At 45.1% G+C, this 72,089-nt stretch overlaps 1 protein-coding gene and 1 pseudogene across 2 annotated transcripts; both read right to left on the reverse strand.

The window, feature by feature from the left end:
- Positions 1-7,720: 7,720 nt before the first annotated feature.
- On the reverse strand, positions 7,721-10,070 carry LOC136482163 (polyadenylate-binding protein 2-like). Of its 2 annotated transcripts, none has more exons than XM_066479395.1 (4): positions 9,728-10,070; positions 8,964-9,082; positions 8,364-8,796; positions 7,721-8,116 (listed from the first exon to the last, which is right to left on the reverse strand). In XM_066479395.1, exons 1-3 carry the CDS (start codon positions 9,978-9,980, stop codon positions 8,437-8,439), a joined length of 732 nt encoding a protein of 243 aa, XP_066335492.1. In that variant the 5' UTR covers positions 9,981-10,070; the 3' UTR covers positions 7,721-8,116; positions 8,364-8,436. The 2 variants fall into 2 exon arrangements, with proteins under 2 accessions (XP_066335492.1, XP_066335491.1); XM_066479394.1 differs by having other exon boundaries at positions 7,721-8,131.
- Positions 10,071-17,636: 7,566 nt separating this feature from the next.
- Positions 17,637-47,870, reverse strand: LOC136480098 (uncharacterized; annotated as a pseudogene).
- Positions 47,871-72,089: the final 24,219 nt, after the last annotated feature.

The raw sequence follows: 72,089 nt of genomic DNA on the forward strand, positions 1-72,089 counted from the left end.
ATGCTCTGTGCCTGGTTCTTTCATGTGGTACTATAAATTGATTTGTCGGTGTATATGATCTATAGGTTGCTCACAACACTAACTGTAGTTGTTCGATGCACTCGTATGTTCGTATTTTCGAGAATCGTTTAAAATGCTTTGCAAATCAAGTATCAATTTTTGTTCTTGCCTTGGTGATAAAGATGCATTATCTTAAATTATAAATTTTGTGTTGAAACATGAGTTTCTGGCTAGCTCATCATAAGATAGACTAGTGCATGCTTAGCACGATGAAGGCAAAAGCAGCAAATGTGCAACTCATGATCTGCTAGTGACACACTACTGCAGAATACTCAAGACCACCCGTTTTAAAGACCCTATCACTGCTGGTTTTCACCCTTGTTGGTGATATTCACTGATGATTCCGTTATAACTTGGCGCTAATTTTGTCCTTTAAGTAATATACATAGAATATAAATGTTTTAGCATGTGACTTCACTGCTACTTAATCTCATGAACTTATGATCTCTATGCTCTTACTGATAATGTTTTTTAACAATGTTTTCCTCAATGATCGATTATTGTACAAGTTTTGTTCCTTTATTGAATTATCTATGACTAGTTTAACTTTAGTTCCATTACTCCTCTATATGCAGCTGTGAGGGAAGGACTAAAATCTGAGATCCAAAACCTTAAACATCTGAAGCTCAATTAATGTAGTACAACCTGTCTCACATACAAACCCTTGATCTACAACAAGGGGTGAGCCCACGCATGGTTGAAGGGCAGCAGCTACAATTACTTGAGCAACACCATCCGAAGAACTAGAAGGGTCATCAGGAACAAGACCATGAGAAATTCTAGATTTGTTTATCAACCATTTAAAAATAATGTTTTATTACATACCTTATATCCTGATCAAGTTATGGAGATTTTGGAAGTTTACTTTAAATTAGTCAAACAGTTCCAACACTTATTAGTTCGTAAGTTATCCTGTTGACTGTTCACATTTATTTTAATAGAGATTTTAATTATACACAAGTTTTTCTCTATCATGGAAAATTACTATAGTTACTATATTTGTTTTGCTTGAAATAGCAAATATTTTTATTGCATAATAGTCTATATATCTAATGTGATTCACCAATTTTCTTGCAATCCTTTCATTCAAGTACATTTTGTTACCTTTTGTATCTAGGTGTGGTAATTTGTCTTTGGAAAGGATCAGGGAAGCCTAAAGGGGGAGGTGAATAGGCCTGTTTAAAATCAAACTCAATGCAGTGGCTAGTCACAGGTGTGGCACTGCCACACTTGGGTGCGGAAGTTCGGGACACAACTGTAGAGGTGCCACGTATTAGAGCACTTCGAACCTACAATTCAAAATCTGCTGAATGGAAAGTAGATCAAGTAAATTACTGAGGTTCTAAGTAGATTATAGAGCCTAGTTTACCAATTCTCCAAGGTAGAAAGCTTAATCACAAGTAGTTCAGGAAGAAACCCTAAAATCACAACCAACACAATAGAGAGCACAATACAAAGAGCAAGAACACAAGGACAACGTATTCATCCCATGGTACAGCTTGCCACTAAGGCTTGCCTACTTCAAGTTTTTGAGGAAGCCACCAAGGCTTGGGTTTGACCAAACCCTATCCTCTTCTCAAGTCAAGAGATCAAGTCTCTTGTTTGAGGGTTCTTACTAGACGTAGGGAGAGTTACAAACTCCTCGGAGCACACACACAAGAGGTTGTAGTGCTTCAACAGGCGACGCCTAGCCAACTAAGATGATGAGCCCATGGCTCATCAAGTTATTCAGTTTGGCTCATCTTCTTTTGATGTGAAGCAAACCATGATGCCAAAGGAAACAGAGCTGGATGTTACCCTTGAATTGGCGTGTAATATTTTTGTTGGAAATAATTTGCGCTAGAAAAATGAGAAGACAAGAACGGCGTCAAATTTACTTGTGCAAATTGATCCTATGCAAGACGTGATCTGCAACCTTACTGGATTAGTAGGTCGAACCTTGCAAGGTGAACATCAACTAATTATGAGTATTAGCAACCTTGCCGGATTATTTTATAATTTTTCAAGTCACAACTTTGGCTATCTGTGCTTGCGTGCACTTGGTCAAGTCGGACTGTATTAGTAGTTTGGGTCCGGTCTATCTTTTGGGCTTGTGCGTTAACGAGTCGTAGTTCGGTCTTCCTGTTGGAGTCGGAGAGCTAGGCCCTGCGTGGAGGGCATCGCCCTTTGTACGAGTCACATTAGAATTTTACCGTGGAGTATTTCCCGTCAGCCGCCGCCACTCGTGAAACCTTAGATGATGTGTTCATCAGGTTCTTCATATTAAAGATTATCTTTCCGTTTCTTGTGATCTACATGGAGTGTGTGATCAAGCTGTTACTTCTAGGGTGCATAGCTTGGAATTCTCGGAGTTCCCCATCTTCTAATTGTGATTCATCGTGGCCGCGGGTGGAAGGACATTTATCTTAGTTGGTTTGCATCTACTCTGTAAGGGGCCGTTCGGTTACATGAGAACTATTCCCAGCCAGACAATATCTTCACAAATTTGTATACCGCGGGAACCGTTCCAGGTGCGGAACGCCCCGTTCCAGGAAAACCGAAGGGAGCCTAAGCTGATCCCTTGTATCACTGCTACTGCTCGTATTTGATTACTCTGAAGAATTGTTTGATCCGTGTGAAGATAGACCCTATATTGCTTGGGATAATATTTGTGGTCGTGGCTTCCTGCATTTCACTACTACATAAACTTTACTGGAGGCGGGCGATTTGGGTTTCCCGCGGCGGGCAAAGCCGTCCGCCGCGGCCTAGAGGCCACGGTAAATCGTGGCTTAACCGCGGCGGGCGGCTTTGCCCGCCGCGGTTAACCGATTTACCGCGGCGGGCGGTATAACGTGCCCACCGCGGTAAATATACTTTTATCATGGCGGTAAATATACTTTTATCATGGCGGGCACGTTACACCGCCCGCCGCGGTAAATCGGTTAACCGCGGCGGGCACCTTTTGTGGCCCGCCGTGGTTATGTTGATTAATCGTGGCGGGCTTTATTATTTGCCCGCCTCGGTAAATTATTTCCTGAGTTAAAAAAAATACAGCAGGCATATAAATTCAAATAAAATACAGCAGGCATATAAATTCAAATTCAAATTCAAATTCAAATCACATCCAGATTTTACAGATTAACTTAAAAAGTATGCAGACATTACACATGAGATAATATACATATATATATACATTCACTTATTCGTTCTTGTTATCGTTAATTCATTACATTTACATATTAAAGTCGTTATACATGCGCTAAGGTGTAATCCTGCGGACGCATCATCGTGGGCCATTTCCTCAGCCTCTCGTACTCCGGTAACATCGCTAGCGGGCTGTTCTCATGGAAGAACGTGCCCCCTTCAAGCACGCATTTGTCTAAGACAAACTTACATATGTCCACCTTTATCTGCTTGAAGCTGTGTTGGATGCTCTGCATGTCTCTCGACCAGTTCAATCCATTCTTGAGCACCCTCCAACTGCTGCTGTACTGTTTGCACACCCTCAGGAACTCACAGGCATAGAAGCCACAGGTTTGTGATCCTACCGGTTGTTTGGCACACTGCATGATCGATACGCAAGCATTACAACACAGGCATTAGAACGCATATGAACGGAAAGCACAATTAAACCTTTCAAATACTTACCAGAAAGTTGCGTCTGATTTTGATGCGGTTCTTATGCTTAGCCTTAAAATTCTCTGTTCTTCGATCATAGCATTCAGGATCCTTCACGTACTCCTTATAAGCGCTATATACTAAATATACTAGTATTAGATAGGGCATTAGAACGCATATGAGAAGACAGTTCAGTCACTTACACTTTGAGGCAATCTTCAAAGGCCTTGTACCCTTTTAAGTTTGGCAGTGTCAACGAATCAAATACGCAGGCCCTGCCATCCTGAGGGTAGATGATAAATGTAACCCAGTGACCCTCGAGGCCTTGGCTGCGCCATTGAAACAAAATACAGGTTACGATGACAAATAATAATTCTAGCTAGCTACCCACTTATCTCTACAGGCATGTCTTCGACTTACCCAAAGTGGTAGGCAGCTAGGATACACCCATGTCCCTTGATCTTCTTCATTGCTCCTAGTATGTACCTTGAAATGTTCAACTTCTCATTGTCCATCAGTTTCTTCCTGTGCGCCTCTCTCTGTCGCTTGGTCAAGTCTTTCATGGTTGGATGATTATCATCTAGGTGGTAAGCAATGATGATTCTTTGAGCAATATGCATTGGAGATAGATAGATAACATCAAGTTTTAGTTCCTTGGATATATAGGCCATCAACCTGCAAGGACAAGCCATCGTGGCATATATAAGTAGTCTTGACCGATTCAAAGGCAGGTGATATGTGAAACTCGCAATTCATCACTTATATAGAGAACAAGGTGACTTGGGCGATGTCAAAGTCTTGTTCCCACAGTAGTCTATACATGTCGTGGAAGTCCACGGGGAGTTCTACATCGTTGCCGGGCAAGTGGAAGTACTCCGCCACAACCTTGACTAGAAAACCATGCAGGCCAGCTTTTGCCGCTTCCATGTACCAGAGATGAAACCTCCTTGTCTCCCACCTTTCCTCGTCGACGAGTTGGGCCTTGGTTATCATGAACTTCCCATGCTCGTAATGGCCAGGGCAGTCATCCGATTCAGGAAATAGATGGAAAGGTGATCTCAGCCTGGGATAGAAATGTTAGTACCATATTATGGCAAAGAAAAGTTATTAGCAAATTATGCTCGCCGCTACCATACCTTTCGAACTCAAGTGAGTATGTGAGCTGCCCTTGGTCGCCTTTAGTCTTCGCCGGCGGTGGAGGATAGTGGCTTGTGCTCGCAATGGCAGCAGGCAGTGTCTTTGCCCCCAGTTCCTCCGTGCCTCCCGGTCCTTTGCTCATGCCCTTAGACGGACTGCCGGGAGGTGGAGGTGGACTTGTTGTTGGAGGAGGAGAACGAGGGTGAGGGCTTGTGCCTCCCGGTGCTTTGCTCGTGCCCTTAGATGGACTGCCGGGAGGTGGAGGTGGACTTGTTGTTGGAGGAGGAGAATGAGGGTGAGGGCTTGTGCCTCCCGGTGCTTTGCTCGTGCCCTTAGATGGACTGCCGGGAGGTGGAGGTGGACTTGTTGTTGGAGGAGGAGAACGAGGGTGAGGGCTTGTGCCTCGGGGTGAGTTCCTTCCCTTGTCATCCCCACCGTTGCCTTCGTCATCGCCGTCGCCGTGATCCGGATCATCGGGGGGACAAGATCCTGCAACGGATGGTTGTGATGCTGGTGTCGCCGTCAGCGTAGAAGTCGGCGTCGAGAAAATGATGTCTATGTCGTCCTTGTTCCATAGGACTTCGGAACCCAAGGCAGCTCCAAGGATCGTTATCCCTTCTGCATTTGGATATTCCATTTCAAATTCTTCGTATTCGGTCGCATACCATGTAAGTATCATGGCAGCATAGTTGGCAGGGATCTGGTCTTGGTTGAAATCTTTGATATCTTCTTTGGGGTGCATGTAACCCTCACCCACGGTCAACTTTTTCGCCCTGCCGAACGGGATCGTGAGCTGGACGCGCATGGGTTCCCGGATGGCGTCGATGGGGTGCCTTGGGCAATCCTCGATCATCGGCAGTGGCTGCCCTTGTGTCTGCCCTTGTGGAACTTGAGGCACGGCCACGCCAACCTAGCGAAGCATCTCTGACCTCATCGACACCATATCTGGGTCATTGCTCGTGAAGGCTTCTTTTATGGACTGGCTGATCATTTTGGCCACGCCTTGATCATAGCCCTTCTGAAAGATGCCCTCCTTGTACCTCTACCTTGACCGGTATGTGGCAGCGTCGGATTGCCATGACTCCATTGAGTTCCAGCTCATCTTCGACGACATGCCACGGACGCGGCCACGGTGCTCGGGGGTTCCTAGCGCCAGGGTCAGCAAGTCCTGGCCCCTGCGAACCTCGAAGCTATCCTTGGATTTAGCGGCCTCGATGACAGCCCTCTCCACCTCCTCGAACTTGGGCTCATTGAACTTGCTCTTGAGCTTCTTTGGCTTGCGGGCATAGATGAAGTCCTTAGCCCTCAAGTATACACCGTCGTACGGATCGGGAAGCCCGGCGGCAGCTCTAGCCCTTTCTTCCTCCCGCCACTGGGGCCTCTTACTAGCAAACCTAGTCATGCCCAAGTGGTGGGGGTGCAGGTTCATCTTCGCGAGTGCGCTGAACTTGGTGCTCTTTGCCTTTGCTTCTTCTGTTGTTCTTTGTTTGCAGAACTCTTCCCAGTGATGTTCCTTCACCATAGTGTATTTGACACAGGGTGACTTGCCTAGCTTCAGGTAGTACCTGGTCAGCATGGACTTGAAGTTTCTAAAGGCTCTTCCTGCCACGTGCATGACCCACTCCCTACACTTGTCAAGATCGGCGTCCTCGGGATAATGGAAGCTCCTCATCACCTCACCCCAGATATGTGTCTTGTAGTCGACCGGGACATTGTTCCACTCCTCCCAAGTGATCTCCACCTTGTCCTTGACTATACATGCCACCTGGTTGCTAAACTTGGCAAGGACCGTGGGTGGCGACAACGGGTTTCCCTCTGGTCCCACCTCATGGATCACATGGACTTCGCCGTAGATTTCCCTCCGGTGCCTCCCGTGTTCCCCCCTTCTCAGCTTTGTCCTCTGACCCCTAGACTTGCCTGAAGTGGTTGGAGATGGAGCGGGGGGTTCTTTGTCCCCGACTTGTTCCTCCTCGAAATTCAATTCTCGAGGCACCACCAGCATCTGTTCAGGGTTTGGAGACCGCGCACTTTCAACTTCATCGTTCCTCGGTTGGTAGGTCGGATCATCTTCATCCTCTGTACGACGTTTCTTTGTTGGCCTCGGGGTCACGGACACGTGGCTCTCGAGGCTAGTTGATGATGATGCACTAGGGGTAGGGTCGCGCCATTCGCTTATCGGTTCCTCCGCCATTGGAAAGCTACAATGAATACATATTTTAGTTGTATAGACACAATTATAGAGTAGTAAAGTAGAGTAGTATTAGAGTAGTAAAGTGGAGTAGTACTAGAGTAGTAAAGTAGTAGTAGTTGGCTCAGATTTGCCCCATAGTCATCACATCGCTTTTAAACTGGTTGCACTACTAGGGATGTGTACATCAATGATGCTCTTCTTTCATCACTGAAGACTCCAAAATCGTCACATATATTATTTTATGACGAATTTGTGACAATATGGTATTCGTCATTGAATGCGCGTCATATTTTATCTACCGTGACGAAACGTCTATTTTCGTCATAGATGTGCATTTGTTCTATGACGAAATGGCCGTCGTCATAGAAGTGTATTCTTTCTATGACGATCTATTTTCGTGATTGATATAGCCCCTTTTTCGTCATGACTTGCCGTCTGTTAGGCGGCCAGACGACGTCTGCCACGCTGGCAGCTGACGTGTCTTGTCCACGTGGCGCGTCCACATTGTAGGTGACGTGTCCGACCACGTGGCAGCTGACGTGGCCAGTGATGTGGATGGTCCACGTGTCCACTTTTTATTGGGCCACAAGGCTTGCTGTGATAGGTTCTCATTTTCGTCACTAAAGTAAATAGAAATTCGTCACAGAATCAATTACCAAATCGTCACAGAAAGGTCAGATAATTCATCACAAGTGCAAATGCTGATTTCATTACAGAATGCAAATAATACTGAAATGACCAAAAGCTTCCATAAATTAACAGATCCAGTATTCCAATGACCAACAACTTAATCAATAATTCTAAACTCGGTTCACATAACTCACTAGACATCACATTTGAACTACTAGTTTCATCTCAGTTCACAATAACATCACAGGAAATAATAAAAAGTTGCCAACCACCAGCAACATAAGTTACTACATAAACAAAATCACCAGCAGACCCCTTGTTTAATGAACCAGCAGCTACGAGCAGCGCTCATGTCGAAGAAGCATTGTTGATGGCCAAGATACGCTTGAGCAGCGCATTGTTCTCCTCCATTGCCTTGTTGTTTATCTCTGTCAGCTTCTTGTACTCCTCCATCTCCTTTTGTGTCCTCGCCAGCTTTTCCTCAGCTTCTTCACTTCTATGCTGCATTGACAGAAACTGATGCCAAATAGGTATGCAATCATGAGTCATTTATTTGTTGTCAGGTAACTGAATACAAGTAGAAGTCAACAACATAGGATTATTATTTAGCAAGTATGTCTAGCTATATTGGATTATGCAAGAAACAAGATGCATCTAAAATCAAGGGCATATATTAAAGAACAGATTAAAAACATTCAAATGCAATGCAAATATTCCCCATCTAGTACTTTCAAGATAGAAGAAGCACCTTAGTTGCCAGGGGTTGTGGCTGCTCATCAGATTCAGTGTCATCATCATCACTATCTCCTTGATCATCATCTTCAAGGAGATGCTCCACCTGCTCCGATGATGGTCCCATATTTTCCAAACATCTTCAACTCATCATCAGTAACAGTATCTGACAGATTCTTCACATATACATTACTGAATTTGAAATTGCTCGAAACATTTTCCCTGTCCTGCTTGCGAACAAAAGGTCCGACATACACTTTCTTGTCATTGATAAGCATCCCATTGAGTTTATCAATAGCAGACTGAGCAGATTCATCCCTCTCAAACTGAACGAAACCATAGCCCCTTGATTCTCCTGAGGGGTCTGTTGCAATTTTACATGAAAGGATATTCCCAAATGCACAGAACGTGTCATATAAAGCTTTGTTGTCTATTGACTTATCAAGATTCTGCCAAATTAGAATAGAGGGGGTCAGGTATCACAACTGGAATAGTCAACAATGTGGCGTATAAAGATTTAGAACACCACTAATGGAACCTTCTAGTCCCAAGTTGGCGTAGTCTACAGATGACCTAGCAAGGAGTTCAGCAAACAGGATAAAAACAAGGAACACACCTTAATAAATATATTTCCTGCACCACTTTTGCGCGAACTGGGGTCACGGTTAGAATACATGATCCTGATAGGCTTTCCATTGATAGGAGTGAAGTTAAGCAGTTCAAGTGCCCGTGCAGCTGCAATAAATCTCTGATCAATACAAGGCCATAAAGAATAAAGAGAGGGAGGGGCTCCAAAGTGAAATGTAGTATGCAGAAGAGTTGGTCAGAAAGCAAGTGGCCACAATTGAGGACCAAAGGGCAACTATAATATTTCCCGTACGGTTTTTACAGACCTCTTCAGCATAACATAAATAACATGGATAGAGCACAATAATAAGATTTTAAAAATATATCTTCTGGTAACTAAACAGATGTTCTTTGGCGTCCATAACATAATCTGAGGTTGCAACAAACCAGCCAACATTATATATACACATATATCCAACATCACAAGGCAACATCTCCCATGATCGAACAGCACATTAAGCCACATGAATTCAATAGAATGAAACAAATCCCACTAACTTCACATGGACAGCACAGGAAACACTTGCACAGGACAAAAACACAACTCCTCTAAAGTATTGGCACCTATTCAAGTTATCCCACAGGATCTATCCAGCAAGGTAATTCTCAATTTTTGGGGGCACCCAGCAGGCCAACCTCCTTAATTTATGGGGGCACCGAAGCAGGCTAACCTCCTTATTTTGAGATAAGTTTAATATTAACCGTATGAAGCCACTAACCGATAGATCGAGAATACTGCAGAGGAGTTCTCACCGTTGCCAGGATTGTTGTAGTTGACGTAGGCGTACCCGAGTGACTTGCGGGAGTTTATGTCTCTGCAGACGTGCACGGAGACCACGCCGCCGACCTGGCTGAAGACGTCGAAGAGCTGCGCGTCCTGCACGCTCTCGTGCAGGTCACCCACGTAGAGCGAAGTCGCCGGGAACGCGGCCGCCGCAGCTGAGGCAGCCGGTGAGCCGCCGGACTCGGACGCGGATCCAGCCGCCGCCTGCCCTTGCGCCACCATCTCCGATCAAGCGGTCATTTTTGGGATTTTTCTGGGTTTTTGCGGATTTTTTTGGGGTAGTTTTTGATTTAGGGTTTGATAAGGGTTGGGGGCTCTCCCGGGGCAGGGCTCCCAACGGCGGCATCGTGAGGAGAGAGAAAGAGCGCGGTTGGCGGCGCGGAGGGGGAGGCGCGCTATTTGTACCGCCTGGGGCAAAACCTTCATCTTCTGAGGCCATTGGATCGGATACGGACGCTAGTGGACGGAGGCGATCGGGACGCGTGGGAAAGCCTACGTGTCCGAGCTGAACGGGGGCTCCACGTGCTTGCTACGAAGGTGCTAGCAATATACTCTATATTTTATTTATCAGAAATGCTATATAACATACATATTTTTTAGCACAATTTTTTTTCACGGACAAAGTATGCAGCTGACATTCCATAAATGTGTATATGGTCATTTACATCATCCTGAGGCCATAAACTTTGATTAAGACATTTGCTGCACGGACAAAGTATGTCTGATCTAAGAGAGAGAGAGGAGGCGGCGCGTGTTCTTGGCGGCGCGCTTGTCGAGCCCGAGGGCCAAGCGGAGAAGGTGGCGGCGGCGAGAGAGATGGGGAAGACGAGGAGATAGACGGAGGAGACGAGAGAGTGACCGAGGATGAGAGAGTGATTGGGGGGAGGGGGTGGGATGCTCACGGCGCCGCGAACTTGAGTCCTTGGTAAGCTACGTTGTATATTTTTAACTCAAAGGGTCCTGAAAATCTCTAACAATGAAGCTAAAAGGAGTTCTTTTGTTTCTTCATGTGGCATCCCCCTTAAAATCAAAACTACTAAAATAATTTTGAGACACCAAATGATCTCAAATGAAAATTTGATAAACATCAAAGTTGTAGAGGTCACGAAGATCTACAACTTTTATTTTGGTCATCTTGTCATTTGACAAAATTTGAACCTTTCAAATTTGAAATTTTAAAAAATGACAAGTTCGAACCAAAATTTGAGACCCAAAATGATTTCAACATAAAAAGTGATGAATACCAAAGTTGTTCAACTCATTAATATCTACAACTTTTATTTTAGTCATCTTGTCATTTGACAAAATTTAAAACTTTCAAATTTGAAATTTTGAAAAACGACAAGTTCAAACCAAAATTTGAGACCCAAATTGATTTCAACATAAAAAGCGATGAATACTAAAGTTGTTCAACTCATGAATATCTACAACTTTTATTTTGGTCATTTCTTCATTTGACAAATTCTTAGCATACATTTTTCACTAATCTTACACATGTCTCATATAGTTTATAAAACCTTACGAGATATGTGTCACATTTGTGAACAATGTCGTTACCACTTTGTCATATGAAGAAATGACCAATACAAAAGTTGTAGATCTTGATGAGTTATTCAACTTTGGTATTTATCACTTTTTCAGCTGAAATCATTTGGGGAACCAAAATATTGTCTGAAGTTGTATTTTTTTGAAATTCAAAATTTAAATTGCTCAAACTTTTCATATGTATATATTGACAAAACCAACAAAATAAATTGATAGATAATGATTTTAGAAAATTTTAAGAAAAAAAATCATCAGATTTGGAGTTAGTATGAGTAAGAAAAACTAGTTACAAAGTTGACCCACAGATTAAAAAAAGAAATCACACTGTTCACTAAGATCATGTAAGGATCATCTAGAACAGTGTGATTTCTCTTTTTAATTTGTGGGTAAACTTTGTAACAAGTTGTTCTCCCTCATACTAACTCCAAATGTGATGGTTTTTTTCCTAAAAATTTCTAAAATCATGCTCCAGCATTTAAGTTTGATCAAACTTGGATGTGACAATGTTTTACACATTTTAAAATTTGAAATTTGAAATTTGACAAGTTCAAACCAAATTTTCAAACCCTAAATGATTTTATATGCAAAAGTTATGAATACAAAAGTTGCTCAACTCATCAAGATCTACAACTTTTATTATGGTTATCTTGTCATTTGACAAAATTTGCTCCTTTCAAATTTGAAATTTTAAAAAATGACAAGTTCGAACCAAAATTTGAGAGCCAAAATGATTTCACCATAAAAAGTGATGAATACCAAAGTTGTTCAACTCATTAATATCTACAACGTTTATTTTAGTCATCTTGTCATTTGACAAAATTTGAACCTTTCAAATTGGAATTTTTGAAAAACAACAAGTTTGAATCAAAATTTGAGACCCAAAATGATTTCAACATAAAAAGTGATGAATACAAAAGTTGTTCAACTCATGAATATCTATAACTTTTATTTTGGTCATTTCTTCATTTGACAAATTCTTAGCACACATTGTTCACTAATCTTACACATGTCTCATATAGTTTATAAAACCTTATGAGAGATGTGTCACATTTGTGAACAATGTCGTTACCACTTTGTCATATGAAGAAATGACCAATACAAAAGTTGTAGATCTTGATGAGTTATTCAACTTTGGTATTTATTACTTTTTCAGCTGAAATCATTTGGGGAACCAAAATCTTGTCTGAAGTTGCATTTTTTTAAAATTCAAAATTTAAATTGCTCAAACTTTTCATATGTATATATTGACAAAACCAACAAAATAAATTGATAGAGAATGATTTTAGAAAATTTTAGGAAAAAAATCATCAATTATCATGTTATACGTTTACAAATAGAAAAACATGCATGCCTTTATCACAAAACGGCGAGTGCTCCAGTGGTAACGCACCAACATGTCTAGCAGTAGGTCGCGGGTTCGAATCTCCCTGCGTGCGCTATTTTTTGGCAAAAAAAAGGGAGGCGGAAGGATGCAGGTCCACCTGGACCGTGTGGGCCACGCTGCCCCACTTGTTCGCCACCACGTCCTCAGGCTGAGACCCGCTGGTGGGACCGCATCGCCACATCTTCGCGGTTGGGACCCAATGGTGGGACCACATCGCCACGTCCTCGAGGTGGGACCTGCTGGTGGGACCACGGCGCCACGTCCTCGAGGTGGTACACAAGCCAAACAATCTATGACGATTTAGTTTTGTTGTTTTATGACGATTCTTTTGTTTTCGTCATTATTCTTCGTGCCAAAGCTCCGTCACTTGTTACTTATGACGAAGCTAGAAATTTCGTCATAGAAGGCGCTTGTTCTGTGACGAAATTTGTAAGCGTCACGACTAAATCGTCATTGATGAACACATTTCTAGTAGTGTTGCTTGTATCTGGTATACAAGCCATCCTAGTTTAGCGGGGGCACTCGATCATCATCGCCGCTACCTTAGCATAAAAGGGTTCACATCATTGCATATGCCACTGCCTCAGCTTAGAAGTGTGAAAAGAATCATCATTGCAAATACCAAACAAAAGCCATCAAGATAGTTTCAAAATTCGGCCCCAAAGGGCTAAGTCCTTCGGCCATCAAGATAGAGTAGAAGACCAGAGGAGGTGAGAGTAGAGTAGGAGGAGTAGTATAGGAGGACAGTAGCAGCAGCCAGTATAGGAATAGATTAAGTAGAGAAATAGGTAGCACCACCACCAAAATTATATCAAATTTGGCAAAATTGCAGCAGAGTGACCAATTCATCTCAAAATTCTCACAAATTTAGCATGTGATCAGTTTAAAGGCAAGGTACATCATAGGCAGTGGCATATGCTCAGAATTTTGTCACAAATTTCTTTGGCATCATAGGCAGCAAAAAGAATTGAATTCAAATGCTATGGTTCACCAAAAGCATCATAGATCAGTAGTATAGCAGTTCAAAATTCACCAAGTGTAGTATAGCAGTTCAGTTGAATTCAGAGTAGCAGCAGCAGTAGTAAGACAACAGTGGTAGAGAGAAATAGGTAGTAGGTAATATAAGTATGCCTGATAATAATAGCAGTAGTATGTGATAGAGAAATAGGTAATACAAGTACCATTTTGCATCAAGCAGTAGAGTACTAGTAAGGGGATAAGTAGTAGCTAGCCATCCCAAAAAACTTTCACAAATCAAAAAATTTGCATCAAGCTATAGAGTGTAGGCAGTAGACAGTAGAGTGTAGGCAGTAGAGTGTAGGCAGTAGACAGTATACTAGTAGTAGGCAGTAGTAGTATACTAGTAGTAGTATACTACTAGAAAGTAGTAGGCAGTAGACTACTAGTAGTGGACTACTAGTCAGTAGTAGACAGTGTAGTACAGAGGAGCAGGCAGATATAGTAGCATAGTATTATAGAGACAGGGGTAGTAGCAGGGACAGGGGAGGGGGACTGGGGAGGAGCAGCACTTTCTATCAAATGGACACTACAAGGCAAGACGAAAATAATATTTTGACTGCAAGAGGGTGCCATAGCTCCCCTGAGAGTCAAGGTCATCTTCATATCATTGGTTTCTATAAAGTTGCCTCTTACTGACTGAAATTCATCTTGCACAGAAAAGTATGAAGCTCAGGACAACACTTTGCACCAATCAAACATTATATGTAAATTTTTAAGAGAAAAATATGAAGCTCAGGACAGCACTTTGCAATTACAAATTTGCCCAGGGAAAGGTATGCTAAAGCTTAAAAATGATAAAATCACTAGTTTATATTGAATCCTTTATTCTGCTAAAGTTCACAATAATGGAGATATACTGTAGGATTATAGGATCAAACTGAACTGTTACTGTAGTCTATCTACTACTGCTAATGGTTTAGCACTAGGTGTCTGTTAGAGCTTGTTTTGGGTGTCAATGTTATGCAATTGCAATTCAATTGTGCGTCTGATTATGGTTATGAAACTGCATTCTGCAACGTCATATGAACTCAAACAAATTTAGAAGGCATCCTTTCCAGCAAGATCTCCTAAAATTAGTTCACAAGTTTCATCTGATAGTATTGATGACTGCTCATGGACAAACTAAACCTCCTAAATCAGGGAATGCAGCAGTACTAGACAACTACATGTTGCAGAAACATTCATCACCTAATGCTGTTGAGATTCGAAGCATGTAATTACAGAACTAAGGTAATGCTGGAACGTAGTTCTTACCTCGGCCTGGGCGCAGCAGGTTCCAAGTGAGGGGGTAGCGGCTAGAGCTCCAAGGACGGGGCCCGGCGTGTCGACGGTGACCGGGGAGGAGGACGGGGATGGTGACCGGGGAGGAGGACGGGGCCCGGCGTGTGGACGGTGATCGCGGAGGAGCTCGGTGGCCGGCGCTAGGGTTCCGGGGACAGGGCCCAGCGCGGAGGAGCTCGGCGAGCGCTGGAGCAAGGGTTCCAGGGAGAGGAGGATGGGGGCAGGGGCGGGGCACGGGCACGGGGGAGGAGGACGGGGGCGGGGGGCGCGTGCGGTGGCCGCGGAGGAGCTCGGTGGCCGGCGCTAGGGTTCCGGGGACGGGGCCCAGCGCGGAGGAGCTCGGCGGCGGAGCAAGGGTTCCGGGGAGAGGAGGACGGGGGCGGGGGTCACATATATAGCCACCGATTAACCGCGGTGGTCAATATAATTCGCCCGCCACGGTAAATGTTTACTGCAGCGGGCACTTACACTGCCCGCCGCTATTAATCTAATAACCGCGGCGGGCGCTGTTACATGCCCACCACGGTTAATACTGCTGCACTAATTTGCCTCTGCCTATATTAAGCACTAGCTAATTGATCAAGTCACTGGGTGAAAAAATAGATAGAAAGATTTCAACATCTTTGGATGTGTATTAACTGCATTATTGGCTGAATAAAAAAAAGAAACTGCATTATAGTCCACTGTTCTTTGGATCTCAGATCTTCACAGGCATACCAAGAGTTGAGCCTCTTGCTTGATCAAATGGGCTACTGGAGCTCAAACTTGTCTTCAATGTTTTCATGTTTTGTTAGAAATAGTATAGGAGTAGTATAGAAGGACAGTAGTAGCAGACAGGATAGGAATAGATGAAGTAGAGAAATAGGTAGTACTAGTAGAGTAGTATTGTATAGTAGTAGTAGTAGATTCAGTAGTACTAGTAGAGTAGTATGGTTCCATGATATTAATAATAAGTTACAAAACTTGTCTTCAATAGATCGAGCTATATTATTACATATATGTTTCTGGGATACATATATCATTTTGGTGTAGGTGCTTTCACCGTCCTCTTCTCACCGTCGGGGCAGGCCCACGACATCATCCTGGACTTGTTGAATCGGTCCTCGACGGCCTTGATCTTCTTTGGATGATCGGTAAAAAGCTCGAGCTCTGCGTAGTTGTTGTATTGTTCGGGACTCTGCACCCCATCAGCTCCCACAATCCGCTGCTTTCCGAACACAACCACATGCCTTTTTGGGTCCTCTGCATATATATAGTAGGCCACTTGCGCGACATTGGTTGCTAGTACCCACGGGTCATCTTTGTAGCCGATACTTTTGAGGTCCACGGTGGTTAGCCCATAACTGTCCACTGCAACCGCATTCGGTTTGACCCACTGGCAACGGAAGACGGTTATGCGTAGGTTTTGGCCGTAGTCAAGTTCCCATATTTCTTCAACTTGGCCATAGTATTGCCTCCTCTGGCCCGTGGACTCTTCTTCGCCCTCGTATCGAACACCGCAGTTCTGTGCCGAGCTCTTCTTGTCCTTGTCTTTCGTGTGGAACCTGTAGCCCTGGATGTCATACCCTTGCCACGTGGTGATTTGGCTGGATGGGCCTAACACAAGCCTCTTAATGGTCTCTGTATCTTCATCAGGGCATCCTTCAAGGGGTATGTGTTGCTCTTTGAGCCACTCTATGAAATTGCTCTTGTGATGGTTCTGGACCCATGCCTCCATGCACTGCCCGTCATTAGCGGCGCGGATCTCTTCTAGGTGCTTTTCAATGTATTTCTCCATGCTCACTAACTGACGAAGGATGCTGTAATGAGCTTCTTGCACCGTTCGGTTTGCCACATCGGTGCGTACTTTTCGGCCTGTGCACCCCATCCCTGAGGTTTTGCCTTTGTGGTGATGGACAGGCAGCCCAATCACCCTCCCATCTCTTATGTACCTCATACACCAGTTCACGGCCTCCTCCGTTGTGTATGCCTCGATCATAGAGCCCTCCGGGTAAGCGCGGTTATGGACGTATCTGTTGAGGGTGGACATGAACCGCTCATACGTCCACATCTGGTGTAGGTACATGGGGCCTAGTTGATGGATCTGATCGACCATATGCATCATTAGGTGTGGCATAATATCAAAGTAAGATGGTGGAAAGCACATCTCGAGCTGGCAAAGGGTCTCCGCGATGAACTCCTTCAGGGCAGGCAGCTCAGCCTTATCAATGACCTTCTGGGTGATGCGGTTAAAGAAGTATGACATTCGTGTGATGACCATCTTCACGTACTCTGGACGGATAGCCCTAATCGCAATTGGTAGGAACACCGTCAGCATGACGTGGCAGTCGTGTGAGTTGTAGCCGGTCATTATGAGGTCTTTCATGGAGACCAGGCTCTTGATGTTGGAAGAGAAACCAGTCAGCACCTTGATACCCCTAAGCAACTTAAGAAAAGCCGTCCTCTCGTCTTGCGTTAGGTTGCAGGCCGCACCCGGGATATCGACTTTACCGTTCTGAGGGGATCCTGGGTGAAGGTCTGGCCTGATGCCCAGATTGACAAGATCCGTCTGTGACTTGATACCATCCTTTGTCTTGCCCTTGATGTCCAGCAGGACACCGATAGTGCTTTCAAAGACATTTTTCTTCAGGTGCATGCAGTCGATGGCATGGGGTGTATTCAGTGTTTTCCAATACGACAGGTACTTGAAGAAAATTGACTTCTTCTTGAAAGGAACGGCGGTGGGGACTTCCTCCGTCTGGTCCTGCTTTTGCTTCCTTGTTTGCTTGGGCCCCTCTTCAGGCGGCTTCTTCTTCTTTCCAAACTCCACCTGATCCATGTCCTTAACCATCTCATACACCTTTGTCCCCCAACTAGTCTGCATCGTTTGATCACGCTGCGGCTCGTCCTGATTATCGAAGTATTTGTTCATAATACTTCTTCTATACCTATGATTTTTGGCGAGGAACCGTCTATGCCTCGTGTACACCATCTTATTGGATCCCTTAAGGTAAGTGTAGCAGGTCTCGTCGATGCAAATTACGCAGCTGGTCTTCCCTTTGATCTGCCCCGACAGTGAGAAGAGACCGGGGTAATCGGTGATGGTGACAAAGATGATTGCTTTTAGTGTGAACTTCTCCTTGCGGGATGCATCCACCATCTGGACCCCAACATCAAATAGTATCTTCATTTCCTCCATGAACGGCTCTAGGAACACATCTATATCATTACTGGGCTGCTTCGGTCCGAAGATAAGCATGGTCAGCATAAGGTACCTACGCTTCTGACACAGATAGGGAGGTAGGTTGTACATGGTGAGCACAATGAGCCAAGTGCTGTGCGAGCTGCTAAGCTCACCGAACGGGTTCATCCCGTCGGTACTCAGCGCGAACCTAACATGCCTGGGCTCCTTGCCAAACTCTGGGTAGGCCTCATCGAAATCCTTCCACTGCTTGCCATCGGATGGGTGCCGTAGCTTGCCATCGTCTTTCAGGCGGTCAGCTGATGCATACCAGGACATGAGCTTGGCATCGTCCGGGTTCCCAAATATTGCACGCAGGGGATCGGTCACGGGTAGGTACCACACCGACCGTGCTGGACTTTTTCTGTGCGTGTAACCCTCTTCTTCATCGTCCTGCTGAGCCGAGATCTATTTGGCCGCACTGCTCTTCTTTGCCCCCTTCTTGTTCTTCTTCTGACCACCCCGCAAGCCTCCCTTGTCTTCTGCATCTACGTGACAACCAGCATTTTTCTTGTACCGACTAAAGCCGCAGTGCGGACAACTCATCAAATTCTCATACTCATTGCCTCGATACAGGATGCAGTGGTTAGGGCATGCATCAAACTTTCTAAGCTTCATCGCCACTGGCCGGATCAGCTTCTTGGCCCAATAAGTATTGGCGGGCACCTTGTTAGCCGTTGGGTACGTGGTGGCAAGGTAGCTTAACAACTCATTGAAGCTAGTGTCAGACCAACCATGACAAGCCTTCAACATCAACATATGGAGGTTAAAATGGAGCACCGTGCACTCCTTCGGACAATCACCGCCATCCTTATAGAGAGGATCAACTGCCGCCTACTTCAACTCTCTGAAATTCTCCAACCACTTTGGGCAACCCAACACAACGTCATCTTCATCGAAGTGTTTGACTAGATCTTCAACAAGCTGCACATCCTCGGGTTGGCTCACAGTATCTTGACCATCCCCACCGTCGCCGGCTTTGTCGGCTATGTCTTGCATTAGATCATCCATCGTGATGTAATCACGACAACTGTTGTCACTATCAGCTGGCGCAGCTGCTACTGAAGATGATGAGGAGCCGGGTGCTCCTAAAGGATCTTTATTCACCAGTGGTGCTGTCGTCGTCGGCGTCGAAGAGCTCACTCCAGATGCACCGCCACTCGCACCAACTCTTTCGCTGTGAAATGTCCAGACTGTGTAGCCCTCGACGAAACCATACATGATCAAATGAGTTTGCACATCGCTGTCTCGGTGGGCTTTCAGGTTCTTGCAACGAGAACATGGACATATGGTTTTCATCTGCTTCAGTCTCTCACGGTGAGCTTTACCAGCAGCAATAAACTTCCTTAATTCAAAGAGGTACCGTGGATCATTCACTCTATCGATCCGGTACATCCATTCCGACCTATCCATCATACCTGCGAACATTATCCGTCACAATCAACATAAATAAAGAAGAATTAGGAGAAATTGATGATTTTTATGTCCAAAATCATGAAAAAGAGAGGAAATGACGATGTGAAAGATGAAGCATGCATCTATGATGAATCTAAAGTTAAAGAAATACATGACATCATTTTTTCCATTAAAATTGATCTAGATCTAGATCTAGATCTTGAGAGAACTCTAGGTGATGGAAATAGAGAGAGAGGATGGAAGGAGAGAGGGAGAGCCTTTATGGACCTCTTATGATGTCCTCCTCCCTCAAATCCAAGCCCTTCAACTCAAATCAAAAGTTTCCTCAAATTTTAGGGCAAAACCTCCCCCCATGAGTTTGAGAGAGGAAGACCCGTGGAGAAGATGAAGGGGTGGTGCTGTGTATTTGTGCAGGCTTTACCGCGGCGGGCAAGATAAAGCGCCCGCCGCGGTAAATCAACTCTTTACCGCGGCGGGCAGTTTAAAGTGGCCGCCACGGTAAATTATATTAACCGCGGCGGGCCATTCATACCGCCCGCCGCAGTAAATAACGATTTCCTACGGCGGGCAAGTAAGGTGGCCCGCCGCGGTAAACCTTTTTCCCGCAGCGGGCGCCTCGGTGGCCGGCCTCGGTGGCCGGCCACCGGTTAACCATGGCGGGCAAAAGAGGTGCCCGCCACGGAGCCCATTTTGGCCACGCTGCGCAAATTGATTCCTGTAGTAGTGTTTGTCAGTGATTAAAATAACTCTTCTATATATTTTGATCTTCCGTTATTGCCATGAGCTACTAGCTGTCTCTGTGTTTCTACTTTCTGAAATTTGGAGACGCTGTTGATTATACCTGGTCATTTATCATCTAGTCAGACTACTACTACATGGCCTCTTAAATTAATCTAGATATTTGTCTGCCGAGAGATATCAAAAGTGAAATTGATCTGAATATTAAATCAGTGGCATTAGAAATTCAGATTAGTGCTTATTTGATCTTGGACTGCTATTGTACCATAAAAGATTAGGCATATTCTTGGGAATTGGAGGCGTGTCCTCATCATAGAAACTCTTGCTTCAAGAGTAACAAATGCAAACCACCAGCTCGAATGCGAACCAAGTGCTCTAGGAGTTCGAGCTCAGTTTGGCAATCTCTCTTGAAAATTTTGGAGGCCAAACTCTCAAGGAATCACTAGGAAATCAAAGGAATCGGAGAGCTTGGGGGCCTTCAATGGCTAGGTTGGAGCTTGTCTGCTGGTTGGTGAGGAATGAATGGACGAACTAACGGTTGGGAGGAGGAAGAAGAGGTATAAATACCCCATCCTCCCAACTACCTGTTAAGTCACATCAGTGCCACAAATTATGTGACAGTGCCGTGGTGCAGCAATGCTACATAAAATGAGGTAGTGCCGCGCTAGCCAGCCACTAAAGAATAGGAGTTAGACAAGGGCTAGCTTGCTTTTGTGTGAGGATTTGTACATGGTGGATAGTGTTGAGCACTTGGTTGCACATTAAATCTTGTGCATTGCATCCTCTTGATAGTGCGGTGGTTCCTAAACTCAAATTCAAAACATAAAATGAATTTGAGTGCATCACCATGTTGTAATTGGTGGCTCTATTGGATGATTTAACTCCAGTAATGCCTAACAACGTGATCGTGAAGATGGAATCAGATGGTAGTATACGAGACAAAAGGGTTTATACTAGTTCAGGGCGCGGTGGCACGCTAAACCCTACTCCAGTTGGTGCTGCTGCTCTTGTATTCGTGTGCTCAATTATAGCGATTGTTGCTCCTAGATACGTCGTAGATAGGGGCGATGGAGATCCGATGCCGAGCCCAAGGTTCCTACCCCCTTTATATAGGCAGAGATTGTAGGGTTACAATGAAGGCGATTGGGTTAATAGGTTGGATTCCTAGTTTGTTACAAGGAACGCGCAACAGATTGATCCTATCTATCTTCTAGATACGCCTATCTTGGATATCCTCGACTTGTCTTGATCTCCACGTTGGTCCATCGCCTTGGCCCTTTGTGGGCCTCTTCCTTGATGGCTGCTGGGCCGATAGCCTAGACATGGCCACATATACGGGTGGTGCAGGTACCCCTGGCCCATATATCCGATAGTAGCCCCCTTATGACTTAATGACAAACTAGCTAGTAGCTTTAGCCCTCGGGATGTCATAGATCCCTATAAGTTCTGAGCACTGTGAGTACCAGTGAGCTGTCCGTCGGGTACCAAGGTTGTGAGCAGTGTAGGTTGATATTCTCATGTATTGAGGAGCCAGTATATAGCTGCTCGGGTGCCAAGAGCATTCCTTGGGTGCTGAGAACTTTCTTTGGGTACCGAGAAGCATGGTGGTTCACCATTTAACAGGGAATGTAGTTCCCTGGATGCTGTGAGCATCAAGGTCAGGTGGTAACACCTTGTGTAGGGAAACATGGTTTCCTAGGATGTTGTTAACATCGTATTCGATAGTGACACCACTTTAATGGAGAAGCTAGTTCCCGATGTGTTCTAGCGTTCGATAGTGGTTGCGTGTCATTAAGTCCTAATTAAAGAATGGATCATTAGGATAGGGTAATTGCACCGCTGGCTTTTGCGCATCACTATGCCAATTGATTTAAAGTGACTCGATTCGGGTCATTTGTTAACAGTCACAAAGGGCATCACGTTTTTCTTTGAGACCCGTTAAGCAATGTGATCTCGAATTTTTGTGGGCCTCTTTAGTGGAAGAAGAGAGGTCATTGTCTCAGAGCCCTAAGGCCAATATAGTTGTGTCCTGGGTCGGGAGCCACCATAGGTGAATAACGAACGCGTGAGCAGCTGTTGGCAGTTGCGTATGTTATTCTTCGAGCTAATAGTGGGTAGAATGAGTGAGCATCCACATCCTAATGAATAGGGGCGATAGGACTAAGCCTGACTCACATGGGCACGTCATGAAACTCTTTTCCCATATTCTAGGAGCTCGTACTTTGGTTACAGCCCTTGGCCAACTAGTTTTCTGGTTTCCCGCGAAGGAGCACACATCCGTTGAAATAAGGTACTTCGAGCTTGTCCGGTGATGAGATCCTAACATAGGGGTATATGAAGCCTTGGGATCAAAGGTTTTCAACCGAGAGACCCGCAACTGACCCCTCCGGGATTGTTTAGGGGCTCGGGGGCTATACCCATCAGGTACGCTCACGTGTACCCTCAGGCCACGAAATCCGATCGAGCTCGATCACGCCCGCCGCCACTACTCAGGGCTTAAGGGCTTGATTTAGCCTTAGGCTCCCGATCAACGAAAGCCTGAACCCAGTCCTTGGCTCCCTCTCGGCCTTTGGTGCCAACCAGGGCCCGGGCACGAGAAGGTTCACCCTGAGCTCCGAGGCTTGGGGGGCACCCCGACGCTGCCCCGTGGGAATGGCTCTATCAACCACTCCTCCGATAGGGTTTTGCATGGGGCATGATCCAAGAAGACAAACTCCTTCGCTAGCTCCAAGGGCTTGGGGGATTCTAGGCCCACGCGTTAGCCCCTTGAGCCGGCTTCCTTCGCCACTAAGAAGCCTCTAGAAGGTGCACCAAGGGAGGCCTCCTTCACCCCTTGATATCGTGAAAGGCTTTTTGTGCCTCTTGGGTCCATTGTTAGTCTGGCGTCTTGTGCAGGAGTTTGTATAGAGGAAACCCTCTCTCGCCCAACCTGAAGAGGAACCGACTTAAGGAAGCCAGGCATCCCATAAGTTTCTAGGTGTCTCTCAACGCTCGAGGGGGTCCCATATCAAGGATGACCTTGACCTTCATTGGATTGGTCTCAATCCCGCTTGCCGATATGATATAGCCGAGCAGTTTGCCTGATGGTACCCCGAAGGTACACTTTTCTGGGTTGGGTTTTGTAACACCCTAAAATTTGGATAGATTTAAATTGGTTAAATTGATTTACTTTTACTTGCGTGAGCATTTAAACATAGGCTAAATAATAAATTTATAAGAATAAAATCAACATCAAAGTTAGAATACATGCTTGAGCATTCATGCTGGTGCATATTTTGTGCTGAATTGATTTGGTTGTGTTTGATTTCAAAAGGGGATTCAAATTCATTTGAAAAGGATTCAAAAAATCTTGGAAAAATAAAAAGGAAAAAGACTAAAACCCTCCCCCTCCCTCTGCCTGGCTTCTGGCCCAGTCGACCTGTTCCTCTCTCCCGCTGCCCAGCTCGCGCAGCTAGCGCAGGCCCGCACTGGCCTCTTCCCTTTTCTTCTTGGGCCGACGCCACGGCCCAGCACGGCAGCCGCGAGCGCCAGCACGCCAGTAGCCCGTCTTCCCTCTCTCGGCCTCGCTGACAAGGCTGGTCCACCCGTCAGCGTCGTCTCCCTCCTTCTGCCCAAGTCCGAGCCAAACACGCCGCCGTGTCCGCTCGCTCTACGCCGCCTTGGCGTACTCCGCACGCCACCGTGACCCTATAAACCGCGAACCCGAGCGCGTCCGCATTGTTCTCCTCCAAAAACCGAGCGCAACTGCCCTCGTCTCGAGCTCCGCACCACCGAAACCCTAACTCACCGCCACGCCGAGCCTTACGCCATCCACGATCTGCCTCGGCTTCCATCTTCTAGCTAGGTAAGATCGCCTCGACCTCCTCTCTCGTTTGGTACCGGTCGCATGCCGATTGGTGCTCGAAATCGCCTAGGCCGAGAGCTCCGGCGAGCTCCACGGCCACCGGCCATGGCCGCCGCCGTTTTCCCCTTCAACTCCGGCCGGCAGCGCCGCCTCTCTCCCCCGCTTGAAATCCGAGCCGTCCATCTGTGATCAAACGACCAAGAAACCCCCATACCCCTTCGCGTGTTACTTTTGCTAAAGAGCCCCTGCGGTTTTTAATAATAGAACCCGCAGTCGAAAGTGTGTTCCAGGAAATACGTGTTCTCGTTTTGAAAACGTATTTTTCAGTTTACAGGTTCAAATAGAAGTTCCAGTTAATTACAGTTTTGCCACTGCCTTTAATTGCTTATAACTTCTTCGTTTTAACTCCAAATTGATCCATTCAAGTTGCGTTAGATTCGTCTTTTCGAGATCTATCTGTTCATATAATTTGTCATCATGTTTTTGAACTTTAAAATTCGAGTTTATATTTAATCTATTTCTTTAATGGGAAAACTTGCTTTAATCATAACTTTCTCGTTATAGCTCCGTTTTCATGATCTTTGCGTCTGTGTGATCATAGCAACGTGTAGAATAGTTTTATAAACTTTTCAAAACTATTTGTCTCTGTTGGTGTACTATTCTAATTAAATCTATTTGTTTGCCTCGTGTATGATTGCTCGGATGATTGTATGTTGCTGCTTGGTGTTGTTGATCGAGTACAGACGGTGAGGTTTTCATTGGTGATCAAGAGTTCATCTACGACCAGCAAGACCAGCAGGATCTTCAGGAGCCCTTTGATCAAGGCAAGTATAGCTAAGGACTTTCCTTGTTGTCCTATTCATGAGATGCACTAAAATTCATTTTCATGTGTCCACTTTGTTATCCTATGTAGGAAATCCTAGAATTTGATCTTGAATACCTTGAAACATGGATTTATGCATTTGGGTAGTGTTATGCTAGCGCTAAACAATAACCATGATCTTGATACTTGACTGATAATTGAGCTTTAAACAATTTAAGATGACTTGTTAGCAATGACAGGAGGGTTTAATTCCCTCTCCTCAAGGACTTGTTTGTAAGTGATCATCCGGGACTTATAGTACAGCTGTGAGGGCTATATGGCTCTGGCTTTAGTTGCTTGGGAGACCTCTTCTAGCTAGCTTAGAGGATACTGCGAGTCGGGTATAGGACAGCCTCTGTCCTGTTGTGCCTTGCTATGGAAGCGGCCTTTTATTTTTTTTGGTAGGGGGTTCCTATATCTGATGACCCTACGGCCCTTCCCGGTTAGACAAACTTCTGAGTAGCTTTATGTGGTTTTCGGTGTCGGGACGTAATTAACCCATGCACTTGTAAAACCATGACTCACAGTGAAAGTGTACACCTCTGCGCAGAGTTAATAAACTGGTATACTAGCCGTGCTCACGGTCATGAGCGGCCAAGGGATTCTTACACCATAAATGAGCTCTTGTTTAATTGTGCTCAACTAAGTTGTCCTTAAGCTAATTGTTGTCTTAGTATAATGATCATGTGTTATGGGAACTATGGTACTACCTTGTTGCTAATAAATGCTAAACTTGATCATACACATAAAAGCTACTTGCAGTTCAACCAGTGTCAGCTATTTGAGCCTCATGAACCCTTAGTTATCTTGTTAAGTACGACATGTACTTATGCCTTGCTTTATCTTTTATATTGGAAAAATCCCGGATGGGTAATAGATCAAGATTGGATTGAAGATTATCGTGATGAGTATTAGGCTTGGTGTTCACCAGTTGACGTCCCTGCTAGAGCTTCCGCAAGAGAGTTATCTTAGTAGTTATTCTATTTATGTTTGAGACTATGTGTTGAATATTTATTCGCTATGTAATAAACATTGTGTTGGTACAATTCACAATTTGTCCACTTATGTGTGCGACCATTCCTAGGGTGCACATAAGACTTTTATACATCCTCTTTTGTTCTTAAAACTGGGTGTGACAGGTTTGATCTTGAACTTTCAGAGATTATCAAAGGTCTCTAAAAGGTCTTGTATAAGGTCCTAGACCATTGAGGACTTTATGATGATGTTAATGACATAAGCCTTAGCATTTATCCCAATCTATTCATGGAGACAGCGCTTCATGCAGCGGTAGTAGGTAGCCCCCATGTTCTTCAACTCGAATGGCATGGTAACATAGCAGTATGCTCCGATCGGGGCAATGAACAAAGTAGCCAATTGGTCAGATTCTTTCATCCGGTTGTGATGATTACCAGAGTAGGCATTAAGGAAATAGAGTAACTCTGATCCTATCATGGAGTCAATGATCTGATCTATATGGGGCAAGGGATACGGGTCCTTGGGACACGTCTTGTTGAGACCCGGATAGTCGACACACATTCTCCACTTGTTATTCTTTTTGGGCACCAAGATAGGGTTTGCAAGCTAGTCTGGATGCGAAACCTCCCCAATGAAGCCTGCATCGAGGAGCTTGGCTTTCTCTTCTTCTATACCCCTACATTGTTCATCGTGAAACCGTCTTAAGCATTGCTTAACTATCTTGGCATCGGCCCTGATCCTCAAGGAATGCTCGGTGATTTCTCTCGGGATTCCTGACATGTTTGAGTGTTTCCTAGCAAAAATATCTCGATTGTTAGTCAGGAACTTGATGAGTTCATCTTGTTGGACCTGGTTCAAGCTCCTTCTGATGTTGGTGGTGTTGCTTGGGTCAGTTTTCTCCAAGCTAACCTTCCTCGAGTCCTCCCTAGGCTGAATGTGGGGGCCACGGCTAGTCCTGAGGGTGTGAACTGTGCTGGTGATAGCCTTTTCTCCCTAGGGTGTCGATTGAAAGTTAAGACATGGCGGTGCCCATGTCAGAGCCCCTGAGTCCTGCCTTTGCATGAGGACGTAGTCAAGCTCACGCTGTGCTAGATCCAAGTTTCGGACTACGTTCTCAATGGTGAGTAGATCACACAGATAGGTGTTTTGGAGGTCTCTAGAGATTGTGATGATGCCACTAGGACTCGACATCTTCATCTTTAAGTACGCGTAGTGTGTCACAGTCATGAACTTGACAAAACACGGTATGCTGAGCATGGCGTGATAAGTGTCTTGGAAGTCAATGACCTCAAAGAAGAGTATCTCCTAGTGGAAGTTTGCCACATCACCAAACATGACCCTTAGATCGACAATGTCGAGAGACATCACTTATCTCCCTAGTACTATTCTGGTGATTAGGCCCCTTGGCGCACGTAGTTTGTTGATTACAATCTTTAGTCTTTCGAAGGCGTCCCAATACTTCCTCCAACCATGAAGATCTTAGTGGCATGAATAGTTTTGAGGACTGCGCGGACCACCAGGGGAACCTATCGACGTCAACCGAGTGTTCGGGTTGGTCGCTTTCTTCGAAAGTGATCGGGTGCTCGGACCAGGGCAACCAGGTCATGGCTGCATGTGTCACAACACGAGCCTCCTAACTAGCTGGTAAGTATTCTACATCCGATCAGGACCCAATCTGGGCTTGGATGGTCATTACTCGTTTGAGGGTTTCCTTCGAGTTTCCCTTACGCTGTCGATTGTCCCCTTGAGGGCATCCCATGGGGAAGCTATCATAGCGATTGCCCCATGGTAGGATTTACAATCTTTTGCGAGGTGGATCACTGGGTGTCCATGGTTTTGGCATGGCAGATTCATGGCGTGGCCGATGTTCGCCCGACGACCCGGTTTTTGACTTCGCTTGATGATCAGCCAGTTGGATCCATGATTCCTCTTCGTTATTCGTTGTGCCCTGACCCTATTTGGGTTGATCATGAGGGTTGGGAAAAGTTCCTAGGCATGTGCCATAGCAGCACTCTTGAGCCTATCAAAGAGTCTAGGCAGAACAATATCTAACAATGGCAATGGTTCCACATCATCTGGGTAGTCTAATTCCCACCACATCTTGCAGGTGGTGTCGAGGAGGTATTCCTGGCAAAATTGAGAGAAAATGGACTCGGCGTAGCGACATACGTGACAGGCCAGTTGAAGCAGTCCTGCTTTGATCACTTCCCTGATCTTGGTGAGGTAGAGTTGATTAGGCGATGGTGGTGTCAAAGCCAGCACATGGATCTTGGGGTTGTTACGTCACCGGTCCACCAATCGTGTGAAGGTGGCGACACCGTGGCCATCCTTCTTCGGTTGCCTTTTGATTGTGCCTTTACCTAACCTATTGACAAAAGCCATACAAACACAAAAACAAATCTGTACGTGAAAGGCCCCTACCTAGTGCACCAACTATCGAATGGTTTAGCCCCAACAATGCCAAGCAACGTGATTGCATAGACGGGATTAGATGGTAGCACACGAGACATAAGGATTTATACTAGTTTGGGGCGTAGTGGCACGCTAAACCTAACTCCACTGGTGGTGCTGCTCTTGTATTCATCTGCTCGATTAAAGGGGCTATTGCTCCTAGCTACGTAGTAGATTGGAATGATGGAGGTTGGATCTTGAGCCTAAGGTCCCTACCCTCCTTTATATAGGCATAAGCGGTAGGGTTACAATGAGGGCGATCAGCTAATAGATTGGATTCCTAGTTTGTTATATGGAATGTGCAACAGATTGATCCTAGCTATTGTCCAGATATGCCTATCTTGGATATCGTTGGCTTGCCTTGATCTCCACATTGGTCGATCGCCTTAGCCCTTTGTGGGCCTCTTCCATGATGACTGCTAGGCTGATAGCTTGGCATGGTCACATATACAGGCAATGCAGGTTCCCCTAGCCCATATATCTGACAAAACCACTACACCTATGTTTTGGTGATTGATTTTAAGAATAAATATAAGTCATATTGATGGTTTATAGTTGATGTTAACGATCTTCAACAACCTTGCAGCAATTAGGCCATAGACCTAGAGAGCTAAGATGAGTCACCGCCTTGCAAAGCTTTCACTAACATCTCCTGTAATTGAGAGATGTAGTGAAGCCACAAACACCACACTTGCATACGTCGGCTGCTCTAGAGAAGAGAGGATCATCCAACGCCAAAGTCGTAGAATCGATGTCGGCATCAGCGGCTATGCCGGGCAAACTTTGGTGTGGTGAAAACAAGATCTCCACCCACAAAAAAGTGTTCCCCAGTCGCTGAGGGCCACCATAGGTGCTTTGATTGTAATATAACCATTCACACCCTAGCAGCCTTGATGAATCCCACCATGGTTGTACCATGGGATCCTTAACCACAAAGTGTAATCAATACCCCCTGGCAACCCATGGAGGCATTCCTCCCTATCTTTGTGAAACTTCCACTAGCATCAGGACTAGCAGCCATTGTTGTGTCCGGATGCCAGTGGAAGCCAATCTTGAAGGCCTTCTCCCAGCGCCATTGCAAGCACCGAAGGACGAAGGACACCATGAACGTGAAAAAAGATGGATGATTACAAGGTTCATCTAGATCTATGGACTTCAAAGATGGAGTAGGTTGGGGATGAGCTAAAGAAACATCCCACACCTTGACTTAAATAGCCCCACTAGAAGACAAGGGAAGGGAAGCCAACAATCAAGATCTTTGACTCGTACGATCACTCGCTCTTATCACGGGTGTAATAGACGAATTGGGGAAGGCGATGTGCTTTGAGTTTCATAACTCATTCATCCTTATTTATAACAGGACTTAATGATGTGCAATACCTAGAAGATTGAAGGGTGCGCTCACACATAGAACACCAAAGGGAGTACTTAGGTGCAAGTGCCTTGAGGACCAAGCCACCCAAGAGCCTTTGGTGTGCTAAGCACTCAAAGGAAGCCACCTGAAGATCTTTGACAACGGTGGCACCCAAAGGATTGAGTCATTCATCAAGCTCATCATGAAGTCCTTCGGGTGCTACTATTAGTGATATGGACCAAGGTACCTTACCGCTTGTATATCAGCCCATTACCATCATCATGAGCCGAATACACAATGAGGATGAGGCCCACCAAAGCCAAGGCATGACATCATCAGACGTGGTGGACAAGAAAACTGATGTAAGGGGCTTGGAGACCGACTCCTATGGTGATATTATAGATTACTTATTAAACTTTCCTTATAACCGACTAGGAAACATATCTATAATCTAGTTGGGATCTTATAACCCTGTCCTCCAGACTATATAAGGCGGGGCATGGTCCGCCCATACACCAAAAGTTACAATCAGCAACACGTTGTAAACTCGAACATACGAGATAAGAGATCTACTCTAAACTAGATGTACAGTACCACATATACCTAAACCAGTATAAACCCTGTGTCTCATGTGCTACCCTTTTGATTCCCTATGCATGATATGCTCATCCATATTGTGAGAGTAAACATTTCTAATATGTCCTCAAAACTAGGGATGGATGGTTGGTGGTATCGGCGTCATCAAAACTATCGGAGTAGGATTTGTTGGTTTTGGCATCAAAACCATGTGTCGACAATTTGGTGGTTTGAGCCTCCAAACCATCGATAGTAGGTTTGACTGGTTTGGACCTCAAAACCAGGGAGTGGTGGATCAACAGACACATAGTGGAATATTGGAGCTTGCATCAAGATAAAGCAGAGTCAAGAAGGTGCCTGCTCCATTGGATGGCCACAGCAAAACTTGGACGGATTTTCCCCTAGGCATATTTGGATGAATGCTTCGTATAAAGGCAACTTGGGAAATAGCCAAGTGCCTATATATATGAGAGACGACTAGTTGAGAGGCCCATGCATTTGGAGATTAGGTTCTCTTTTGTGAGATGGAGAGTTTTTCTTAGGCTTAGAGAGAGAGGGAGAGTGGGAGACTCTTTGATTTACCTTTTTGCCATCCAATCTTTGAGATCTATGTCGGTATATTTTAAATGCACACAGATAAATCCACAAGCGCACGAATACTGAAGTAGCACTTAACCAGAAACTATTCCAGAATATCAAACTCAAGGAAATGTGTGTGAGAATAACTAAGTCCAACTTAACCTAGAGTAGCAATAAGACTTAAGATAACAGGAGCGTAAAGGAGATTGCTAAGGTCTTCTAATTCTAACTTTGGTAAGCTATGTCTTCTAGTGTTCAATCTAGGGACAATACTAAGGAGAAACACATGCAGAGTTTGTTTTCCTAGTAACTAGGTCCTGCTCGGCCAACAAATGGGAGATGTTCTACAAAGGACTCAACGAGGCTATAAGAGTCACCCTCGCAATCTACCACCGATCTAGAATGTAGGGTACACCCATGAGTAACCGAGTCTAAGCACCACGCTTACACTATGAATACTACTCTAACCCAAGAGCGACAAGGATTAAAGTACTCAAAAGAGTCACAAACCTGATGAACAATATAAACAATGATACTTACTTGAATCAGAAGTTGATTACTAGAGGAATCTCAGAAGCAAGCTCAATTAGATCTTGATTCCGTCAGGGTACAAGCCATAGAAAGAGCACCAATAGGCAGACACTTCCTCCAAACTCTGCCCTCACACTCTATCTCACTGTTTCTAATACAAGACTAGATCCTAACTTGGAGGACTAATCTTCTCTTGATTGCTAGCTCTGATCCTAGTAGGAATATGAATTAGGGTTTCTGGATTTCAGAATTTAGGATCATTGCATTGCAAGAGGGGGTGCAGGGAGGTATATATAGGGGGACACATCAATTCTAGACCCTCAGATCAAACTGACTTAAAACGACAGCATAGATTTGATCTTTGAGGCGGTGGAGAACCGGCATTTGAAGGAGGGGTTGACTGGTGGGCCCAGGGGTCGGGCGGCCTGACAGTGGGGCCGGGTGGCCCCACATGTTAGTGACATGTGTCCTGCTTCCATGGATTGCCCTTTGGAGTCTTATAGTCTTCTCAAACTAGTTTCACGGTGGATAAACGTGATTTTCTTTGACGAATAGGTCATCCTTGATGGTTTTCTGATTAAATCATGCTGAAAATACATATTCACCAAAACTCATGAAATATGTTAGTTTAAACACCTAAGTCTATGTTGGTGATCTATTTTAATCATTTATGCAAGGTATATTGATGGTTTATGATGGACATTAACTACCGTCAACAAGCTCCCACATACTTAGGCTTTTACTCGTCCTCGATAAAAGGATGGATTACTTAAGACATAACCTTGGGACAAGACATCAACATGAAACTATTCCTAGTCGTGCATGCACTACAAGATTCAAAGTATCTACCATGAAACTTTGGGTGACTGAAGAGTGGAATAGTTTGAAACAGATCACCATCTTCCTTTAGTCAAGTCAATTGGAGAAACATTTTAAGATTTTGAAAACAAAACATAGCTTACCTTCTCCTTTGGTGGTACTCTCAAATCACTCAGTATATGTGGTACTTGTGGATCTTTACCAAGGCATAGATAATGTTTGCCTTCTTTTCACCTACTTCTAAAAAGCTTTTGTGAAGCTCAGGTAGGAATAAATATGAGAATATACTTGCATTGCATATATTGTAAAGTCAAAACAAGGATTCAAGGAGAAAAATGTCATACTCTTAGATCAAGATGTGCATGTGTGTAGACAAATATATATGGTGGCTAACCCAATTCTACTATGCTCCTTGGAACATATCTCTCTTGATTGAAACTTGAAAAATATTTGCTAGAGAACATGGGCTATCTTTCTTTTTCTCTTCTTCTCTTTCTTTTTTCAGGCGGGCATCTGAGTATCCATTGTTTTCAATATCTCAGACACTTGTCCATTTTTTCAATACTCTTTCTATCTTTTTTTTTATTTTTGCATAGTCCCATGTCTCTTTTCTGCAACAGAGATTTTTCAAGAGAAATATTAACAAGAACTTAGAGCATTTATTCGGTGAAATCCTAACAAACATATTTTTGTGTCTATTCCCAATGTAGGAGTAGAGCATTTTTGGGTGGATGAAAAACATGTTGTTGCATACTCCTAGTGTAGGAGCAACATATATATGTGGAGTGTACGTGATCTTGAAATTGAGAGCATGATAAGTTTCTCAACAAGGGTCACAAGGTTTGGCCAAACTTAATACAATGACTAGTAGTATATGTAGAAGGTTTTCCTAATCTATCATATATGGCTTTGGTAGGGCATTGCTTTACCACAAAGGAGAGGTGTAGCTATTCTTTTAACTTTTTGAAATAAAATTCTCCAATAAAAAGACATCAAGAATCAAGTTCTCATTATTCTACTATACTTATTCCAAAACAACTTAAGTAACACGGGGTCCCTAATGATAAGTTTCCAACAGTAGCAAGACTTCTACAAAAAGTGTTATGTGAGTATATCCTTAAGTCATAACTAAAATAATCTTTCCTTATGTTTTAAAGTTGTTTATCAATATATATTTTCAATTTGGTTTGAAACAGAAAGTGAAATAGATGAAAATAGATCATACAAGACTCAAACCTGACCGTGGATGAAGCGCGAGGCGAGGCGGACTTGGGCTAGGCCGGCCAGCCCATAGGGTTGACCAGGCAGCCCACTCTCGGGTCTATTTTGGTCCAACTTTGCCGAGCGTGGCATTTGTTCCGTAGCTTTCTGAAATTCGTGATTTTCGCAAGCAGATCTCATTTGTTGTCGTGGTGTTCTTCCCCCACACTTGTTTCCTATTTATCTTTATGCACAACATGTGGAGGCAAACACATATCCAAAAAGAAAAGAGCAGGTAATAGCAACAAAATTCGAATGATATCATATAAGGCACTTTATTACAATCTCAACCTACCAAATTTTAACTAACACATTTTTTTGAGCTAACATGATCTAACACAATCTTTAAACTAAACAAACTAAATGACTAAGCATGCCTTATCAATCAACATCTAACTCTCAATCATTATATTTGTCCTTATTGACAACATAATGGTGGAGGATAGTAAGCTTGTATTCTAGATCCTTGCGATAGATATGCCCTTGGTCGATCCTATGCTGCCAAGCATGGGTGTATTTGGTGAGGTCTTGGATCTTGTTGTTCAAAAGTGTAATGGTTGTCCATTGGCACTTCTAATCATTCTCCTAGACAGCGGGTGGTGCTCTCTTCTTCTTCTTCTCCGACGGCACAACCTTGACTTGCTCCGGTGTAGCCCGAACACCATCTATGGTCACACGAGGCATGACCGACTTGTACTAGGCATAGGTGACATCTCGAACTTGTTGGTCTTCACCCTGTCAACATCTCATTCAGCTTGGGTGGAGGGAGGTTGATCTCCTTGGGCACCTTGATTGCTTTTGGCGAATCCGGCTGGAATGGCTTATCTTGTAGAAGTAGACACGGCGACGGCGGAACAATCACTGGATGTCATATGGCTTCTTCAAAGTAGGACTAGCTAGGGGGGCAGGAGGTATCTCTCACAGCAGAATGACACTCAGCGCTAGAGCATCAGCCTTCTTGTTGAGGTCGACTCCGAAAGGAACGATCTCTCTTCTGGCCATTGGAACTTAGGAGGAGGAAAACTTCTATGCTACTGGATATGAAAGGCTTGTTGGGATGGCTTTGGAGGCTAGCTGGGCTTCTTTATATAAGGGGGAGAAATAGGCAGTAGGGGGTTAAATCTATCCATAAGGGGTGTCATAATGAGGGATGATCAAATGGCTCGATATTTGGAGAATGCTGCGAGATAATGATGGAAGGATTGGGAGACAATTCAGTAGAGGCTAGGAGTCAAATAGGTGGGCCAAGTGGCCTGACAGTGGGGCCGGCTAGCCCCACCTAATGCCACCTCATGGTCTCATTTTTTGTTATGCCTTCTAACGCTTATTTAATCCCAAAAAACATGCTACCACTTTACTAATCGTAATAAGGAGGGTAGAGATGAAAATCTATGGCAAACCAATAAAATATAATTCATCCAAATCCTCAGATGTTTTTTAGGTTATAGAAAGATCTTAAGACGATGACCATCTACCTTAAATAATGTACCTTCATCATTTTGAACTGTTACCACTCCATGCGATGAAGTACTTATAACTTTGAATGATCCTTCCCATTTACTCCGAAGCTTTCCATGCCTAAATAATTTTGCCTTGGAATTAAAAAGTAATACCTTATCTCCTAGGGTGAACTCCTTCTTGATCCTCTTGTCATGCCATCTCTTCATTCTCTCCTTGTATGTCTTGGCGTTGTGATAAGCTTTTTCACACCATTCATCAAGCTTAGAGAGTTGCATCTTCCTTTTTGTTCCTGAAGCTTCTAAATCAATGTTCTGTGATTTGATGGCCCAGTGTGCCTTGAATTCTGGATCAATGGGTAGATGACAGGTCTTCCCGTACACAAGTTGATATGGTGACATCCCAAGAGGTGTTTTATGGGCCGTTTGGTAGGCCCATAATGCATCGGGTAGTCTATCCTTCCTTGCAGTCCCCATCTCATTGACTATTTTCTGCATAATGTTATTGATTTGTTTATTCAATGTTTTTGCTTGGCCACTTGTCTGAGGATGGTATGGAGTAGTGATGTTGTGATGGATCCCATGTTTTGACAAGTACTTGCGAAAGTTCTTGTCAATGAAGTGAGTGCCTCCATCGCTTATCACCATTCTTGGAACACCAAAGCGTTGAAATATTGTTTCTTCAAACACCCGACCTCTTGGTGCTCTTGGCGTCAGCAGCTCTACATGGCATAGCTTCAACCCACTTGGAGACATAGTCAACTACCACCAAGATGTACTCACAATTCTTCGACTTTGAAAATGGTGCCATGTAATTGATACCCTAGACATCAAAGAGTTCAGTCTGGAGGTTGTTGGTGAGTGGCATGGCATCTCTTGAATTGATGTTCCCATGCCTCTGACACGATCCACACCTCCGGATGAAGTCCTTCATGTCTTCATACATGGTTGGCCAGAAAAATCCACTTTGCCAGATCTTTGCATGAGTGCGGAATGCGCCATAATGTCTTCCATATGGTGATGAGTGGCATCGTTCAATGATCTTGATGCCTTCTTCTGCCGGTACACACCTTCTAGTAGGCCATTAGAGCAAACTCTATAGAGGTATGGTTCATCCCATATGTGGAGATGACTTTCATAGATGAGTTTCCTTTTGTTCTCGCCTGATGGTTCATAACCTGCAACCATAAATTGACATTATTCGCGTACCAGGGGCTGGATTGCATGATCTTGAAGAGCATGTGATCCTATAGAGAATCATTGATGGATGATTCCTGTAGATTCTCAAATTGCATTCTAGACAAATGATCGGCAACAAAATTTACTACTCCTTTTTTATCTTTTATCTCTAAGTTAAATTCTTGGAGTAACAAAATCCATCTTATAAGTTGAGGATTCGCATCTTCCTTAGTGAGCAGGCATTTCAAAGCAACATGATCAGTGTAAACAATCACCTTAGCTCCTACTAAGTAAGATCTAAATTCATCTATAGCAAAAACAATAGCCAGGAGTTATTTTTTAGTTGTTGCATAATTAAGTTGAGGTCCTGTCAGAGTTTTGCTAGCATACGCAATTGCATGATACTTCTTATCTTTTGTTTGACCCAAGATCCTCAGCATAATCACTTGCATCACACATAATTTCAAAAGGTAAAGACCAATCAGGGATTGAATGATTGGTGCAGAGATGAGTGCTTTCTTAAGAATTTCAAAAGATTTTAAGCATGCATCATCAAATTCAAAGGGAACATCCTTGGCAAAAAGATTTGCTAGTGGTCTAGCAATATGTGAAAAGTCTTTTATGAAACGGTGGTAAAACCCTGCATGATCAAGAAAACTACAGATGCCTCTGATATTTACGGGTGGAGGTAACTGTTCAGTTACTTCAATTTTAGCTCTTATCTACCTTAATCCCACTTTAGGACACCAGGTGTCCAAGCACTATGCCTTCTCTAACCATGAAATGACATTTTTCCCAATTAAGGACTAAGTGCTTTTCTTCACATCTTTGCAAAACCTTGTCTAAATTTTCAAGACAATCATCAAAAGTTTTTCCATAAATAGAAAAATCATCTATGAAAACTTCCATGATTTCTTCAATCATATCAAAAAATATAGACATCATGCTTCTTTAAAAATAGGCAGGAGTATTACATAATCCAAAAGACATTCTACGATAAGCATAAGTTCCATATGGACATGTAAAGGTGGTTTTGCTTTGGTCGTCAGGATGTATTGGTATTTGGTGGTAACCAAAATACCCATCAAGGAAATAGAAGAAAGAATGATTCGCTAGTTGCTCCAACATTTCATCAATGAAGTGTAATGGAAAATGATCTTTCTTTGTTGCCTTATTAAGTTTTTGGTAGTCTATGCACATCCGCCATCCCATGATGGTTCTTTGGGGGATTAGTTTATTATTTTCATTTTTAACAATAGTCATGCCTCCCTTTTTAGGCACAACTTGAACAGGGCTTACCCACTCACTATTTGGAACAGGCTAGATAATCTCAGCATGCTAGAGTTTTAGAACCTCTTTCTTAACAACCTCTCTCATCACATTATTAAGCCTACGCTATGGCTCCCTAGAAGGCATAGAATCTGGGTCTATAGGGATGCGATGTGTGTAAAGAGCAGGGCTAATTCTCTTAAGATCTTGGAGTGAGTAGCCCAAAGCAGAGTGATGCTTTTCTAAGACAATTACCAAGCGGAGAGATTCTTTTGAGAGTTTATGACTTATGATCACCGGAGAATCCTGATCATTATTGAGATAAGCATATCTAAGACCAGAAGGTAGGGGTTTAAGCTTAATGGAGGGCTTAGATGGCTCCAACATTTCATCTAAGGGTTTAGGTACTACAAAATTGCCGACCTCCTCTTTGATGAAGAACTTGGCATCAACTTCAAGATTGGGTTCAATCAAATCATCAAGAGATGCGGCCTTAACCTCATCCATTGGGTTTTGCTCGGGATTTGGCTTAGTCTCAGCATTTAGAGAAGGAGTGACGTGTAAAGAAAGTTTAAAGTTTTCTCAAGGATTATTTTCAATTTCCCTGTTTGTCCTTCTTGAATAAGTGTTTCTATTGGTTGTCCTATCAATAGGTCAAACTCCAAGATATGAAAGATATAAAAGCTCAGATGAACCATGGTTCCTTTTACCTGGATAGGGAGAACATAAAGTATTCCTAAACTTGGGGGAATGTGTCCCAAAAGACTTTTTGACAACTTTGTTGTTGGGGTTAAGGGCATGTCTTTTAATAAATCATGAGCAAAAGATGCAGACATGATATTAACGCCCACAACTAGATAATAAAGAGCATCGAAAGGAGCTTTGTTAATTTGGCAGTGAATGGAAATAGAAGGTGAGTCTAGACGAATCACTTCAGAGGAAAGCTCTGATTCTTCTAACCATTCATTGCTTATAATAGACACTAGCTCTTTTGTAGTCTTTTTAAGGAAAGCTTCCTTAGAAGGGTCAAACATTTCTTCATGGGGTGATGATTTCCTAGGCTTTTGGGTTTTATAGTATGATAATTCGAGGTATTTCTATATTCGGCAAAAAGTTCATCCTCTAATTTAAGCATAAAATCCGAAATTGGAGTTTCCTCGTTTTTTGGTGGTTCGGGATTTGAGACATCTGAAGTTTGTGAAGGGTTTGGCAAAGATTCTAGTTTAGCTATCTGGGATTCCTCCTCTAGATGCTTCTCTTCTATTTCATTAGGGGTGTTCTCTACAATTTTAATAAGAATGCTTCTCCCCAAATTGGCAAAGACATGCAAGAATGAGCCTCCTAAGGCCGTGTCAAGGAACTCAGAGGTTTCCCTCTTAAGACCCATATAAAAGTGTTGAAGAAGAATGGGGTCTTGAATGGCAAGGTCAGGGCTAGTATTAATAAGAGCATTAAAATGATCCCTTGCCATACCTAGAGATTCTTTTTCTTCTTGTTTAAAAGATAGAACCTTTGAACAAAGAGTGACTACTGTAGAGATGGGAAAGAAATTCAAGCAAAAGCTAGAGCATAATGCTTTCCAATCTCCTTGCCTAGTTCCTATGGTTTGCTTATACCAATGTTTAGCTCTTCCTGTCAAAGAGAAAGGAAAAAACTTCCATCGTAAAGTTTCATCTGTCATGCCTGCAATATGCAAGCATGCACAGGTCTGCTCCAACTGATGTAGGTGGAAGTATGGATTTTCATCATCTTCGCCTGAAAAGGATTGATCCCAGACTATGTTGATTAAACACGAGCACAACTCATAGCTAGGTGTTAGAATAGGTTTTGAATATTTTGGTGGCTCTAGGTGTGTGCTCATAGGTGCAGCGTATTGATGGATAGGAGTGGATTCTAAATCCATGGTAAAAGAAAAGAAGAATAAAAGATAAAAGAATAATGATACAAGGTTAAGCTAGGTTCGAAGTTAACTCAGCAAAAGTTTTCCTGGCAACAGCGCCAGAAATACTTGTTGGTATATTTTAAACACACACAGATAAATCCGCAAGCGCATGGATACCGATGTAGCACTTCATCGAAAAGTATTCTAGAATATTGAACTCAAGGAAATATGTGTGAGAATAACTAAGTCTAACTTAACCTAGAGTAGCAACAAGACTTAAGATAACAGGAGCATAAAGGAGATTGCTAAGATCTTCTAGTTCTAACTTCGGTAAGCTATGTCTTCTACTGTTCAATCTTGTGATATTACTAAGGAGAAACACATGTAGAGTATGTTTTCCTAGTAACTAGGTCCTACTCGGCCTACAAATGGGAGATGGTCTACAAAAAACTCAATGAGGCTTTAAGAGTTACCCTCACGATCTACCACTGATCCGGACTGTTGGGTATATCCACGAGTAACCGAGTCTAAGTACCACACTTACACTAAAAATACTACTCTAACCAATAGCAACAAGGATTAAAGTACTCAAAAGAGTCGCAAACCTGATGAACAATATAAACAATGATACTTACTTGAATCAGAAGTTGATTTCTAGAGGAATCTTAGAAGCAAGCTCAATTAGAACTTGATTCCGTCAGGGTACAAGCCGTAGAGAGAGCATCGATAGGCTGGCACATCCTCCAAACTCTTCCCTCACACTCTATCTCACTATTTCTAATACAAGACTAGATCCTAAATTGGAGGACTAATCTTCTCTTGATTGCTAGCTCTGATCCTGGTAGGAATATGAATTAGGGTTTTTGGATTTCAGAACTCAGGATCATTGCCCTATATGAGGGGGTGCAGGGAGGTATATATAGGGGGATACATCAATTCTGGACCCTCGAATCAAACTGACTTAAAACAACGACGTAGATTTGATCTTTGGAGAGGTGGAGAACCAAAATTTGAAGGAGGGGCTAACTGGTGGGCCTTCTGGACCGGGTGGCCTGACAGTGAGGCCGGGCGGCCCCACATGTCAATGAAATGTGTCCTATTTCTATGGATTACCGTCTGGAGTCTTCTAAAGTCTTCTCAAACTAGTTTCGTGGTGGATAAACATGATTTGCTTTGATGAATAGGTCCTCCTTGATAGTTTTATGATTAAATCCTGCTGAAAACATAGATTCACCAAAACTCATGGAATATGTCAATTTAAACCCCTAAGTCTATGTTGGTGATCTATTTGAATCATTTTTGCAAGGTATATTGATGATCTATGATGGACTTTAACTACCGTCAACAATCTACTAGTAGTTTGTAATTATACAAGGTAAAGTTGTCAAGAGATTCAATTCATTCACCACTTGTTCTCCTCCCTAAATATGAATTTTCTCCTTTTTGGTGGTTTTTGTGGTCAATTTTGAGAGAATATCTTGCTGCTATTTTGTCTGATCATTGGTATGATTTTGGAGTGTTTTAGGACCATTGAAACTTGTCGAAAATCATAGCTTAAAGCCAAGCTCTAATGTCTTAGGTTCCTCACCCCCAAAACTCCTCTTTTCCATCTTTTTTGGTGAAATGTGTGATGAACTTTTAGCTGTAGATTTTGAGGTGTTCTTTGTTTGTTCTTAGGTGATATGTTGTCTTGTGGACAAAATATTTGTGTTCAACAAATTTCCCAAGAGCACCCTCCATCTCTTCATGTCTAGGTTGAGAGCTTAAATTTAAATTTGTTGGCCAAGCTTTGATGTTTAATGAAAGTCCTTTTGGGGATACCTTCACTATGTCTTAGGAGCACTACCACAATCCCAAATTACCATGAATGCCCAAAACCACCAAGGAAATGATCTGGTATGAACCCGCTAGGGTTGAATCCTGAACTTTCGATGAGAGGGCATGGGATAACTCAATTGGTGGATGGAGATGATGTTCATGGCCCGACTACAGCCTTCCAAGCTGCACCTTAGCAACCAATACACCACCTCCAATGGTTGTCGCAATCTTGTGGAGCGCGTCACCCAGCCACTAGGGCACTCGTCCTGCAAGCAATCAAAGAACTAGCAAGAACAAGTATAACAAGTACTGAATTTACTAGATGAAGATGAAGGTTTTCAAACTCAATCTCAAATAAGGTGGGGTTCTAGAGACAAGAAGATGGGCGGCTGATCCAGCACGCGCTCTTACAAGCAAGTAGTGAGAGCTAAACTTGATCTAAACAAAACCACATTGTTCTTGGTGGTGGCTAAGAGGTATATGAAGGTGGAGGGATGATCACTAGGGTGTTCGGGTCATGCTCCAATACTAGGACGCGTACCTAATGGACCCGACTTGATATACGGCCCATTGGGCCAAACTAAGGCGACACAGCACCTTTGGATAGAAAACCTTTTGGTAGTAATTCAGTCATTATGGCCGCTTTAGAATAGATATGGACTTGATTCTAGATCCATATGAAAAAAGACTTCATAAGGATTTCATGAAGTACTTGAACGCCCCAATCCGAGTACGTATGCGATCGTGGTGACCATCACAAGTTGAAGCTGTGCTGGAGTTCGAATCTAGCCTACGTGAATCCTTTTCCCTTTTTTGTCCTCTCCCTAGTTCCTAACCAAAACAAGAGTGCATGCATCTCCATGGTCTAAATATGCTGGTTAGGAACTCAAGAGTGAACTTACTTGATGATTAAGTTGACGAGCACGGGCGCGAGTAATAGGACTAGAAACTGGTACTTGTGTCGGAGTGGATGTATCATTGGTGTTGATGTCCTCATCATCCTCCCCTTCTTGTATTTGAGTCATCCTCGACTCAAGCTCTTCTTCTTCTCCCAAATATGGCTTCAAATCTACAATGTTAAATGTGGTACTAACCACAAAATCTGCAGGCAGATCGAGCTTATATGCATTATCTATATGCATTATCATTAATTTTCTCTAACACTTTAAATGGTCCAGTAGCCCTAGGCATCAATTTAGACTTTCTCAATTTAGGAAACCTATCCTTTCTCAAGTGCAACCGAACCAAATCTCTAGATTCAAATATTAGTTCCTTTCTAGCTTTATCACCAGCAAACTTATATTTAGCATTCCTACGCTCTATATTTTCTTTAGTTGTTTCATGTAGTTTTACATCAATTCAGCACGCTTAGTAGCATCAAAATTTAGTTTTTCAAGAGATGACAAAGTCATCAAATCAATAGGAGCACAAGGCAAGAAACCATATGCAATCTAAAATGGGCACATCTTTGTAGTAGAATACAGCGAACGATTATAAGCAAATTCAATATGAGGCAAACAATCTTCCCACAACTTAATGGTCTTCTTTAAAACAGTCCTTAGACAAAGTTCTATTGACAACTTGAGTTTGACCATCGGTTTGTGGATGACATGTAGTAGAAAACAAAAGCTTAGTCCCCAGTTTTCTCCATAAAGTCTTCCAAAAATGACTAAGAAATTAAGCATCATGATCAGAAACAATTGTGTTGGGCACACCTTGCAAACGAACAATTTCTCGAAAGAATAAATCAACACTATGAATAGCATCATCCGTTTTATGATAGGGTATGAAAATGTGCCATCTTAGAAAATCTATCAACAACCACAAACAGACTATCACATCCCTTCCTAGTCCTTGGCAACCCCAACACAAAATCCATCAAAATATCTTCCCAAGGAGCACTAGGAATAGGTAGAGGCAAATACAAACCATGTGGATTTAACCGTGATTTAGCCTTTTGACATGTCATGCAATGAGCAACAAACTTCTCCACATCTCTTCTCATCTTTGGCCAAAAGAAATGACCAGCAAGTATGTCCTCCATTTTCTTAGATCCAAAATGCCCCATCAAGCCACCTCCATGCGCTTCCTGCAGCAACAACAAATGAACGGAGCTAGCTAGAATGCATAGCTTGTTAGCTCTAAACACAAACCCATCACTAAAGATGAATTTGTTCTAACCTTTCCCATCTTTACAATGTAGCAACACATCTTTAAAATCAGCATCATTAACATATTGGTCTTTAATTGTTTCTAATCCAAAGATTTTGTAATCAAGTTGATTCAGCAAGGTATATCTCCTAGACAAAGCATCAGCAATAATATTGTCGGTGTTTTGAGTTGCCATGAACAAGTAAATTTCTAATATTGCGTGTCTGGCATGGATGGTGTGCTAAGAGGACATGAGGTTTATACTGGATCAGGCAGAATGTTCCTACGTCCAGTTTGTTTGTTGTTGCTTGTGTTACTAGCACTGAAAGTTCATAGTAGGGGTTACAAATGGGTGAGATAGGGACTGGTCCCAAGTCTCTAATGGAAAGGGAGAACGGGTGTTGAGAGCTCGGTTGTATGTTCAACATTCGATGAGTTGATCCGATTCGAGAATCCTATGATGTGTTGCGATGAGTTCTAATGCCCTCTAATGGGACACCCGGCTTTCCCTTTTATAGTCCAAGGGAAAGCATGGGTTACAGTGGAGGAAGAGAAGAGAGCAAGAGGAAGAAACCCTTCAAGATCGCCGGGTCCTTTTTCTCCTCTATGTAAGTCCCACCGACCCTGTAGACATCAACAGGGATAGCTTCTCGTCATGGCCCTATCCATCATTGGCGCCATGTGCAGGCGTCATCTCCTGGTCGTGGTGCTTCACTCCGTTCTGATGGATGTCATGGTGAACTAACGCACCTGTCAGTGCCCATACGAGGGTTAGGCAAAATAGGACTGGTACGCCCGATGCTGTTCCTATTGTGAATCCTCAGGCAAGGCCCGTCATGGCCACAGGTTAAATCGGGGCATATTGGTCACCTCCCTAGTGTCAGAGCTTTGACCTAGGCCCATACGCTTGGACTTGGAGTGGTTGGCGGTGGTATGGGTCTTCATCGGGCGAGACGGAATCCCCAACCCAGAGGACGGGCAAGGCAGAGCCCAAACCCAAGGCTCGAGCATGGCGGAGCCCAATCCCAAGGGTCGGGCGAGGCAAAGAAAGCACTTAGAGGTCGGGCGAGGTGGAGTCCTCCCCCTAACTTCGGGCAAGGCAGAACCAGCCCTCAGAGGTTGGGCAAGGCGAAGCCCATGGCCTTGGGGTAAGGCGAGGCAGAGCCTTCCCCCAGAGGTTGGGCGAGGTAGAGCCACCCTTAGGGGTCAGGCAAGGTGGAGCCCGTGGCCTTGGGGTCGGGCAAGGCGAAGTCCTCACCTAGAGGCTAGGCGAGGTAGAGCCACCCTCATGGGTCGGGTGAGGCAGAGCCCACGGCCTCGGTGTTGGGTGATGCAGAGCCACCCTCAGGGGTCTAATGAGGCAGAGCCCATGGCCTCGGTGTCGCGCGAGGTGAGGCCAACCCTCAGGGGTCAGGCGAGGCGAAGCCCGCGGCCTCAGTGTTGGGCGAGGCAGAGCCAACCCTCAAGGGTCGGTGGGAGCTGTAGTTGCACTCTTGACTACTCGGATGAATCAATGTTGATGGTTATCAGCTCCTCTTCAGGTACCCTAGTATTGGTCCCCGACAGTAGCCCCCAAACCTTTGGAGGAGTAGAATACTCCTTTGGAGGCTTTTTCGAACAGGAGGACTCTGAAGGCCTTGGCCTTCTTTTGTCACCCACAGTGTGACCTAGGGATGGTGATTCCCTTTCCTCGAGCCCCCTCTTGTAGCAGGGGCCTGGTCGAGGAACGGTTCGTCTTTGCGATTGTCTTCCCTCAAGCATTTTTTCCAATAAAAATGGAGGGGTCGAGTCATGCCATGGTTTTCCCCTAAGGACAAATCATGTCATCCGAGGAGCTGTTTAATGTGCTAGTCTGAGTGGGGCCCCCGGTATCCCATTTGTGGGGATCCGGCTAGGATCAGCTTGGTGACCGACTTTAGATTCTCAGCGGTCAATTCATATAGTTCGACCGGTCCCGAGGGCTCTGCCTTTCTTTAGGGAAAACTCATGGATTGTACCTAGCCAAGACTCGATCGTGGAGCTAGGATGCCCATGGCACTGTGTGCCTGGATACTGGCTGCTTGTAGGCCCATCCCTTACTCCATGGGCCCATCCCTAAACCCGTTGATGGGCCAACCTTCGAGCTCCTGGGTCAAGGCGGGCCATAGAGGTGTTTTTTATCCATATTCCTCTTACTTGTGATCAGTCATGGCCCATCCAGAGAGGCGAAATGTCTGGTAAGTTTTTCGAGGGAATGGACAGAGATTGCATGCACACTTCCTGTGGTGAGACATTGTGGCAGATCATGCTAGGCGCGGAGATCTAGGTGGGCGGTTGGTTTCCTCACATCCATCACCCCTGTAAAACCAAAGGGTTTGCCCCCTAGGTTCCATACCTTGCATCCTCGCCTCTACAACCACGACTGCCACCACCAATCGCCTAGGGTTCCCCGTTTCTACATTCCTTCCACCATCGAGCCTGCATCCAACCGTCCCCACCTCCAATGGATCTGTGGTGCTGCTCTGACATCACCTTCTAGCACATGGAGGTCCTCATCTATTGTGGTCTTCTTCACATGCGGACCTCGACTAAGGAGTGGCTGCTACCTGGTGAGGAGGATCTGCCATTGCCGCCTGATGACTATGTGGTGTCATTCGCCCACTTCCATGAGCATGGGTTCATGACCCCCACCCATAGATTTCTTTGGGGACTGCTGCACTACTACAAGATTGAGCTATAGCACCTCAATCCCAATGGGATCCAGCACATGGCGGCATTCATCGCCCTGTGCGAGGGATTCCTAGGGATCAGCCCCCACTTCAATCTGTGGAGGTACTTCTTCGCCATCACCCTCCAAAAGAAGAGGGAGAAGAGTGGCAAGCAGGAACTGCACATGCCTATGGGGTGCACCGGCATTGAACTCCGAAACAACTAGGTCGGCGAGTACCCATTGATGTGGCTATCAATGTCCAACAAGGGGTGGCATTCATAGTGGTTCTATCTCAAGAACGATGTCACTGCCCCTCTGCCAGAGTTCACTAGCCGCCTGATCAAAGAGCCCCTAGAGTCCTAGAGGAAGTGGCGCATTTCGGAGAAGCACAAGAAGAAGATCTAGGACCACATCGTCGCCATCCATATCCTGAAGGAGAGTGGCTAGAAGGGGTTGGGTGTCATCAAGGACTACCACACAAGTAGGGTGGGGCCATTGATGATGAGCGCCCTCCCACTATATGCGATGGCGCCCGTGGTGTCATTCGATGAAATGATGCTTGCCGAGGGAGTGCTCCCCTACTCTGAGGTCACACAATGCATTATGGAGGTGATGGAGCCTTCGCAGGATAATCCAGGCACCCCTCAACTTCGTCTACCTAGTATTAGGACATCCTCTGATGAGGCCAGAACCAGGCCATGTCATCTTCATAAGTTTCCCCTCCTCATACCTCCTCTTCAATTGATTTCCTGACCCCTTGATACTAACTTTGAGAGGGATGGGACCAGCCTAGGGACCTCATCTTCATGGATGACCTAGCGCCATTGCCGAGGGATTCATCCATGAGGGCAGCAAATCATGCCGAGGGTGAGCAGCTAAGGAAGGAGAAGGAGGGCAAGAGGAAGAAGAAGCAGCATAAGCTGTAGTCGCTGGAGCAAAGGGAGGACACCGACAGCGACGGTGATGATGATGATGGAGACGACAATGAGGTAGTCAACGATATCGAGTGGGACGACTTGGAAAATGAGGATGTACTGATAAGTATCGATTAGTCCTTGTAGGAGTTGGGACCCTTCCTATTCCATAGAGGGGAGGGAACGTCTGGGGAGCCAGCAGAGCTGGGCTGTACCATTGGCCTGCCCTAGGAGCCAACAGGGGTGGGCGGCTCTGTCACCATGCCTAAGGGGCTAGCGGAGGTGGGCAGCTCTGCCATCCCACCCCAAGATCTAAGGGGAGCAAGCCCCTCTGCCTAGGAGCCAGGGGCGGGCTCGAAATGGCCTCACCCCAATGAGGCGGAGCAGAGGTCTGGGGGTTCGCCCCCCAAATGTATCTGCCACCCGATGGCACTAAGGTGAGTCATTAGCTCCTTTGTTTTTCTCTATTTTGGTCGGATTTCATTGTGACTTATGCTTTTCGTCTCTTGCAGCGTCGGGAGGCAGCAGAATCCTTTGGCACCGGCGCCAAAGAAGAGCGTTGCCCTTCAAGTGAGGCGGCAGCCGTCGGCTGACATCGCGCCACATCAGGTGGGAGTGGCACTAGCGTGACTATGTCGCTAGCCGGTCAGGCACTGCCCATGGTGGTGCTAGTGCCATTGGTAGGATGGGTGGATGCAGGGACTCAAGGGACACCTTCGGGGGTCGTGGAGCAGTCGGCGATGGCAGCGATACCACTACCGATGACGGGGCGGACGGGGCTGTCGACCACGCTCATGGTGCCGACCACGGTAGCCACGATGCAGCTAGTCAGGACCCCACCGACGCAGGCGGAGGTGGCGGCGACTGTGATAGGTGGGTCATAGCCGGGCGCTATCATGGCGGTGCCTGAGGAACCGGCATGACCCATGCCATCGGTGGCCTAGGTGATGGCATCTGGCATGGGCTGGATGGAGGGGGATGTGGCTGAGGGGTCCTCGGAGGTCGTGGTGCTAGGAGAGGAGTCATCGTCCATACCGCTGACCCTTTTCATCACTAGAGGGAGTGTCCCGGTGGGGACGTCACGGCGAGGAGGGTCAGTGGCGATCGGAGCTGGTAGGGAGCCATCCTTGGCCCTAACATTGGTGGGTAGCGACTCACCTGCATAGAGTGAGCCCTTGCTCCTATGAGCAAGTATGGAGGATCCAATGTCGATGCTCTTCACTCTCGATGACACCACAGAGAGCATGGAGTGCGAGAGCCTCGATGTGGGGATCGCGTCCATGCTTGAAGCCCTAGACAACGCCCGAGGTGCCTTGTGCAACATTGTCGTTCCCTCCGGTTGGATATTCACTTGACCCTACTTCTCACCCTTTTCTTTCTCTATATATTTTTGTATTCTGACCATCGTGTCCTTTCAGTCCCTTATCGCTCATAGCCGGAGGAAGTCTTGGTTCTTTCATGAGCAGAAGGGAACTAGGGACCACCTCATCTAGGAGGTGCAGCTATGTGGGAAGGTGACCTCTTAGCTTGTTGTGGCCCAGCAGAGGGTGCCCGAGATAACTCCCCTTGTCGAGGAGGCGGACAGTCTTCGATCACGGGTGGCCGAGGCCTGTCAGCATGCTGACGAGGCCAAGAGGGCGTTCGAGGCCCTATTGGCAAGATTGTAGAGGGATGATGAGGAGGCTAACAAGGTCAGGAAGGAGCAGAACAAGCTGCTCCAAAAGGACGTCGAGACCCGCCAGTGGATCCTCGACCTTCTGGCCAAGGTTGAGAAGGAAAAGAAGCTAAAGCTAGGAGCCGAGGAGAAGCTCATCGCCCTAGAGAAGAGGGCTAGTCTGGATGCCGTGGTAGTTAGCTGGCTACACAAAGAGTGGGATGAGCTGCTCCAAACCATGGAGAGGTTCCACTTGGAGCATGGCGTGGCTCGCGAGGAGCACGATCAAGCCCTCCGAGAGCATGACCAGGCCTGCCAAGAGCACGATGACATGTAGTAGAAGTTCGGCTCCCTCCTGGCCAAGCTTGGAAATGCAATGACCCAGAAGCTAGAGGCCAAGAGCATCTCTACCGGGCTGGCCATGGACCTTGCTGAGGCAAGGAGGAATCTTCAGGTAGAGAGCAATGTGCTTGGTATCCTGAGCACTGCCCTCTGAGTGGTCTGCGATGACCTTGAGGTGGTGCGGTCAGAGGGGACCAGCTCGCTCATGGCTCATACCATTGAGACACAGCTCGGGTGCACCAACTCAAGAGGAATGCCTTCGCACCGGGGTTAATCAATCCTTCGTGATTGCTTATTCTCATTACGGGGATAGCATTGACCTAGAGACAATGAGCCATGGCTTCATGCCTGGTTATGAAGCCCATGAGCTGGAGGAGATGGAGATAGTGGAGGCTCCCTTTTCGAAGGACCTGGCAGATAGGATCAAAAGCATAGTTCTCCCCTAGAGGGGTTAGTTAGTTCGATAGGTTGATCATTCTTGTAATCAGAGGACAAGTGCCAACCTTTGTGTAACACTTAAACAAACTTGTCATTTTGTTTCATTTGACCAAGTCTGTTCTTTTGTTTTGGTGTGTTATGGCCCTTCTGTTTGTTAAGATCATGGAGCTCGAGGCGTAGGAGGGAAACTCTGATCATGCTGGTAAGCAAGAGTGCCATAGCCGCTGGGGCGTAGATTTCTCGCAGTCTGACCAGCCTTGGTCAGTCGTTCATTTTTGTAGACCTTGCTACTAGGTTTAACATGAGGAAGGGTGTCGGGCACGCAGACTATTTCAGAAAGGGTGTATGAATACCCTTATCAGTCCCCGAGTAAGACCCGACCCCTTTCCATTGCTGGGGTCGGGTGTCACTAAAGACTGAGGAGAGGATAGCAAAACTAGTAGGAGAAGGCGTCTCTTGCTTTCGTGCGTATCCCATCCCTAGGATCTGAGCCATCATTCTACGACCGCGTGTTTGGTCTCCTTGTGAGTCCAACTTTCCTCGAGCCCTCGCACGTAGCAGGGGTCTAGTCGAGGGTTGGCTCGTCTTTGTGATCGTCGCCCCATTCATTGTTTCCTCAACCGGAGGGGTTGAGCTAACATCACTTGCCTCGATGGCTTGAGTGAGACGCTCGGTGAGCTCGCTAATGAGCATGTTCAAGTGGAATCTGGGTCCATCATTTATGATGGGGTCAGCATAGCCCTCATATGGCGTTCCACTGCTCCTTAACCTACCTCCTGATAGATGCCCAAGCCACTTTGGAGGGTGACTTAGGTGGCCCGATGGCCTCCCCTCAATGGGGATTTTGTGGGGTCGGCTTGAGGTTAGGATCGAACTAGAAGGATGAGATGACCCTATCCGCTTCTAAACGGGTCGGGCGAACGCTGCTGGGGCCCATATGCATTTTCTCCACTAGCTCTGTTCAACACGAGGGGGCCTCTGGTCCTTCGTGGGCTGGCCTTCGAACCCCAGTCAGTTGGACTCCCGATTTAGGGTCAGGTGGCTTGAGCCCCCGAGCCCCATGGAGGTCGGTAGGGGTCTGTCATGTTTCATGAGTCACCCCATCCTCAGTTTTCGCAACCGGAGGGGCTGAGCTAATGACACTTGCCTTGATGGCTCACTTACAAGCATGTTCGAGTGGAATCCAAGTCCGTCATTTGTTGATGGAGTCAGCATAGCCCTCATGTGGTCTTCCACTGCTCCTTAACCCGCCTCCTGGCAGATGCCTAAGCCGTTCGATTAGTTTGGGTGGACCGCTGGCCTCTCCTTGATGGAGATTCTGTGGGCCTAGCTCGAGGTTAGGATCGACTGAGAAAGGTCTAGATGTCCTTGTTCGCTTCTGAGCGAGGTCGGGCAAGGCCACTGGGGCTCATCTAAGTTTTTTCTCCCCTAGCTCTGTTCGACGTGATGTAGCCTTAGGCCCTTTGTGGGCTGGCCTTTGAACCCCGGTCAGTTGGATTCCCAATTTAGGGTCGGGCGGCTCGAGCCCCCGAGCCCCATGGGGATTGATAGGGGTTAGCTATGCTTCATGCATCACCCCATCCTCGTTTTCCTCAACCAAAGGGGCTAAGCTAATGACAATTGCCTCGATGGCACGAGTGTCGCACTCAGTGAGCTCGCTAACAGGCATGTTCTAGTGGAATCCAGGTTCATCAATCACTGATAGGATCAGCATAGCCCTCATGTGGCGTTTCACTGCTCCTTAACTCACCTCCCGGCAGATACTCGAGCCATTCGATTGGCTCAGGTGGCCCACTAGCCTCTCCTCGATGGAGATTCTGTGGGACTAGCTCAAGGTTAGGATATAACGAGAAAGGTCTAGATGTCTCTGTCTGCTTCTAAGCAGGGTCGGGCAAGGCCGCTGGGGCTCATCTCAGTTTTTCTCCCCTGGCTCTGTTCGACGTGAGGCAGCCTTAGGCCCTTCGCGGGCTGGCCATTGAACCCCAGTCAGTTGGATTCCTGATTGAGGGTCAGGTGGCTCAAGCCCCTGAGCCCTATGGGGCTTGGTAGGGGTTGGTCATGCTTCATGCATCACCCCTTCCTCAGTTTCTACAATCGGAGGGGCTAAGCTAACGACACTTGCCTCGATGTCTTGAGTGTCGTGCTCGGCAAGCTCGCTAATGGGCTTGTTTGAGTGGAATCCGGGTCCGTCATCCGCTGATGGGGTCGGCATAGCCCTCATGTGGCATTCCACTACTCCTTAACCCGTCTCCCGGTAGATGCCCGTGTCACTTCGGAGAGCGACTCAGGTGGCCTGATGGCCTCCCCTCGATGGGGATTCTATGGGCTTGGCTTGAGGTTTAGGATCGAACGAGAAAGGTCGAGGTGTCCCTATCCGCTTCTGAGCGGGGTTGGGCAAGGCTGCTGGGGCTCATCTCGGTTTTTCTCCCCTGGCTCTGTTTGACGCGTGGCAGCCTCGAGCCCTTCGTGGGCCAGCATTCGAACCTCGGTCGATTGCTGCTCATATTGAATGAGAAGACTACCGCTTCACGACGCGACGTGAAGCGTTGTGATGCAGCAATTGCATATGCAGTGCTTAGATGTATGGGATGAATGTATGGATGGATGAATGAATGCATGCATGAGAATGGATGAATGAATGATCATGCAATGGAAAAGAAAAGTGGGGGTTGGTAAAGTTACCTCGATGGCTCGAGTGACAGGTTTGGGGAGCCCTTACCAGATATGTCCATGTGGGGTCTGGGTCCAACGTTCATGATGGAGCTGGTGTAACCTGCATGAGGCATCCCACTTCTATGTACCCATCTCTCGGCAGCGGCCCGAGTCGTCCGACCAACCTGGGCGACCTGCCAGCCTCTCCTCAAAGGAGATTCCACCGACGGGTCCCTCCAAATCCTTCTAGGGAAGGCAAAGGCTAAAGCTCGGCGTGCGACAACAAAAACTCTGATCACGCTGGTGAGCAGAAATGCCATAGCCACTAGGGCATAGGTTTCTAGCGGTCCAACCAGTTTTACTCAGAGTTTGTTTCCACACACCTTGCCTCTAGGTTTTAGCATGAGAAAGGGGTCGGGCATCGAGAATGTCTAACGAATAGACACTCTTGCCAGCCCCCGAGCAAGACCCGACCCCTTGACATTGCTAGGGTCAGGGGCTCAATAACGAAATTGATTAAGAGAAAGCATGCGCAAATTAAGTGCAACCAGCTAGCACAAGACCTACCTTGATGACACAAGTGACAGGTTCGAGGAGCTCTTACCGAACATGTTCGAGTGGAATCCGGTTCCATCGTTCATGACAGGGTGGGCATAACCCACGTGGGGCGTCCTGCTGCTCCCTACCCGTCTCTAGATAGCGACCAAGCCATTCGATTGACTTGTGTTACCTACTGGGATAGGACTTACCTACGGAGATAGGGGATGAGAACATTCCGCCCAAAAATTTAGTTAGGTAGAAAAGCCAGTCGATGAACTTGTAGTAAATGGTCAAGCTCTTAGATTTCATTATTGCCAAATAGGTTTTTAGCCCTTCTCCCCCTTTCGTATAAAAAGGTTAGTGCATTCCGACCCTTTCCATCATTAAGGTCGTAAAGCTCACGGTGCGGGTGAATAAATTCTAATCACGCTGATGAGCAAAAGGCGTTGTAGACGCTACGGCATAGTTTTCTTGTAGTCCGACCAGTTATACTCAGAGCTCGTTCCCGTCACCCTAGCTCCTATGTCTTAATGTGATAGGGGGTCGAGCATAGAGAAAGTAGGCTAGGCGAAGAAGCTCTTAGACGTACACCGACACTTCTCGTGACTAAGGCCAAAAAAGCATGGGGTGTGGAAAAAGGCGTAGGTGTCTCGTAGTTCGACTAGTTTTACTTAGCGTTCATTTCTAGAAACCTTGCTTCTGGGCCTTAATGTGAGAGAGGGTCGAATGTAGACAATGTATACTGGATAGGTACACTCTTACCAGCCCCTGAGTGAGGCCCGACCCCCTACCATTGCTAGGGTCGGGTGTCACTAAAGGTTAGGGAGTTTGATAGTGAAACTGATAAGAGAAACCGTGCATTTATTAAGGGTAAAAGTGATGTAGCTGCTCGATGTTCTAGGCAATGGCGAAGACCTCACCGTCAATGGTCTTGAGCTTGTAGGTGCCTCGCCGAAGCACCTCCGCGACGACGTATGCTCCCTCCCATGGTGGGGAGAGCTTTGTGGCAGTCCTTGCTACTCGGGATGAGGCAGAGGACCAGGTCTCCGATGTTGAAGGCCTGACCCCACACTCAACGGCTGTGGTACCGGTGCAACGCTTGTTGGTACTTGGCTGAGTGGAGGAGGGCAACATCATGGGCTTCATCCAATTGCTCCATGGCAACCTCGATGGATGCCTTAGCTCCCTGTTCGTTGTACGCCCTGAACCTTGGCACTCCATAGTCAAGGTCGGTCGAGAGGATAGCCTTGGAACCGTAGACCATGAAGAATGGTGTGTAGCCAGTGGCCTAGCTGAGGGTCATCCTTAGGATCTAGAGCACTATGGGAATCTCCGTGACCCATCGTCCACCAAACTTGTTCAACCGGTTGAAAATCCTAGGCTTGAGGCCTTGTAGGACCATGCCATTCACGCGCTCGACCTGCCTGTTCATGTGGGGGTACACCACGACGGCCCAATCAACCTAGATGTGGTATTCATCATAGAATCGGAGGAACTTCTTTCTGGTGAACTATGTGTCATTGTCCATGATGATGGAGTTCGGGACTCCAAAGTGATGGACGATGTCAAGGAGGAACAACATGGCTTGCTCGAACTTGATCACGGAGATCGACCGAGCCTCTAACTAGTTTGTAAACTTATCTACTGTGACAAGCAAGTGGGTGTAGCCCCCGAGCGCCCTTTTGAGGGGTCCAACTAGATCGAGCCCCTAGACCATGAATGGCCACGTGATGGGGATCATCTGGAGCGATTGAGCTAGTAGGTGAGTCTGCCGAGTGTAGTACTAACACCCTTTGCAGGTGCGCACAATCTGCTTGGCGTCGACCACTGCGGTCATCCAGTAGAAGCCTTGTTAGGATGCGTTTCTGACCAGGGTTGTAGGAGCGGCATGGTGACCACAGTTGTAACACCTCGGGTGTTAGCCTTGCATAACTTGACTTGCATAACATGAGCATGATCATTATGCATTCATAAACAAGCATTTACAATTGAAACATTTGATTGAAACATCTGCAACATTTGCTTGTTATCGCATGTTTCATTAACATACGCAACTTTTCTCGTTATTTCATGTCTCCATGTGTATATGCATATGATCATGAGTGGACACATGTACTTGGTTAATATGAGTCACCAAAATATTTTGGCAATGCTTAGGTTCACAAATGGAACATGGTTCAAGAATGTCATTTTCCATGATCAAGTCCTTAAGTCATGTTTCATGTGATTACTTTAAATGGCCCTATGAGTGACTACTACATGAAATGATTGAATGACCTTGCAAATTGCTTAAACATGTTTAGAGTATCTTTATGAACAACTTTGATATTCATGGTTAGGGGTAAAAAGGTCATTAAGCCATGCTTTGATGTGTATCATCATGTAAATGTGACATGTTTGACCAAGTTTGAACTAGAGGTTAGAGACCTTGCATGGAGGAGATCACTAAAGCAAAGTTATAGTATTTGACATAAGGAACAACTTTTATTTTTAGGTCATTGACTGATTTAGCTTCTAACATGCTTGAATGGGTCCCACAAAAATCAGTAAAATCAACATCTCATGACTTAACAAAATTTTCAAAATCTTTGATTGACTGACAGACTGACAGGCCTATATTGGGGGTGATTTTTCTCAGTCTCGGTTGAGAATTGGAGCATGATCCTTGAACGAAAGTTGTAGCTGGTACATTAGACTTCAACCTTGATGTACTAAGTTTTCGCTGAAAGCCATTGGTAACGAAGTTTTCATCGTTGCAATACGCGCTATCAGGCTTGGCTTGGCTTAACTGAATCAACTGACGACGCTGTTCAGTGGCCGACCGACGCTAGGGTAGAGCCACCGTGTGGACATCGTGGCTGGCCGCGCGTCGCCAACGCCCTGCCCCGCGCGGCAAAGCCAGGCTAGAGCGCGGCTTTAACACTGCCAGCGCCCACCCGACACCTTCCGCGCTCCGTTTTTCATTTCCTCGGCCTTCTTCCTCGCCCGCTGCTGCAGCCATTCCCGCACCGAGAGCCGCCGGCGCCATTGCCGACGACAGCTCATCCTCGCTGCTCCTCCGCCACCGCAACAGCACCACCATCACCCCAGCAACTCCAGACGTCCCCCATTGCCCGTTGTTCCAGCTTGGTAAGCCACAGCAACGCACACGCTCTCGCCGGAGTTCGCCACCGTGTTCCGTCATCGTGGCCACGCCGTTATAGTCTACCATTCCACTCGATAGCTGATGTGCTAGGTTCGCCGTAGTACACTGGTGCTCATCCGAGCTTTAGGTCGAGCCACCGAGGTCATCACCGGCGTTTTGCCGTCGTTCCGCCCCGCCGTGCCATCACAGCCGTCCGCCATGGTCGGCGGTGAAGTGCTTCGGTGCTCCTTCCATCCATACGAAGGCCACCACCGGGTGCGGGTGAATGAGTAGACCATGTAGGTGTAGTCGCTACCACCGGCAAGTTCACCGACGATGAGCTAGGGCTGTGCCGCGTCGAACGGCACCGTCTCCCCTGTTTTCAGTCGATGACAAGCGGGCCCGGCTGACCGGTGGGCCCCGGTTGCCAGTGACTGGTATTAGAAAGCTAGTTCATTTAAATCCAGATCTGGTGTTGTTTTGTAATTTTTGTATCTTCAGTTTGGTAGCTTCAAAAATTGTGAAATAAATTTGTTAGTGTTCCTTAGGAAGTGTAGTATTTAGGAAAAATATGTTATTGACATTTACAGTAGAAATTTTTGAAGATTTAAATAGAGATTTGAAATATGCTTTTGAATGCATTCAAATTTGTTTATTTTATATCTAGAGTTCCTGTACTCCAAAAATTATGAAATTTTTGTGGTAAGCTAGTCTTAGCATATATGAGCTCTGGTAAAAATTTGAAGATGAGTGCATGTGTAGATTTGTAGTTATAGATTTTTCTTTTATAATTGGGAGATTCTTGTGTAAATTTTTATAAATTATTTAGGAATCCAATACTCATGAAATTTGTTGGAGGGTATACTAGTAGTATATGTATGCTAAGAAAAATAGGAAATCTGTTGCTTGACACTTTTCAATAGGGTTTTCTAATTATGCTATTTCAAGCATTGCTGCCTTGCCATTTTTGTATAGGATGTTCTACTTGGCAAAATGACATGAAATTTCTATAGTGGTCCTTTGATGGCATTAGGAAGGCACTGTAAATTTTTGAGAATTTATGAAGTACATATGGTATATGTTTATTATTTAACCTAAATATCTCAGTAAAATAATAAAGGCAATTAAATAAATAGTTTAGGCATCACCATTATATTATCTTAAAATTATTTGGCATGCTTAAACTGTTGGTAGGCTTTATGTTGTCAAATTTTGAGTGATTACATGAAGTAGAAGTATTGTTACTTTGTATTGCATGTTAAATAGTTTCCGGACAGATTCTGGAGTTTGATGAGTTACATGTTGAAAATGATGTGTACTGTAACAATTGTTAATAACAAAGTTGTAGAGAATTTGATAAGCTTTCCAGAAAGTCCAGGATCACTGTATTTGGATTAGTAGAACTCCAGTTATGAGCAAAACAATTTAGCTATTGTTTTGTGGTATAGTCGATGCCTTGTGGAAGTAGTTAATTAAATAATCGAGAAGAGATATGCACCTACTCAATAAACATGATGCACTTGTTAACATATATGCATTCGTAATACTTATACCATATTCATGCATCTAGGATCGGAGGAAGAGATAACATTGCTGGAATTCGAAGAAGCAGAGGAAGGGGACCAGCAGGAGAATCCGCAAGCCGCAGCTCCCGAAGGCGTGGAGCAGAACCCTGAAGAGCTTCCGGAGTGTCCTAACCACCGCCCTACTTCCTTCCTGCGAGGCAAGCCCTAGAGCATTCTAAGTCTCACAGTAATTTACAAATGTTTACTTAAGTACTTATGATTGATGCATTAGGTTATAAGAGTTGAATGGAACCACTCGATGCATGTACATTCCTTGTCCAGATATTACACCTTTAACCGGTATAGGTCCAGGATCGAATATATGCTTAGCCACGCTTAGACTGGTAGAAGTCGGGTGATGTCCTGTCACCTGCGAGATATAGGTGGATACCGGAGCACGGTTGGCTATATCTGCTATCGTGGAATAGAACCATGAGGTAAAAGTAAATCAAGACCGGACGGGAGGTCGATAGAGAAGCAACAAGACATGGAGGTCTTGGGTGTGGATCTATCCCCGTCTGTGTCAATTAAGGACTGTACCGTTGTTGGCGCTTCTGACAAGATTGAACGCATGCCTCTCACTTAGCTGGCCGGATAACTCGTTCTGACCGCAAAGCCGAGTAATTCAACACAGGCCGGGACCAGTTCTGTTGTGCGCTCCTTTCGGGGAACGATCAGACTGAGCCCAAGGGTAGGCTAGGCCTGAACGTCCTAGCATCTGGTGTTCCAGATTGTGCGGCGCGGTACGGACCCGCGAAATGTGTACCTAAGTTGTACCAAAGGTGACCTAAGGCTATCGTGGCTGGTAGACCTAGGTTTGTGTTAGGAATAAATTCCTAGCTGGTTGAAATCGATTCGAATCGCCGTCTCTCCCAGATAGTGAGAAACTTGGCTAGTCCCAACATCGTAGTAACTGTGTTATGAAACATGATGGTTCGAATGAATATTCAATTACAATACCTGCTATGGTTACTATTGTATGCTTCTCAATTGATATACCACATGTTTGGCACAGGATAGTTGCTAATCTAGAAATGGATAGTTATAATTAACTTGATAAAGAAATTGTAACTGTACAATAAGTCAATTGCTTTTATGCAAAATGTTGTCAAGTTACGTCCACTTATACAGCCTTGCATAATCCTTGAGAGTCATTTTATTTCTGGTTCATGACGGGTAAGTCTAGCTGAGTACCTTCTCGTACTCAGGGTTTATTTTCCCATTGTTGCAGATGGCACTGTGTATCATGGTTATTGCAAGAGTTGCTTCTATCCCGCTGTGGATGAGGAGTAAGCCTTGGGCAAGCTTCTTTAAAAATTCCTATCCTTGCTTTTGTGGACCGTGATCCGACTTGGCACTGTATCAAACTATGTTGGAAACTTTATTTTCGAACTTAATTGCTTCCGCTTTATTTATCAAACTCGATTTGTAATAACTTTTATTCGTACTTTGATGATGAAATGTGTCTGTGAACTTTATGTAATATGTGGCATGTCTATTGAATCCTGTACGATCTTGGTTGTTGTAAATCGTTTATCGAGACCCGCCGTGGTACTCGACGGACTACCGGGTTTATATGGGTTCAAATATGACCGTGCGACCGCTTGCGGACTGCCATTGTACTTATACTCTTATAAATTGGTCGGTTCTGCGACAGCTGGCATCAGAGCAAGATTCAACGTTAATTGTCACAAGTGTATTTAAAACAAAAGTTTTTGTTTTCCAAAAACCCTTCTCTAGCAACTAATAGTTATATAATAGGTATTTGAAATCTAAAGTGTGCCAATGATCACTTTCCTTATGCCCAAATTAAGGACTATTAGGTGGCTATTTAAGTACTAACATGGGGGTTTTTACTTCGTCATCCATACGGCGTGCTATTGTATGGATGCCATTCACTTGAGTGGTAATGTATGGATCAAATGCCTCTACGCCAAGGTAGGATGATGAGTGTATGACCGCAAGATGTAAGCGTGCGGTCGGGAAGAGTTAGCTTTGATATGGCTATGTATGCATGCTTGCATGTGTATATGGTACGTATTTAATTGTGGGTTTAAATTATTGTTGGGTAGATTGATACGGAAGTATATGTATGGGTATACATATATGGAAGTATTTACAATTACATTCTGCATATTTCATTATGGGTTTAGGGCTGAAATGAAATTTTATGCAGGTACACTAACAACGAAACGTGTAGCTCGACTAGTTACGATATATATGAGAGAACGTATGTATGCCACCGTGTCTACCGTTAGAAACAAATTTTTCCTAAGTTTGTGAGGATGTACGGAACGAGCATGCATCATGATAATTACCATTCACATAATTAAATTGTTCCTCCCCTTATAAAATTCTTACTCGGTTATGTAACTCTTATCCATTATGGCATTGTCTCACCAAGTGGTACATGTTAATGGTGCAGATGGCACGCACAAAGCAGACCGCTCGCAAGTCCACCGGAGGCAGAGCTCCCCACCGTCAACTTGCTCCATGTACCCATCAACGTCACACGTTTCTTGGAGAGTTTGGGATGCCTACGCTCTTGTGGAGAGTGCTAAGCTATGTAGGCTATCCTGATGGAATGGAACCCCGCTACTTCTGGGCGAATGAGCAGTTGGGAGAAGGTCTCTTAGTTACTGTGGAGCCCGTTGTTCATCCCCGAGGTGACGATTCTGAGTGGACAGGTTGGTGTTATGAGTCAACTGGCAGGACTGCTGAAGAAGCAGCTGGCAGGGCAGCCTTTGGGATCCTGAGGGATATCATGGATCATTTTCCTCAAGAGCTGGTAGCTGCTTTGGTTGGAGTCTTTCCGAGGGGTAACCCCTCCACTGACTCATGGCAGTAGACAAGAGGAAGATCTTTGGAGATTGGTGCAGCAGAAGGGCAGAACAGTGATAACCCTTCCATGAGCGCCATGTTCACAGTGATGAGAGTGTTAGATGGAGTAGAAGGTAGTCTCAGACGTGTATCTGGTGCTCTTGGTCATGCTTGCAAAGACCGACGTTAGCTTCAGAGGGAGCACGACGCCGAGATTGAGAGGCTCACTGTAGAGATGGCTCGGTTAACTCACCAAAGGAATGTAGCCTGGTCTAGGGAAGATGTTCTGAGAGCTCGACAGTTCAAGCTGGGGCAGCAGCTGGCCAATGCGGAAGAATACAACGATAACCTACATGAGGAGGTTCATCTGCTGAATAATCAGCTCCACCCTTATGTCCCACCTGGAGCCACAGAGATGGATCTAGAAGAGGACGAGGAAGAAGAAGAAGTGGAGCTTGAAGAAGAAGTGGAGCCTGAGGAAGGAGATGATCCTATGTCTAACCTCGATAGCGATCATGATGAGGATTAGATCACTTAGTACTTAGTGGGAGGGCCAATGTATCACCTTTATTCATGTAATGGACCTGTAGCTCGAATTTGGTAATAGTAATCCGACTATCATGTAATGTTGTTAATCGTACGACTATCGCACGTTTGGTTGAACATCAATGCAATTCCAGTCCTTTGTTGGTAATCACGATTTAAATTTGCATGCGTTATGAGCGCGATAAGTGGTCAAATTGGTGATGTCATGTTGCGAGAATGAATTGTTATGCCTCTGTTTTTATTGTGATTTTGAAAAAAAAAATTCCCCAATAATTTCAGTTTGGCATGATTATGGTTCATCTGCAATCTCTTGGCATCAACCAATAATCTCTTATTGTTGCAACTTCGCAGATGACGCGCACCCGTGCTGGAGCTGGTGGCAGCCAGGATGGCAACCATGATGACTTACCACCCCCACCGCCGCCGTCTGCTCAGGAGTTCTTTACCCAGTTCCTGGGGAGCCAAAGGACAATGGAGGAAGCTTTGCGCCTCATTGCACAAAACACTGCTCGGGGCCACCCACATCAACCAGGGGCCGAGCCAAATCAGCACAGTACATTCAAGGAGTTTCTGGACACGAAGCCTCCAATCTTCAAGGTGGCTGAGGAACCACTGCAGGCTAACGAGTGGCTAAATACCATTGAGCAAAAATTTCGTCTGCTGAGGGTTACAGAGCATTTGAAAGCTGAGTATGCTTCTCATCAATTGCAAGGACCAGTAGGGATCTGGTGGACACATTTCCTATCATCTTTGCCTGCTAACGCGTGAGTGACCTGGGAACAGTTCAAGCTGGCTTTTAGGGGACACCATATCACCCCGGGCCTGATGCGCATGAAAGCGGCCGAATTTATGAGGCTCACTCAAGGAACAAAGTCACTCATAGAATATATGCACCCATTCAACAACTTGTCTAGATATGCTCCAGGTTTTGTGGATACCGAGGAGAAAAAGATAGAGAGCTTCAAACGGGGTCTGGGTACTAAACTGATGAAGACTATGGCAAATTCTTGGTGTGCCACGTACAATGAGTTTATTAGTGATGCCTTGACCCAAGAAAACCACAACAACATGCATGCAATTGCCAAGGGTCGCAAGAGGGCATATGAGGCTGGTGCCTCCGGATCTTCCCAGTCAAAAGCGTCTATCATAGCTAGGCCACAATTCCGTCCACCTGCACCCAAGTTTAGGCCTCCACCACCTAAAGCTCAGAATAATAGGCCACAGAAACCATTCCGTAAGGCGTTCACTATTGCCTTACCAAAAGGAAATGGCAGTCAGGACAGCTCCACTAGATTCAGAAGTAATCAACCATGTTTCAACTGCAACCAACTGGGTCATTGGTCCAAGGAATGCCCCCACCCCAAGAAGAATAGCAACCAGAATCAGAACCATCAGAGACAGGCGAATGCTAGGGCACATTAGGGACACGTGCATTATACTGCTGTAGAAGAAGTGCCCGCTGGAGAAGTTGTCACGGCTGGTATGTTTCTTGTCAACAAGCATCCCGCTATTGTTTTATTTGATTCGGGAGCTTCTCATTCATTTATGAGTCAAGCATCTGCATCTAGACATGATCAAGAAATAATTGAAGTAAGCAAAGGGGGTTATAACATAAGTTCAGTAGGGGGTACTGTTACTACCAAAAAGATAGTAAAAAGTGTACTCATCTCTATACAAGGGAGGGCGTACACAAGGGATTTAATAATATTACCCGGGTTATCGATTAGTGTAATCTTAGGCATGAATTGGATGAAGGATCATGGTGTTCTTATTGACACTAGCACCCGCACTATTATGTTGAGGGAACCCATGGGAGGGAATGCTTTTCTAGTACCACTCTCCCGTAGTTTTGAACCCCAACATTTAGCTTGTGCTATCCAAACCACCACAATATGTGATATCCCAGTGGTTTGTGAGTTTCCGGATGTATTTCCAAAGGAATTACCAGGTCTACCACGGGATAGGGACGTGGAATTTAAGATCGAGTTAGTGCCAGGTACGGCACCCATATCAAGAAGGCCCTATAGAATGCCACCCAATGAGTTAGCGGAACTTAAGGTTCAATTGCAAGATCTATTGGACAAGGGTCTTATCCAACCTAGCTCATCTCCGTGGGGATGTCCAGCCTTGTTTGTGAAGAAGAAGGACAAGTCACTGAGAATGTGTATAGATTACAGACCACTCAATGCTGTGACCATCAAGAACAAATATCCGTTGCCCCGCATTGACATCTTGTTCGATCAGCTAGCAAAGGCAAAGGTATTCTCCAAAATTGACTTGAGGTCAGGCTACCATCAGATAAAGATCAGACCAGAGGATATACCCAAAACTGCTTTCTCTACTAGGTACGGCTTATACGAGTATTTGGTTATGTCTTTCGGGCTAACAAATGCTCCAGCCTACTTCATGTACCTGATGAACTCGGTATTCATGCCTGAACTCGACAAGTTCGTTGTCGTGTTTATCGATGATATATTGATTTATTCAGAAAGTGAGTCAGATCATGAAGAGCATCTGAGGGTTGTTTTATCCAGATTGAGGGAGCATAAGCTATATGCCAAGTTTAGCAAATGTGAATTTTGGTTGAGCAAAGTACCTTTCTTAGGTCACATCTTATCAAGGGATGGAATCTCTGTAGACCCATCAAAAGTACAAGAGGTAATGGATTGGAAAGCCCCAACTTCGGTTCATGAAGTTCGGAGTTTTCTAGGGTTAGCAGGATACTATCGTCGGTTTATTCCAGATTTCTCAAAGATAGCTAAGCCTATGACCAGACTACTTCAGAAAGATGAGAAGTACAAATGGACACCAGAATGTGAAACAGCTTTTCACACCCTCAGAACCTTGTTGACTACAGCACCTGTGCTAGCACAACCAGACATTGAAAGGCCTTTCGATGTATTTTGTGATGCATCAGGCATAGGTTTGGGATGTGCGCTTATGCAAGAAGGGAGAGTTATTGCATATGCTTCTCGGCAATTGAGAAAACATGAAGTCAACTACCCTACACATGATTTGGAACTTGCAGCCGTTGTCCATGCATTAAAGATATGGAGACATTACTTGTTGGGCAATGTATGTCATGTCTATACTGACCACAAAAGTCTCAAGTATATCTTTACCCAGCCAGAACTAAACATGAGACAACGAAGGTGGTTAGAATTGATTAAGGACTACAATTTAGAAGTGCATTACCATCCGGGTAAAGCAAATGTAGTAGCTGATGCACTTAGTCGAAAGTCCCATTGCAACACTATGGAAGCATTGTTGGAAGATGGATTCAACTTGTTACATCCTGCTGTACTACACAATATCACGATCAGTTGTTCACTTGAGAGCAAAATCATAGAGCTACAGCAGACCGATGTAGGAATAAGTCACATCAAGAGAAAAATGCAAGAGCAAGAAACCAAACATTTTAGATTGGACGAAAGAGGTGTATTATGGTTTGAGGACCGACTAGTGGTACCAAAAGACCGTGAGCTAAGGAATCAAATTTTAGCTGAAGCTCACTCGTCCAAATTGTCCATCCATCCGGGTAGTAGTAAAATGTATCAAGATTTAAAAACCCGTTTTTGGTGGACTAAGATGAAGAAAGAGATCGCAGCCTATGTTGCTTGGTGTGATAACTGCAGTAGAGTAAAAGCTGTCCATATGAAAACTACGGGACTACTTCAGCCATTGCCTATTCCAGGATGGAAATGGGAGGAAATCAGCATGGACTTTATCACAGGCCTTCCAATGACGCCACAAGGTCACGATTCAATATGGGTTATTATTGATCGTCTCACCAAGTCAGCACACTTTATACCCATGAACACATGGTATATAGTTGGAAAATACGCTGAGATATATGTTTCCCAAATCATGAGACTACATGGAGTACCCAGGACTATAATCTCAGATCGAGGACCACAGTTCATAGCTCGTTTCTGGGAGCATTTACACCAGGCCTTGGGAACCAAGCTAATCAGAAGTTCAGCTTATCATCTGCAAACTTCAGGACAGACAGAGCTAGTGAACCAAATCCTAGAAGATTTACTTAGAGCTTGTGTTATATCTTCAAAAGGTTCATGGGAGAAATGGTTACCTTTAGCTGAGTTCTCCTATAACAACAGTTATCAAGCGAGTATCAAAATGGCTCCATTTGAAGCCTTGTATGGCAGAAAATGTAGAACTCCATTGAACTGGATTGAGCCCGGTGAAAGGAGATACTTTGGTATTGACTTTGTCAATGAAGCCGAAGAGCAAGCACGTATCATCCAACAACATATGAAGGCAGCTCAATCGAGGCAGAAGAGTTATGCCGACAGAAGAAGAAGACCACTGACTTTTGAGGTGGGTGACTATGTATACTTAAGAGTATCACCCATGAAAGGTGTGAAGAGATTTGGGATGAAAAAGAAGCTTTCACCAAGATATGTAGGGCCATACAAAATTTTGGAACGAAAAGGAAATGTTGCGTATAAGTTACAACTTCCACTAGAGATGAGTGCAATATTTAATGTGTTCCATGTGTCTCAGTTGAAGAAATGTCTTCGAGTACCTGAAGAAGCTATTGCACCCACCAACGTGCAGCTTCAATCAGATTTGACCTATGAAGAAAAGCCAATTCGAGTATTAGAGGAGATGGAGAGAGTAACAAGGAGTAAGATTATTAAGTTCTATAAGGTGGTGTGGAACAATCATAGTGAACAAGATGCTACGTGGGAAAGAGAAGATTATTTACGAGAAGTTTATCCCGCCTTTTTCCAAGAATGGTAGGTCTTGCAAATCTCGGGACGAGATTTTTATAAGGGGGAGGGGCTGTAACACCTCGGGTGTTAGCCTTGCATAACTTGACTTGCATAACATGAGCATGATCATCACGCATTCATAAACAAGCATTTACAATTGAAACATTTGATTGAAACATCTGCAACATTTGCTTGTTATCGCATGTTTCATTAACATACGCAACTTTTCTCGTTATTTCATGTCTCCATGTGTATATGCATATGATCATGAGTGGACACATGTACTTGGTTAATATGAGTCACCAAAATATTTTGGCAATGCTTAGGTTCACAAATGGAACATGGTTCATAAATGTCATTTTCCATGATCAAGTCCTTAAGTCATGTTTCATGTGATTACTTTAAATGGCCCTATGAGTGACTACTACATGAAATGATTGAATGACCTTGCAAATTGCTTAAACATGTTTAGAGTATCTTTATGAACAACTTTGATATTCATGGTTAGGGGTAAAAAGGTCATTAAGCCATGCTTTGATGTGTATCATCATGTAAATGTGACATGTTTGACCAAGTTTGAACTAGAGGTTAGAGACCTTGCATGGAGGAGATCACTAAAGCAAAGTTGTAGTATTTGACATAAGGAACAACTTTTATTTTTAGGTCATTGACTGATTTTCTAACATGCTTGAATGGGTCCCACAAAAATCAGTAAAATCAACATCTCATGACTTAACAAAATTTTCTAAGTCTTTGATTGACTGACAGACTGACAGGCCTATGTTGGGGGTGATTTTTCTCAGTCTCGGTTGAGAATTGGAGCATGATCCTTGAACAAAAGTTGTAGCTGGTACATTAGACTTCAACCTTGATGTACTAAGTTTTCGCTGAAAGCCATTGGTAACGAAGTTTTCATCGTTGCAATACGTGCTGTCAGGCTCGGCTTGGCTTAACTGAATCAACTGACGACGCCGTTCAGTGGCCGACCGACGCTAGGGTAGAGCCGCCGCGTGGACGTCGTGGCTGGCCGCGTGTCGCCAACGCCCTGCCCCGCATGGCAAAGCCAGGCCAGAGCGCGGCTTTAACACCGCCAGCGCCCGCCTGACCCCTTCCGCGCTCCGTTTTTCATTTCCTCGGCCTTCTTCCTCGCCCGCTGCTGCAGCCATTCCTACACCGAGAGCCACCGGCGCCATTGCCGACGACAGCTCATCCTCGCTGCTCCTCCGCCACCGCAACAGCACCACCGTCACCCCAGCAACTCCAGACGTCCCCCATTGCCCGCTGTTCCAGCTTAGTAAGCCACAGCAATGCACACGCTCTCGTCGGAGTTCGCCGCCGTGTTCTGTCGTCGTGGCCACGCCGTTATAGTCTACCATTCCACGCGATAGCTGATGCGCTAGGTTCGCCGTAGTACACTGGTGCTTGTCCGAGCTTTAGGTCGAGCCACCGAGGTCATCACCGGTGTTTTGCCGTCGTTCCGCCCCGCCGTGCCATCACAGCCATCCGCCATGGTCGGCGGTGAAGTGCTTCGGTGCTCCTTCCATCCATACGAAGGCCACCACCGGGTGCGGGTGAATGAGTAGACCATGTAGGTGTAGTCGCTACCGTCGGCAAGTTCACCGGCGATGAGCTAGGGCTGTGCCGCGTCGAACGGCACCGTCTCCCCTATTTTCAGTCGATGACAAGCGGGCCCGGCTGACCGGTGGGCCCCGGTTGCCAGTGATTGGTATTAGAAAGCTAGTTCATTTAAATCCAGATCTGGTGTTGTTTTGTAATTTTTGTATCTTCAGTTTGGTAGCTTCAAAAATTGTGAAATAAATTTGTTAGTGTTCCTTAGGAAGTGTAGTATTTAGGAAAAATATGTTCTTGACATTTACAGTAGAAAATTTTGAAGATTTAAATAGAGATTTGAAATATGCTTTTGAATGCATTCAAATTTGTTTATTTTATATCTACAGTTCCTGTGCTCCAAAAATTATGAAATTTTTGTGGTAACCTAGTCTTAGCATATATGAGCTCTGGTAAAAATTTGAAGATGAGTGCATGTGTAGATTTGTAGTTATAGATTTTTCTTTTATAATTGGGAGATCCTTGTGTAAATTTTTATAAATTATTTAGGAATCCAATACTCATGAAATTTGTTGGAGGCTATACTAGTAGTATATGGATGCTAAGAAAAATAGGAAATCTGTTGCTTGACACTTTTCAATAGGGTTTTCTAATTATGCTATTTCAAGCATTGTTGCCTTGCCATTTTTGTATAGGATGTTCTACTTGGCAAAATGACATGAAATTTCTATAGTGATCCTTTGATAGCATTAGGAAGGCACTGTAAATTTTTGAGAATTTATGAAGTAAATATGGTATATGTTTATTATTTAACCTAAATATGTCAGTAAAATAATAAAGGCAATTAAATAAATAGTTTAGGCTTCACCATTATATTGTCTTAAAATTCTTTAGTTTGCTTAAACTGTTGGTAGGATTTATGTTGTCAAATTTTGAGTGATTACATGAAGTAGAAGTATTGTTACTTTGTATTGCATATTGAATAGTTTCCGGACAGATTCTGGAGTTTGATGAGTTACATGTTGAAAGTGATGTGTACTGTGAAAATAGTTAATAACAAAGTTGTAGAGAATTTGATAAGCTTTCTAGAAAGTCTAGGATCACTGTATTTGGATTAGTAGAACTCTAGTTATGAGCGAAACAAGTAGCTGTTGTTTTGTGGTATAGTCGATGCATTGTGGAAGTAGTTAATTAAATAATCGACAAGAGATATGCACCTACTCAATAAATATGATGCACTTGTTAACATATATGCATTCATAATACTTATACCATATTCATGCATCTAGGATCGGAGGAAGAGATAACGTTGCTGGAATTCGAAGAAGCAGAGGAAGGGGAGCAGGAGAATCCACAAGCCGCAGCTCCCGAAGGCGTGGAGCAGAACCCTGAAGAGCTTCTGGAGTGTCCTAACCACCGCCCTACTTCCTTCCTGTGAGGCAAGCCCCGGAGCATTCTAAGTCTCCTAGTAATTTACAAATGTTTACTAAAGTACTTATGATTGATGCATTAGGTTATAAGAGTTGAATGGAACCACTCGATGCTTGTACATTCCTTGTCCAGATATTACACCTTTAACCGGTATAGGTCCAGGATCGAATATATGCTTAGCCACGCTTAGACCGGTAGAAGTCAGGTGATGTCCTGTCACCTGCGAGATATAGGTGGATACCGGAGCATGGTTGGCTATATCTGCTATCGTGGAACAGAACCATGAGGTAAAAGTAAATCAAGACCGGATAGGAGGTCGATAGAGAAGCAACAAGACATGGAGGTCTTGGGTGTGGATCTATCCCCGTCTGTGTCGATTAAGGACCGTACCGTTGTTGGCGCTTCTGACAAGATTGAACGCATGCCTCTCACTTAGCTGGCCGGATAACTCGTTCCGACCGCAAAGCCGAGTAATTCAACGCAAGCCGGTTCCCATTCTGTTGTGCGCTCCTTCCGGGGAATGATCAGACTAAGCCCAAGGGCAGGCTAGGCCTGAACGTCCTGGCATCTGGTGTTCCAGATTGTGCGGCGCGGTACGGACCCACGAAATGTGTACCTGAGTTGTACCAAAGGTGACCTAAGGCTATCATGGCTGGTAGACCTGGGTTTGTGTTAGGAATAAATTCCCAGCTGGTTGAAATCGATTCAAATCGCCGTCTCTCCTGGATAGTGAGAAACTTGGCTAGTCCCAACATCGTATTAACTGTGTTATGAAACATGATGGTTCGAATGAATATGGAATTACAATACCTGCTATGGTTACTATTGTATGCTTCTCAATTGATATACCACATGTTTGGCACAGGATAGTTGCTAATCTAGAAATGGATAGTTATAATTAACTTGATAAAGAAATTGTAACTGTACAATAAGTCAATTGCTTTTATGCAAAATGTTGTCGAGTTACGTCCACTTATACAGCCTTGCATAATCCTTGAGAGTCATTTTATTTCTGGTTCATGACGGGTAAGTCTAGCTGAGTACCTTCTCGTACTCAGGGTTTATTTTCCCATTGTTGCAGATGGCACTGTGTATCATGGTTATTGCAAGAGTTGCTTCTATCCCGCTGTGGATGAGGAGTAAGCCTTGGGCAAGCTTCTTTAAAAATTCCTATCCGTGCTTTTGTGGACCGTGATCCGACTTGGCACTGTATCAAACTATGTTGGAAACTTTATTTTCGAACTTAATTGCTTCCGCTTTATTTATCAAACTCGGTTTGTAATAACTTTTATTCATACTCTGATGATGAAATGTGTCTATGAACTTTATGTAATATGAGGCATGTCTGTTGAATCCTGTACGATCTTGGTTGTTGTAAATCGTTTATCGAGACCCGCCGTGGTACTCAACGGACTATCGGGTTTATATGGGTTCAAGTATGACCGTGCGACCGCTTGCAGACTACCATTGTACTTGTACTCTTATAAATTGGTCGGTTCTGCGACAACAGTCCCCACCATAGATATCACTCAGCAAAAGCTTCCCTAGTTCGGTGGGGATGCAACGCTATAGGATCCTAGTCTGGCTTCGCTTGTAGAGTTTGCCCTCAACAAGGACAAATGACTTGGCATGACACACGAGCCATCGAGCCTTCATCTTGTCCATCGGCAGCGCCTCATGGAGGAGGTAGTTGAGGTAGAGCGTCCTCCAGTCGACCAGAGGGTCAGGCTCTGTCATTGGGTCCTCTTCGAGCTCCATGACTTTAGGGTCGGATGGAGCCAACGGTTGGTCAGCCCCTGAGCCCAGGGTAGGTGGCCAATCACCAGCTTGTTTCAGTCCCTCGTAGACAACTGAGGGCTTGTGCTAATCACTAGCAAAGACACCCGTTGGCACCAGCTCTTGGTCGGATGCTGCTTTTGCTAGTACGTCGGCTGCCTCATTGAGACGCCTTGGAATGTGGTTGAGCTCGAGGCTGTTGAACTTGTCCTCTAGCTGGCGGACTTCTCAGCAATATGTAGCCATCTTGGTGTTGTGCTAGCTTGAGTCCTTTATGACTTGGTCGATGACCAGCTGGGAGTCACCCTGGACGTCGAGGTGTCTGATGCCCAACTCGATGGTGATGCGCAGACCGTTGATGAGCGCCTCATATTCAGCCACATTGTTGGAGGAGGGGAAATGGATGCGGACCATGGACCTCATGCATACCCCGAGGGGCGAAACAAAGATGAGCCCCACGTCGATGCCTTTCTTCAACAGTGATCCATCGAAGTACATCATCCAGTACTCTTGGTCGACGATCATTGGTGGCATTTGGACCTCGGTCCACTCTATAACAAAATCAGCCAACACTTGGGACTTGATGGCTGTCCAAGAGGCATACGTAACGCCCTGACCCATCAGCTCGAGTGCCCACTTCGTGATTCTTCTTGTGGCATCCTGGTTTTGGACGACCTCGCCGAGGGGAAAGGACATCACGACCGTCACTAGATGTGACTCGAAGTAGTGGTGCAGCTTTCTCTTGGCGATGAGGACATCATATAGGAGCTTCTTGATCTAGGGGTAGCGGGTCTTAGAATCGGATAGGACCTTGCTAATGGCGTTGACCACTTGTGTGGTGGCCACAATGTAGAGCAGGGGGGTTCTCCATCGGTCGGAGGAACTAGGATAGGGGCCTTCATCAAAAGCTTATTGACCATGTCAAGTGCCTCCTAGGCCTCGGACGTCCATTCAAAGTGGTCGGCCTTCTTTAGAAGTCGATAAAGGGGGAGACCTCGTTCATCGAGGCATGAGATGAAGTTGTCGAGCATGGCGAGGCACCCTATAACTTGTTGTACCCCCTTTATGTTTTGAATTGGGCCCATCCTTGTGATGGCCGAGATCTTCTCTAGGTTGGCTTTGATGCCACGCTCGGAGATGATGAAACCAAGTAGTATACCCCTCGGGACCCCAAAAATGCACTTCTTGGGGTTGAGCTTAATGCCATTTGCTCAGAGTTTTGTGAAGGTCTGCTCAAGGTCGGCTATGACCTGGTCAGCCTGTTTAGACTTGACCACGATGTCATCCACGTAGGACTCAATGGTCCACCAATGACAATGAGGTTCCCAAAACATTTGAGCATACAATGCTGGTACATAGCCCCAGCGTTCTTCAGACCAAATGGCATTGTGACGTAGCAGAACGATCCGAATGGGGTGATGAAAGATGTCGTGAGCTGGTCAGACTCTTTCATCGTGATTTGATGGTACCTAGAGTATGCATCAAGGAAGCAAATGGTTTTGCACCATGAGGTTGAGTTGACTACTTGGTCTATGCGCGACAAAAGAAATGGATCCTTTAGGCATGCTTTGTTGAGACTCGTGTAGTCAATGCACATCCTCCATTTCCCACTCTTCTTTCATATAAGAATGGGATTGTCTAACCACTCAGGGTGGTACACTTCCTTGATGAACCCGGCCACCAAAAGCTTTGCGATCTCCTTGCCAATGCCCTACGTTTCGCCTTGTCGAAGCGATGTAGGCATTGCTTCACCGGCTTGGAGTTTGGCCAAATCTTCAAGGCATGCTCGGTGACTTCCCTCAGAATGCCTAGCATATCCAAGGGTTTCCACGCAAAGATGTCTCTATTGGCACAAAGGAAGGCGACGAGCGCGCTTTCCTATTTGGAGGAAAGCATGGTGCCAATGCGCACCACTTTTCCCTTG

The sequence above is a fragment of the Miscanthus floridulus genome, chromosome 9 (genome assembly GCF_019320115.1).
Source record: "Miscanthus floridulus cultivar M001 chromosome 9, ASM1932011v1, whole genome shotgun sequence".
In the NCBI taxonomy this organism is placed as follows: domain Eukaryota; kingdom Viridiplantae; phylum Streptophyta; class Magnoliopsida; order Poales; family Poaceae; genus Miscanthus; species Miscanthus floridulus.

What these genes read in the sequence shown, in the direction of transcription:
- LOC136482163 (XM_066479395.1), bottom strand. Translation starts at nt 9,980, where the DNA reads ATGGTGGCGCAAGGGCAGGCGGCGGCTGGATCCGCGTCCGAGTCCGGC. An exon ending in CTACAACAATCCTGGCAACG is followed by an intron (nt 9,083 to 9,727) that starts GTGAGAACTCCT and finishes GATTTATTGCAG; the next exon opens with CTGCACGGGCACTTGAACTG. An exon ending in CAGGAAATATATTTATTAAG is followed by an intron (nt 8,797 to 8,963) that starts GTGTGTTCCTTG and finishes CTAATTTGGCAG; the next exon opens with AATCTTGATAAGTCAATAGA.